The 72,089-nt window shown below is 40.1% G+C and overlaps 4 protein-coding genes across 5 annotated transcripts; 1 reads left to right on the forward strand and 3 right to left on the reverse strand.

Annotated features, from left to right (window-relative positions):
* The first annotated feature begins 2,708 nt into the window (after positions 1-2,708).
* mrps22 (mitochondrial ribosomal protein S22) lies at positions 2,709-8,044 on the forward strand. Its single transcript, XM_002933344.5, has 8 exons — positions 2,709-2,859; positions 4,523-4,686; positions 4,776-4,940; positions 6,110-6,253; positions 6,343-6,426; positions 6,527-6,672; positions 7,534-7,636; positions 7,722-8,044. The coding sequence occupies exons 1-8, from the start codon at positions 2,778-2,780 to the stop codon at positions 7,812-7,814; spliced, it is 981 nt and encodes a 326-aa protein (XP_002933390.2). The 5' UTR covers positions 2,709-2,777; the 3' UTR covers positions 7,815-8,044.
* Positions 8,045-10,002: 1,958 nt separating this feature from the next.
* Positions 10,003-27,643, reverse strand: copb2 (COPI coat complex subunit beta 2). The gene is made up of 22 exons (NM_001032347.1): positions 27,619-27,643; positions 24,090-24,227; positions 23,571-23,657; positions 20,550-20,676; positions 19,592-19,740; positions 19,304-19,450; positions 19,010-19,109; positions 18,751-18,893; positions 18,322-18,521; positions 17,644-17,754; positions 16,007-16,095; positions 15,716-15,822; positions 14,766-14,909; positions 14,091-14,221; positions 13,739-13,946; positions 13,520-13,630; positions 13,006-13,220; positions 12,329-12,421; positions 11,904-12,084; positions 10,775-10,840; positions 10,437-10,553; positions 10,003-10,353 (listed from the first exon to the last, which is right to left on the reverse strand). Exons 1-22 carry the CDS (start codon positions 27,619-27,621, stop codon positions 10,258-10,260), a joined length of 2,763 nt encoding a protein of 920 aa, NP_001027518.1. The 5' UTR covers positions 27,622-27,643; the 3' UTR covers positions 10,003-10,257.
* A 4,479-nt stretch (positions 27,644-32,122) lies between these two features.
* rbp2 (retinol binding protein 2) lies at positions 32,123-39,607 on the reverse strand. Of its 2 annotated transcripts, none has more exons than XM_002933343.5 (5): positions 39,525-39,607; positions 35,406-35,590; positions 34,287-34,465; positions 33,528-33,629; positions 32,123-32,302 (listed from the first exon to the last, which is right to left on the reverse strand). In XM_002933343.5, exons 2-5 carry the CDS (start codon positions 35,476-35,478, stop codon positions 32,249-32,251), a joined length of 408 nt encoding a protein of 135 aa, XP_002933389.1. In that variant the 5' UTR covers positions 35,479-35,590; positions 39,525-39,607; the 3' UTR covers positions 32,123-32,248. The 2 variants fall into 2 exon arrangements, with proteins under 2 accessions (XP_002933389.1, XP_012826874.1); XM_012971420.3 differs by lacking the exon at positions 39,525-39,607 and adding an exon at positions 39,268-39,348.
* Positions 39,608-44,235: 4,628 nt separating this feature from the next.
* Positions 44,236-58,576, reverse strand: rbp1 (retinol binding protein 1). Its single transcript, NM_001142134.1, is given in 4 exon segments — positions 44,236-44,521; positions 46,102-46,203; positions 54,035-54,213; positions 58,344-58,576. Coding segments are annotated over 4 exon segments (411 nt in total). The 5' UTR covers positions 58,417-58,576; the 3' UTR covers positions 44,236-44,464.
* Positions 58,577-72,089: the final 13,513 nt, after the last annotated feature.

The following is a 72,089-nucleotide window of genomic DNA, read 5'->3' on the forward strand; positions in this document are numbered from 1 at the left end:
CTAGTGACAGACCTGTAGCTCTCCCCATGCTTAGGACAGAACCACACTTGTTAAGTACAAGATCAACCCAGCGGTTAATATGACTGCCTTGCAATGTTGGGGTCTGCCTGGGTACTCCAGCTATTGCTCACACAATTAAACTAAATTAACTCTGCTGTATATGTTATATGTTATATCACTGATGAAAATGATTGATAAAGGGGGCCCAGCACACACCAACCTAGCAACACTGTGTTAGCCTTTGTCACATTTCATACAGGCAGAGTAGAGAAAACCAAGTCTCATTAAATAGACGCAGTATTCTTTTATTCCTGTGGGGTCAGAGTGACATCTGCTGGCAGCCTTTGGTAAATGCATCACTAATGTTTCTACTTTCAGCCATATTCTATATTCATATAACTGAGGTTAGAAAAATCAAACACACACATTTATATGTATATAGGATAAACTGTCAAAAATTCCCCTAGCTTATTGAGGCTGTCCAATCCTATGACTTTTCTCCCACACCTATATGAAACGCTGGCCACTTTCACCAAATATTAGGTTTGGAGGTTAACCCCTTCAAATCTACAGCTCTCAATATAAATATTCTTCAACATATTAAGAAGTTACTAAAGATCAACTTAAATGGCAAAGCAAAACAATAAAACATCTAGGGGTGAACCTATTCTGTCATTCTACAACACTGGCACTTGACAATTATACTTAAGGGATTCTGTCATTTCTGTGATTTTTATGGGGTACTTTTTTTCTAAATTACACTGTTTATATAAAAATAATTCACTCTACCATTTAAAATGTTATACTTGAACCAACAAATGTATTCTTGTTAGCTGTAATATTGGTGTGTAGGTGCCATCTCAGTGCATTGTGCCTGAGTCTGAGCTTTCAGAAGGAGCCAGAGCTACACATTAGAACTACTTTCAGGTAACCTATTGTTTCCTCCTACTCCCATGTAACTGGAGGAGTCCCAAGCTGGACTTGGATTTCTAACTGTTGAGTACTATTCTGATACCTTCCCATTGTTTTGCTGATCAGCTGCTGGGGGTTGGGGGGGGGGGATAGGTCGGGGTGACATCATTCCAGCTTGCAGCGCAGCAGTAAAGTGTGACTGAACATGTTTTACCATGGCAGTATTCCTTTAATTGAACCAGAAAGTTTTGAAAAGTGAACAAAAGTCCTGGGTGAAACTAAAACTGTCATTGCTAAGAAGAGACTTGGCACATCAAATATCTGCTCTTCCTCTGTTATTATTTCTGTGCTGTACCCTTCCATTCACACCTCCAAAGTCCATAAAATACAGAAGGCTTTTGTTAAATTTGCATGGAATAGGAATAAGCAGAACTTTTCTGCTTATCGTAATCGATACAAAGGGGGTCTCGCCATTCCTAACTGAACGTGTTACTTTATAGCTGCTCAACTGGCTCAGTAGTAAACTGGCACCACAATGAGCAAAGCGCCACTTTGGGTCACTATAGAGCAAGATTCTTTAGTGGGGGTCTCCCTGAGAAACATTTTGGCGGTTCTTTATTCAATACTCAATGCCACCCAATAGTCCTACATTCAGCAAAAGTCTGAGACAAAGCTAAGGTCAACTATAACCTATTTTTTTTACATAAACCAGTTACCAGCCTTTTGAAGAATTCAGATTTCCCATAAAGCAAATCCGCTACATCTCTCCAATGGTGGGAACAAATCCATTGTGCCGCTATTTTTTCCCTCATTTTATCAATCAAATGTAAGTGTGACTTTTCAAAAGCTCCTAGACACTTATATGTCCCCTCAAAGTGAAGGGTTTATATAGCAACACATTCCATGTTATATCAGATCACTCCCTAGGGCAGGGGTAGGGAACCTATGGCTCAGGAGCCAGATGTGGCTCTTTTGATGGCTGCATCTGGTTCGCTGCCAAATCTTTAATAAAAAAAAATAACGGGGGCGTGGCCTGCGCTCGGCGGATAGAAGCAGTGTTCTAAGCCTTAGAACACGTCTTCTATCCGCCGAGCGCAGGCCACGCCCTCCTCCACATTGCATCCGCATCCAGCATCCTTGGCACCCACCCTACCTTGCCTCTGCGCTTGGCGGATAAAAGACGTGTACTAAGCCTTTATTAACATTTATTTATAAAGCGCCAACATATCCCGCAGCGCTGTACAATAAGTGGGTACATACATTGGACATACAGAGTAACATATAAAGCAACCAATAACCAATACAAGAGGTGAAGAGGGCCCTGCCCAAAAGAGCTTACAATCTTAGAACACTGCTTCTATCCGCCAAGCACAGGCCACGCCCTCCTCTGCATCCGCATCCGGCATCCTTGGGACCCACCCTACCTTGCCCCACAGCATCCGCAGCCAAGCATATTGTATGGCTCTCACGGAATTATATTTTAAAGTATGTGGTGTTTATGGCTCTCTCAGCCAAAAAGGTTCCTGACCCCTGCCCTAGGGACAATAAGTCCCCTCTACCTACTGCTGCTCAGCATCTGTGTCTTATAAAGGAGCACTGTCTTATTTAACTAATATTGTAATATTACTTATATTATATTGTACTTATTAGTAATTCAGTTTATTGGGGGGCAGTAGCATTCTCCCTAAGTTTAACCCCTACACTCATTGCTATAAGACGAAGAAATGCTACTCCAGCGCCACTTTCCACCTCACACTTCAACATCACCCCCTCAAGCGATATCCGCTAGACGTTTCACGGAGGACTACATTTCCCGGTGTGCTTTGCGCCGAGTGGCGGAAGTAGATTAGCAAGAGGTCGCGGACATGGCGGCACGCATGGGATGGTTACTGAGACAGCGGCTATGGAAGGAGACAGTGACCGCCAGGAGAACATTACGAGTAGGAGGTGAGTTGTGACAATGTGCCTGTTAATTAAGAATGCTAATTAATGAAGTCATGTGACACCTGACATAATGGAAGTGCTTTGCTGGAATGTTTGTCTGAGTTACTAATATATGAGGTTTGGGAGATATAGCATCAATGTATGCACTTAGTTTTTAATTCTTTTAATTCTTTCCTCCCTGTTAGCCGTTTAATGGACTAAATCGTCACAGTAATGTGATCACGTATCTATAAGAACAAGCACATGCTAGCAACATTTATACCCAGCCCTTGTAAGCACTATACAAAATATCAAGTAACAGGTAGTTTTAGTAGGACAAAAGGTTAAACTTGAGGGATATTTTTTTTTTCAACCACAGCTACTATAATACAAAGCCAAACATGGGGTGCAACTATAGAGGAAACATTCCCTCCAACTGCTGGGGGCCAATGGGGGGCCCAGTGGGACTAAGCAGAAGCTATATATATATATTCATGGGAAATGCCTTGTTCCCAAAGTTTAGGGACCCAGTGATTTTGCTGTGGAGCCCAATAACCAGTCAATTCCTGCTAAAAAGTTAATGTTAGAGACACTCATATATTTCAGTAAATAGATGATCCCAATATAAACAGCTGATGTTACTCTACAATAAGTAGTTCATATGAACAGTTCCATTTATTAAGTCAGTTTATTGGGAGACAGTGGAGATTGTGCTAAGTTTAAACCTGACACACTCACCAGCCCCGTCTCTGTGTTGTCATTGCTTGATACTCAACTTCTATAGGGTTTCAAGTAAGTTCAGTAGGGTTCCAAGTAAGTTCAGTAGGGTTCCAAGTAAGTTCAGTAGGGTTCCAAGTAAGTTCTGTAGGGTTCCAAGTAAGTTCTGTAGGGTTCCAAGTAAGTTCTGTAGGGTTCCAAGTAAGTTCTGTAGGGTTCCAAGTAAGATCTGTAGGGTTCCAAGTAAGATCAGTAGGGTTCCAAGTAAGATCAGTAGGGTTCCAAGTAAGATCAGTAGGGTTCCAAGTAAGATCAGTAGGGTTCCAAGTAAGATCAGTAGGGTTCCAAGTAAGTTAAGCGAGTTACATAAGTTTGCACTACCCATAAAATTTGACCAGACCCCTGACAACATTCCTGCCATGTGCCCCTTGATGGTGGCCTTGATCCTAATATATGTATAACAGAGGCTCCCAACCCATTAGCAGTGGGTGACATTAGGGGCAACCTGCAACACAAAACAGGATAATCTTGGAAGTGAATGTTAATGCTCTGCAATGAGGGAACTGACATTGGTTGTCAGTTTAATTTAAAGGGAAATCTGCAGGTGTTTAAATACCTCTGATTTTACCAGAATAGGAATTAGGCACATGTGTTCTTATAGGCAGATAGTGACTCAGCAGCAAAGCATTTGAAAACTACAAACTAGAAATGTTTGTGCTGTAAGAGATTGCAAGCTCTTTTGGCCAAGGCCCTGTTTACCTTGTGTATTGGTTACTGTTCTTTACAGGTAATCTGCATGTTCACTGTATACACTGTAGTTTACTGTACAGTGCTGCCAGGGTATAGCTTATTACATTTGTGGTTAAATAAGGCAGAATCCCACTTATGTTTAGGCTACAGTTTCTCTTTCTCTAGTTTCATAACGTATGTTAATAATATGTGATTCTTGTGTGTTTATTCTTTCTCCCAGTTCCATGTTCCTCTGCATCCAGCCTCCCTCAGTTCACAGATCCAGAAGTACAGAGTCTGTTGAAAAAAATGACTGGGCTGAATTTGGAAAAAGTCTTCCCGCCAATTAAACAGAAGCTGAAGCCACCCTCATACAAGCTGTTAACTGAAGAACAGTATCAAGAGGTGAGCTTGTCAGCTAACTGGTGGTCATCTCCCTGTCTTTTCCCCCAAAACAAAGCCAACGCCACTAATTCTGTGTTGTTTCTGCCCAGACTGTACAGAAAGCTGCTTTGGCTGCTGAGAAATGCCTTAAGATGCCACCAGTGCTGAATGAGAGGAAACCCATTGACAGCATTTTGGCAGAAGATACAATTCTGTGTGATGTAGAGACTGCTAAATATGTTTTCACAGATATTACATACAGCACCCCTCACCGCGTGAGTAAACACAGAGACCAATAATAAGAAATAGATTTTACTTGATTTATAGCCATGTAGGTCCACTTTGGTGTTCCAAGTCCTAGAAATGCTGTGATTTTATATAGTGAGCTTAACACTTCAGATGTGCACCAATCCTGCCAAACACCACTGGTCCAGGCCTTCAAAATGTTGTTGCCCCATCTTTGGAATGTCGGTTACACTGCACATACTCAATGTGCTTTGGGCAGTTGTTGAGAAGTTGCGTTCATCAAGACATTAGCAGGAAGTGAGATTACATCATTACTAACCAGCCTTGTATTCTGTGTGTACATGTATAATATATTTGTATTCTATTTTGACCCTCAGTTTGAGGTAATAGCAGCTCAGAGCATGTGCTGTGAATCGGCATAAGAGAAGATGGGGAGCTATTGGGGGCATCGTAAGATTAACAGACATTTATTGCTACCATAGCCCTGGGTGTTTTGTGTAACTTGTCTTAATGTGATGTGCCATGAGAATATGTTAATGCCCATTAAAGGGGTGGTTTACCTTCAGGTTAATTTTTAGTATGTTATAGAATTACCTATTCTTAGCAACTTTTCAGTTGATCTTTTTTTTTTTTTATTGTTTTTGAATTATTTGCCTTCTAACTCTTTCCAGTTTTCAAATGGGGATGCTCTGTGAGGCTACATTTTTGTTGTCAATGTTACTTTTTATTACTTATCTTTCTATTCAGGCCCACCTCTATCCATATTCCTTTCTTTCCATCAAACCACTGCCTGGTTGCTAGGTTAAGAATATGAAAATAGAAAAAGCTAGCACCGTCCACACTAACTATACACGTTCAAATTGTAACCATGTAACTGTACTCTCATCTTGAGATTAGATGGAATAGAGTAAGAACACAGGGGTAATGTGCAACTGAAGTGAAATTGTATAGCTAGGTTAAACTGAATCATAGCAACCAGATAGCTGCCGAAATTCCAAACCGGAGAATTTTTGCACAAAAATCAAAATAATTCAAAAACCACAAATAAAAAATGACAGCCAATTGAAAATTGTCTAAGAATAGTATTCTATACATCATAATAAAAGTTAATTTAAAGGTAAACCACACAATTAACATGCCATACTGATTGTTACATTCCACAAGAGAAGTTGATGGTAGGTTAATTGTGTGCCCTTAGGAACGATTCATAGTGGTAAGAGAGCCAAATGGTGTCCTTCGGAAGGCCACGTGGGAGGAGAGAGACCGAATGATCCAGGTTTACTTCCCTCATGAAGGCCGCAAGCTAGTTCCTCCCCCTGTCTTTCAGGCAGAAAACATGCAGGTAATTCAGTCTTTCACCTCATTGATCTTTTCATGTTTCCTACAAATTGAGCCTGGTTTTTAAAAAAATATTTACTTACTACCTTACAGATATTGTTCAAACAGGATAGACACGAGGAACTTCTGAACCGATGTCTGGTCCAATTTGATCCCGATTCTGCTGAGTATATCAGAGTAGGTTTCACCCAGCGGGGTAGTGGCTCGGTTCCCAAAACTGTTACTTATTTATGTCTGTTATTCTGTATTTACTAATTTTTTGGGGGGCTTCTTGCAGGTGCATCACCACACATATGAGGATGTTGAACTGCATGGCAAATATGATTTATTGCGCTCCACCAGACATTTTGGAGGCATGGCTTGGTATCTGTGTTGCCGAAAGAAAATAGATGGGCTTCTCATAGACATGATCCAAAGAGACATGTAAGTGCTGGATATATAAAAATTATTGATTTTGTTATTAAGGCAGAGTGAATTTTTCATGATCATTGTTAAGTACTGGTGCAGGGGGCGCGATAGAAAAATCTTTTTGCTGCCCCTTTTGTTAACACGGCTCAACCAGTGCCCCTAACTATATTGTTATGTAGAGTGCAACAATTTACTGTAATGAAGCTGCAAGTATCCATATTGGTGGCAAAGCCATTCTTTTGATCATCTGGAAAATGGCATTGGAACTCTTTGCATAATAGATTTCCAGATAATAGGAGCAGTGTATTTCATTTTTTAGTACAGGTATAGGACCTGTTATCCAGAATGCTCGGGACCAAGGGTATTCTGGATAAGGGGTCTTTCCGTAATTTGGATCTCCATACCTTAAGTCTACAAAAAAAAAATCAATAAAACATTAATAAAACCCAATAGGATTGTTTTAGATCCAATAAGGATTATTTATATCGGAGTTGGTACTGTTTTATTACTACAGAGAAAAAGGAAATCGGTTTTAAAATTCTGAATTATTTGATTAAAATGGAGTCTATGGGAGACGGGCTTTCCGTAATTCGGAGCTTTCTGGATAAGGGATCCGATACATATATATATATATATAAGATGAAGAGGGCCTTGCTAGAAAGAAAAGCCAATCGACACTTCACAGTCATTTTTTTGGTTGCTGGGGACAGGGACCCCCTGATATATATATATATATCAGGGGGTCCCTGTCCCCAGCAACCAAAAAAATGACTGTGAAGTGTCGATTGGCTTTTCTTTCTAGCAAGGCCCTCTTCATCTTCCCTCCATTATTCCCAGCACAGCAAAAACATTGGCAACTGTGTCTTTCCATTTTAGGTTGGATGATGCCATAAATTTGGTGCGACTGTATCACATGTTGCACCCAGACTCTGAGTGTGCAAAAGAGTCCAGGGGAGCTGATGGGGTTGAGCTGATTAAGGTGAGTGTGAGCATGCTTACATGTACCAAATAGTTTACTCTGACGCTGGGGGCTGCTAACTTGCCTAATTGTTAATATTTTGCAGATCTATGTGAAGATGGAGTCTCAGAAACCCAGATACATAGAACTGGCTCTGCAAGCGTATCAGCAATCTCTGAGTGGCGCAGCCTCATCCTGATTGTGAAATAGTGACTCATATTGATTCCCACAACACTCTTTGTCACGACCAAAGGGCCAAGTTCTTCCAATTGTGCATTCTTTCTAAAAGGAAAGGCAATGGCAGATTGTATGTGTAAGGGGAAGAAGCTGCTGTATAATAATGTGTATTATAAACAATATCCAAGCTTACCTTGTCTTTAATTTTGTGTCTAAAGATACTTATTAAACTCAGCTGCTTATTGCTGCTATGAAGTGTTATTGTTTCAGTATGTACCCACAAGCTTTTCATAGGCCAAACCGAATCGTGATTGGTGTTTTGATAAAGGGCAACTGTGCCATATATAGATGGTGAAGCTGATGCTCGGTCATTGATCCAACTTTGATACAGGCAAAAAGGAGAGTCATGTCCCGACTCTAGTAAGTGGGCAATAACAATTAGCCTAGGCATTTCTAGTTAGTCAGTAGGACTGCCAGTAGGAAAACAGGGAATATGGTTGCAAAAGTGTAAGAAACTGAAAGGAGAAGATTCAATCCATGATGAGAGTATTAGGGATACGCCAAATGCACTTTGTGGGTTCAGCTGAATACTGAAAATTCCACAAAGGATTTGTCCAAATCCTGAACTGAATTGTGATTTGCATATTCAAATAAGCATAACTTGCGGAGTATGCACATGAAAAAAAAAAACAATTTGTGTAATCTATGGTGTAAAGCCATGTGATTTTAAGGGATCAGATTTGATTTGGCTAGGCACTTGGTATTCATCTGAATCCTGACAAATAAGGCTAGGATTTGGAGTATCCAACATAGAAGTAGGTGAAAAAAGGGGTAAGTAGGTCAGAGTAGAAAATAAAATGAGGAAAAACCACAAGGGAATGCACTGGGGAAAAGAACTTTGTGCCCAAAAGACAAAACCATGTAAAGGATGGCTAATAGTGAACACTTTCAACATAGCAGCATAATATAAGTTTGTCACTGTAAAACTGTATAGGTGCAACGTAGTAGTGATGGGGGGTAAGGTGGGTTTGGGCTGAACTTTTGCTTCTTCGTAACATAAGAGGTGTGCAGGTCAGGCACGGCATACAAATACAGGTGACTTGCCGGGCCCGGTTGATAAAAAGTCTGAAGTAAGTAAAACAGGTCATATGTTGGTTTCAGTTAATCAATGGTTATTAAAAGGAGAAGGAAAGGTACAATCACAGGAATTGCTCATTCGCAGCTACCCTGAGCTGGTGCGGTTTTCTCCTAACAGGAGCACCAACCCGGTGTATAAGGTTACAATCATTGGGGGGTGCCTAATATTTTGGCACCTCCCTAGTGATTTTACCTTTCCGTCTTTTAAAATGTATAACTACTTTCTCTGATTTGTTATTTCTTTGTCAAATAATCTGCCGAATTATTTAAAAAATTCAATAAAGAGAATTTGAAAAAAATAGAAGACAGAGTCTGCACCCTACTAAACCCTAGCCATAATGTGGTAGGGCCACACAAACACAGACATAAACCACCAATTTCCAAACTGTTGGAAGTAACATAAGCACAAAGCCTATTCCTCAAGAGCTTTACACAGTGAAGCAGCACCATGTGCAATGCCAAGCTTTGCATGGAATGGCATAACCTTTACCAGATGACTGGGTTTGGTGGTGCTAGAAGAAAGGCTGAGACCCTGGTTCCAGTGAAAGCAATTATGTGCTTTTTACTTTGTGGCAGCAGTTTGAGGAAAGCCCGTAGTGTTTCAGCACAATAATGCCCAAAGTGTGGTCCATACAGAATAGGTTTGGCAGTGGGAGAATTTGACTGACCACCACAGAGCTCTGATCTCAACCCAATAAAACAAATATGGGATAAAATGTATTGTGGATTGATTACCCAACTTCAATACTGTGTGTATATATATATATATATATGTATATTTATTTATTTGTGGTAATTATTATTAGTACTAAAATGCAGAGATGAGAGGACAATGAAATGACTTGCATGCATATGTAATATTTTATTTATAATGGACTGTAGAAATGCGTGTTAAAATGTTCTATACTGCTATATTCTCCAGTATGAATGCACAATGCAGCCCTGCCTAATTAAGCAGCCCTAGTTCATATTCACCATTTTAATTTGGGCACACTTGCAATAGGACCAAATGCAGATTATGCCAATCAAAAAATCAAGTTCTAAAGGTTGTAAAAAACCAGGCTAATGACAAGTTTTGTAGCAGTAACTTTTATTGTTATAGTTAATGCTGAGAGTCGAAGTTTATGTTTTAGACAAAAGGAGTTGTGCGAGACTAACAAAGAAATGTACAAGAGAGGCCATTATCCCTTTGAAAAGACGGTAGTCCAGATAAAAATCACATAATGTATCTCATCTTTGTGGGAAGGTAAATGCCTATATATTCCATGGTCGCAACACAAGGGGAAGATACATTTTGGTCACTTAAATAAAAATGTTGGGCATTGCATTTATTCATCGGAAAGCTCATCATCCAAGTTAATGTCTGTGGTGTCAATATCATCTAGCTCCATGTTGTCTAAATCCTCTTCTAGGTCAAATAATGCCTATGAAAGTGGGAAACAGTATGATTACAAGAATGAGAGGATGTATTTATACCTTTATCATATGCTTCTCTCCGGTCACTTACCTTATCCATGCTGCTTTTAGGGGCAGGCATTTCTGGTGCTGGTATTGATGGTGATGGTACTGCGAAAGGGATGGGAACCGCTTGATTTGGGACTTCTACGCTCTCTTTTTCTACTGCCTGCAGCAACAAAACAGAGTAAGAGTTTTACAGGGTATATAATCTACTATTTCCACTTCCATCTGTAATACTCGGATGGCTGGATAAGAAATTGCTAATTCTATAGATCCACCCCTCCAATATAGATATAGGTGTGTGTTAGTTCACCAATATTAGGAAATGCTATTGGATGGAAATAGTGGTTTCCTGCTTTCCTTGGTACTGTTTGAACCACAACTTACAGTGAAGGCGGATTCTGATGGATCAAATCCCTTTGCTTCAGACAAGATATTTCTCTCTTCGTTTGGCTAAAAGAGCAAAAATTAAGGATGTATTATTACTATACATGTATGTACAATGCATCACTCAGCCTCTGGTTGTCTGCTATCTAAGATTTACATATTTATAGAAAACTGGTGACAAATTTAGGGATGCTTTCTAGAAGTTGAATTATATTTTTGATGCAAAGCAAAATAACCATATTGGTTAGGGAGAGAGGGAACAAACCAAGCCCAAGACAAGCACTGACAGCTTTCTTAAAACAGAAGGTATTTACAGCGCTGTGGAATATGTTGGCGCTTTATAAATAAATGTTAATAATAATATTTGCATGCCTAATGCTACACACATAGCACTACCTTAAATCCAAAACTGAAAGGCTTTGACCATCACTTATGGCATTATAGGCAGAGACATGCAAAGGATTCCTTAATGTCCCTGTGGCCAACTATGCACCCAGAACTGGTTTAATAGCATGGATACAGTCTAATAGTTCAGACCCATATATCCAAACTTGCAGATAGCCTGTCTGGCCCTTCTTAGATCTCAAGAGTTAGTTTAATTTGAGTAAATTGTTATTCAATTTGAATATTAAACTAAATGGTATGAATATTCTGTTTACAGTCCTCCCTATTTTGTTTGCATTGTTTATTAATAGTCTGCACAACCTTTAACTCTCTAAATAACAAATGGTGCTCAGTATTCACACAGACAGCAACAAGAGGTCCTCTTTACTCACCCTTTATCAATATATATAGTACATTAAGACATTCAGTGCATTAAGCTACCAAGTAAAACAGGGATTGTTTGTCCATATATTGCAATATATCTGAGCTGGCCAATTACGTCAAAGTCATCCCTGGTCTGGCCAGTCCTACACTCACTTTCATCTGATTCATTAAGAATTCTACTGCTTCATTATACATTTAACAAAGACATTATAGTAATACAAACAACTATTTTTGTCAGTGATGACAGGCCCAATACAAAAAAAGGACTGGGCTGTGCAGAGCTTGAGATCTGCCTTATACATGTACCACCAATATTAACACTGTACAAATAACTGCATTCAGGTATATCCCAGTTACTTACAGTCACATGACGATATTCCTTAGCTGGAAGCAGAATGCCCGAGTTCTGCTTCAAAAATGGTTCTGCCGCATAGGCTTCCCTTAGACCAGGAAAGAGATTTTCGTATGCAGTGGGGTCTGCCAAAGAGTCTGCTGCCTTCTGATTGACCTTGCCTAGGCTCTCTTTCCATAATTTTACCACCCTGAAGAGTGCACAAGAAAAACATATCTGAAATATACACTCCCTGATTCTTGACATCATGCTCCCCCTTAAATTACTGAAAAAATGTAAGGGTATGTTGTTTGCAACCCAACCCTACATTTTGCTGTCTAAATATCCATAGAGAAGCAAAGATTTCTGCCCTTCAACTCACAGAATACCTGAACTGCCTAGGTCATAACTCACTGGTATAACTATAACAAATATAACATCTTATACATTATTACCTGGACACCTGACTTGGCAGGTAGGTTCTTGCCAGAAATGCTGCCTCGGGCAAGCGGCCTGTAGAAATGAGCAGCTCCAAGCAGGAGTCCAATCTAGAAATGAAATGCTCAGTAAATTAGGATATAAATTGAAAATATTTTGTAATACAAATACAAGCAGATATTATTGGTATTACGAATATTTGGTTCATGAATGCGATTGTAAGCGCTACGGGACAGGGACATTCTTCCTCGTCTCTAAGACCTATCACTTAACCTTAATGAAATTGTAATTTGTATCACCTATTAATGTATTGTTTTACTGTTCAGTGCTGTTTGTACAAGTACCCTTTACTGGGTCAGGTACCAACACAAAGTGGTAAAGACTGCAGCAAAACAACCCAGACCACCATACCATGGCGGCTATTAGGCACTGTAAAAAAATAAATACAAATATTGAGCTACCCAGGGATTGGGACTGTAGGCCCCTGAGAAAAATAAGGCAATGCAATTAGCAGAACTGGGAAATAGTGAAGGATATACTTTAGGGAAAAGGTATAAATGAAGGCAAACATTGTTGCATACAAAATAATGAACTCTGTAGGACAAGTAATTCAGAGCCTCAAGTGATTTCTCTGACACTGTCAGGGACAAAGTTACCAGATTTTAATGTTGTCATGACACCGGACACCACTTACTTCCCCAGTAAGAAATAGCTTAGGAAAGCTACATTGTTTTTTCCATCTTTCTCTGCACCTTCAGCCAGCTTGTTCACCATGGTGGCATTCCCTGAAGAGGTGGCGAGGAGTAAGAGCCCACCATAGTCCTGGGCACTGTGTAGGCACTCCTGAGCCAATCCAAACTGACATTTGCTGATGGCCAACTCTGCCAGCTGCTTCCACTTCTGCTCTGACTGTTAAGGAAAAAGGCAGAGAATTGTAATCTGTCCAGTAAGAACCAAAGAAACTCTATATAAAGCTTCCTACAATAATCACTGCCATTTATGTCTTACCTTACAATTAACTCTCTTTAATGTAGGTAAAGGCAGCCGATGCAGGTGGGCAAAGCAATACCCCAAGTATTTAAGATCAAAATAGGATCTGGGATTTTTAAAAACCCACCTTGGAATAATGTAATTATGGATTTAAAAAATGCTGTGATAGTGACCAGTACAACTAAAGCCACCCAGTCAGCAAAGTGTGGTTACTTTACCTCTGCTTCCACAGCTAGCTGATAGGCAATCTTAAGCTCTCCCAGCTGAAGTGCTAGCTCAAACCGATGTTCAGGATCTGTGGACACAGCCAAAGCCTGTTGTTTGAAACCCTGTTCACAAAGAAAAAGATAAAAAGTCAAGCAGAGGGCCCCTGACACTGTAGAGCATCACCTCCCAAATACTAACAGAACTCCAGTCACCATTTGCCCAGTCTTTACCTGTTTTTCCAGGAAGTGAGCAACCCGGGTCCTCTGCTCTTTGGGGATAGTTGGGATTACTTTGTCAGCCATGCTGAAGTCTCTTCTCATGACAGCTGTCTGATATTCCAAGACTGATACAAGCAGTGAGTAACTGACGATATTGAGCTCCTTGTCCCCAAGGTAGAGGCGGTTATCTTTGGGAATGTAACCAAGCAGGTACATGGTTCTGAGGAATGAAAAAAATAGCTTAATTTTTTTGAAAATGATATACATACTGTATTTACTAATGTATTTCTATTGTAATCAGAAGATCCAAATAATGATGTTCTTAACCTTCTCACCAGATCTCCTATGCAGCAAAGTTACTCACCTATCTAAGTGTGCAATAGTAACAATCTCTCCTCCCACATAGTAGTTGAGTCTGTTCACTGTGCTTGTGTATATAAAACAGTCTCCAACCCACAGACCAGTTTTAACGATCTCCTGAATTTCTCCAAGAACCTGGAAAAGATGAAGATGGATGTAAGGCTTTTAAATCATTTTTATTATCCTTTCACTGATAGCGGAGATAAGACTGTATTGTATATTATCCTGTGTTACTTAAGGTGGCCATACACGTGGCGATCCGACGATGTTTCGTACGACCATCGGTCGCACGAAACATCGTAAGATCCGCCACACACCATTCAGGGCTGAATCGGCAGGTAAGGAGGTAGAAACAATAGGATTTCTACCTCCTTCTGCCGATTCAGCTCTGAAGGGAGAATTTTGGTCAGGCGCCTTCTATGGCGCCCGATCAAAATTTTCAAACTTGTCCGATCGGCGAGTCGTCCGATATCGGCAGCTTCCTGCGATATCGGTCGACTCGCCGACATGCCATACACGCACCGATTATCGTACGAAACGAGGTTTCGTACGATAATATCGGTGCGTGTATGGCCACCTTTATGGATTACAATGCATTATAAACAGATAAGAAAAACAGATAATGTTAATTAGCAATTTTTTTTTAGATGTGAGATGTTAGAAGGTGTTTTCAACTTGCCTCAAAAGCATCTTCTATTCCATCCTCGGACACTCCCTCATGGGTCTCCTGCGCTGTGGCTACTTTCTCAGATAAATATTTGAGGATGAAGAAGGATTCCTCTGTAGCAATGCACACAAGTTCTCCAGAGTCGGACCAGAAAATCTGCAAAAAAAAAAAAATGTAGAGATCCCCTATATTATAATGGTAATTCCTCTCAACTGGGCTCAGTTCCTAGGCTCTTTGCCAAGTTCAGCATTTTACAAACTTGTTCACTGCTTGCTATTTCCAGAGTTGGGTGCTGCTATCTTTGCGATTGGATGGCACCATTCCCTAACCTATTTCTGAGGATAGCAGCCAATTATTGCACTCAAAATGATTTAAAGAGGCACTGCAATTGACAACATGGTCAGGGGAAAAAAGGATCCTGGAAACTGCAGTGCCTCCATAAATAATTTTTAGACTAATAATTGTTTACTATCCATAGCAAAGTCGCAATACTTTTTTCAAAACAATGTTTTTTCTACAGATTTTATTGCTTTAGTAAAATTATACAGTTAAGGCAGGTCTGACTAAATGTCAAGCATCAAAGGGCAAGTGTAATAAACATGTGTCAACTAAAGTATAAAAACCTTTGCTCCAGGCTGTTTGTGCGATTTAAACACATACTTTGTGTGCCCCCCTACCAAACTCAGATAATATTGCACAAAAGCTTATTGGGCAAAATGGAAAACTGAGCTGATTGGTCCCCTTTTTTGACTCCTGTATTGGACCACTGACTGACTTGGAATTGCATGTGTTTCCTATCCTGCATAGTAACCTCTCAGACCACAGATGAATTTGCACGGTAAGTGCATTTTAATCATCCATGTGTGCAGATAAGTAGGTCAATCTGTCTGATATACTGAAGTTGTGTCTGTGTAAACTAGGCGTATCTGCTATTCTCTGAATAAAAGGCAGACAAAGCTTACGTGTTTGGGCTGGATCTCAATCCTGCGGATGAGCTCTGTATTCTCCCAGTCATAGAAAGCCAAACCGTTAACAGACCGCACACCAAGAAGGAATCCGCCGTAGATACCTATAACCAGGAGAGAGAGAACATCCAGTTTATATCTCCAGAGCAGTATTGTGATAAGTTTTATATTTTTCTGTTTCTGTACATGAACAAAGGAGCAAGATGCACAGTAGATGGAATTTTCCCCTGACATATATTTGCACATCAACTAATAAATAATTTAAGGTAAATATTCTTAATGGCTGACCTTCTGCCCCAAAGTCTGGTTTAAAGCTCTTCTTCTCCTTAAAGTTCTTGAAAATCTTCACCAGGCTGTTGCTTTCTCGAATAGCATATCTGTGAGAAAAAAAAACCCTGCATGAGTATTGCCCTTGCATGGAGCTCAACAATCTGCAAAAGTATATTAAAAATTAAATTGAGGTGCATATGTATAGATTTTCAATTATAACCTCAGTATAGCTAGAATGTATAAAGGAGTCAAGCAGCTTCTCAAACTTCATTGTGAAGCCACGATGTTTATAAGGTCCCTATCACATTCACACACATTACCAGGAGGTATCCTTCTTGTTTAAGTGAGCTTCCTCCAGGTACTCTGGTTTCCTCTTGACACCCCAAAAACATACATGCACCATAATTGGTTTCTAATAAAACTGACCCTACTGTGGACAAATGTGATTGGGGCTTTAGGTAAGCTCCACTGGGGCTGATGCAAATGTATTATTACTGTAAAGAGCTGCAGAATCTGTTGCCGCTATATAAAAAATAATAAAGCACTCAATAATATATATCCAAGGGATATTATACTGAACAAATGCAGATTAAAAAATTTTGTATGGCTGTTTGTTGTTGAATAAAGTAATTTTTCACTAAAGGACTCTGCTACATCAGCACAAATGAATGAAATTTCAGGAATCCAAATGCAATATGTATTTTGGATGTATAAATCCACATAAGCAGATAAATAAGCATAAAGGTGCAAAATAAACTACAAAGATATGTTAACTGCATATATTATTTAAAACTCAACGCAAACCATTTCTTTAATAAGAAGCACGATGTAAAAGAGCAGTGTGGCTAAGGCAGTAATCCCCAACCAGTGGTTTGTGAGCAACATGTTGCCCACCAACCCCTTGGATGTTTCTCTCAGTGCCCCCAATCCAGGTAGTTGTTTTTGAATTCCTGACTTGGGGGCAAGTTTTGGTTGAATGAAAACAAGATTTACTACCAAATAAAGCCTCCTGTAAGCCGATAGTGTGCATAGAGGCTGCCTAATAGCCAATCATAGCCCTTATTTGGCTCCTCCATGAACTTTTATGGTGCTTGTGTTGCTCTCCAAGTCTTTTTACACTTGACAGTGCCTCACAATTAAGAAAGGTTGGGGACCCCTGGGCTAAGGTAAGAGCCACAGGATTTTTTTTCCTATTTGTTGCGTAGGAGCAGAAAAGTTACGTTTAGGCTGGGCATACACAAAAAGAGCTACTTGGTACCCTTGCCAAACAAGCAGAACCAGTGAACAGATTATAATAAAAGTCAATGTAGAAATATTGGGAGTGGGCTGAATAACAAGACATTGTTGGTCTCATAAACAGATATCTGATCTGCTCTGTTCACACTTAATTTTCTCTTTTGTGCTATCGTCACCAAAGGGATCAGACTATTCTTCCCTAGATTTATTTAGTCACATGTTTTAAAATAAATCAAATTTTCTGTATTTTGCATTTTAAAAGTTCCCCATACAAATCCGCTACTTTCTCAGAGTGGCGTCTTCCGACTTTTAATAGGATTTGTAATACAAACCATGCTCCACATCAGTAATGCTTCTGTACACAGAGATCAAGCTAATCATGGCAGCTTAAGCAACAGTAAGACTTGTGTAACACTCACTCAGAAGAGTCGTGAGCCCAGGCAAATTCCTGTGCTGATCCAAAGCTCTTGTTTCTCAGTGCCATAGCAGTGTAAATAATGTATTCTCCATCTCCGCACACCACTACAAATCTAAAGTGGAGAAAGCAGCTGTTAGACAGAGTTTACATTAAAAGACAAATCGAAAAACACCACCAACCACTGTTACAGAAATACTGGTTGGATAGACATATCAATGGAACCAAGGTGGTGCAGTGGTTAGCACTATGCCTTGCATCTCTGGGGTCCCAGGTTTAATTTCAGCCAGGGCACTATCTTCAAGGGTTTAGTTTTTGTGTGTTTAGGCTGTGCTTGTGTGGGATCCTCCCTGGGCATTCAGATATTCCAAAAACATAAAGACAGGTCAATTGGCATACAATTAACCACAGGTAGTTAATGCTATATACCAACGGTTTTGTTACATGCTGCAGAATATGTCAGCGCTAGAAAAAGTATAATACTATTAGCCATTAAGGAATTAGGGCAACAGAAATTCACTGTAAATTTCACCAACACAAGAAAACTATTTTGTAATCTTCTACACAGACAAGAAAGCAAAGTTATCTTGCATGATGGATTCACTAGACCCATTTTGAAATGTCCTGCATGTTGAATTAGCACTCTGTTATAGATTTACTATTTGAAGGATGCAGTGTTTACCTTCCATTAGGGTTGTGCTGGATTGTTTGGGGGTAGATTTCACAACTGCCCATGTCCTTCACAGCAAGTGGAAGCCTTTCCCCATCCTTAATCTCTGTGTCCCCCATGGCCTTCAAGTTTGCCTGCTGAATCTCGGAGTGCTTAGCCCAGATAATTTTACCATTGGCATCCATGGACATTGCTGGTTCTTCACGCCCCAACTACAGTACACGGCAGAAAATATATAAATTATAAAAACTGTATGTATAAGAAACTAATTGTTGTAACATTGTAGCTATTGAAATAAAAGTATTTTCATTCTTATAGTCAAACTGAGGAGGTACTGTCCTATAGGCATGAGCAGTTGTTAAGTATCTGTGGTACAAAACCCTTAGCAAATTTTCATTTTCTGTCTTGACTGTGGTCTCATTTAGTGAAGTGTTCATTCACCTTAACAATGATGCTGCCTTCATCGTATCCAAGTGCCACATTGTTAGAACCTCGTAGTCCAGACACACACCACACTCGTTCCATGCCATAGTTAAGGGTACTCTCGAGCCGGTAAGTGCTAGAGTGCCAGATCCTCACCGTACCTGATAAGTATATAAAAAAAAAGGTAAAGGACTCCAGCAGAGCACTGCCAAAATCATATATTTTAGATTTTTTTTTTATAACACAATAAAGAAGTATTGCAATTACATGTACTTACCATCTTCTGAGCCTGTGATGATAATGGGAAGTTCAGGGTGGAAGCTGACACAAGAAACATTCTGCGCGTGGCCCTCAAGTGTCTGAACACAAGTTTTATTCTGGAAAGATATCAAGCAACAGAAATAAACACTTGTTGCCATTCATATATTATTTCTGAACAGAAACTCAAAAATACCAGTGCCAGCATTCTGTATACCATATATCCTAGGTGGGCAAGATGAATACTGTCAATATTAATGACTAATAAAAGAAAAGCTTTGGAATATTATCCCAAAATGGTTCTGTCTCTTACCTGGTAATCCCAAATCTTCACCAGTCTGTCATCAGCCCCAGAAATAAGGTAAGGCTTGTCACCTCCACTGTAATAATCAATACAGTTGACCCCTTTCTCATGTCCCTCCAAAGTGAAATTGGGAGAAGAGGAGCCCAGCTGCCAGACCTGAGAATTACAGCATTAAAGTAAAATGACTTGTACCAAATCACTTCTTTATTTAAAGCAAATACAATAAACCAATTTATGGCAACAACTAAAAAGCCTCACAATCAAATCAAAGTAACGTCTTGTGAATATTTTCATTACCTTGATTGTGCGATCCAAGGAAGCACTGGCAAACTGGTTGTTGTCCTTGGGATTTATAACAATCTGCATGACGTAGTGTGTATGACCTTCGAAGACCTGGGAGCAGGACCACTTCTTATCCCAGTCCCACAGTTTGATCAGCATATCATCTTGGAAAAAGGAATATAGCTGTTATTACAAAACCCAATGTGTTTTAATTTAAACTAAAGGATAACTGAAAGCTCAACAAATAATTAGGCTACAAATGCTACACCTTATGTCTGGAAATTTTGTACCAGCACAACAGCCTCTTAGGAATGAAATTCTGTGCCTCAAAAATCCCCTCTAATAGCTACTTATTTTCTTTTCAGCTGGCTTCCAGCACATGCTTTAGGCTGCCAGTCAGTTACATGAGTTTAGTGACCGACGCACAGCATACATTACATATACACAATATAAAATTCACAATGCAAGGCTAATTATTAATTTAGATACTTATAACCTGTCCGCATAGAGACCAATAACCTGACTTCCATGTGCTGGTGGCTCAAACCAGCCAAAATAAAAGTTCCTGCTAGGGAACAGTATATGAAAAACAACTCAATGTGAAATTCATATATCCTTTACTTCATATCAAACACATATAACGATAATATTGGTATGTGTATGGCCACCTTTAGTGGTCTCCTAGGTTTTTCACTTGCATTGGAGCCAAAAATTTAGTCCTAAACCATTTACTTCTCTGCATCAGGCACATACTTACTGTGCAGGAATAATTATATATAATAAGTGCTGTATAATGGTTGCATCACTATTAATTCAAATTAGTGCACTCGTAGAACTGATGTAATGTATCTAAATTATAAAGAAAAAATTATTCCAGTGATAAAAAAGTGTGTCTGTACACTACATGTTTCTATTCTATCCACTCAATTTGTTACATGCACATACTTCTAATTAAGTTTATATATCATCTTACCACTGCTTGTAAGAATGAAAGGCTGTGTTGGGTGTACGGCAATGCATCGTATATAATCAGAGTGGGCCTCAAACATATGAACTCTTTCCAGAGTGTTGTAGTTGAACACCCTGATCTGCATGTCATCCTTTGGAGAGAACAAAAGCAAGTCAGTACAGTTCCCTAATACTGTGCGACAATGCAGTTCATTCTAAGGGATTGCCTAGAGGTGGGTGTGCACCTGAACAGAATTTTTTTTTTTTTTTTTCAAATCCTGACAATTCAGTATTCTGGACAATATAGCACCAAAATGTATTTTGATCTTTAACAAGCCTTTATGTAGCTGAGAGTAAAGCTGGTCATACACGCAACGATAATATCTTACGAAACCTCGTTTCGTACGATATTCTGTGCGTGTATGGCAAGTCGGCGAGTCGACTCGCCGATCGGGCCAGTTAAAAGATTTTGATCGGGCGCCATAGAAGGCGCCTGACCAAAATCTGCCTTCAGCGCTGAATTGGCAGAAGGAGGTAGAAATCCTATTTTTTCTACCTCCTTATCTGCCTGTTTCAGCCCTGAAGGTTAGTGGCGGATCTGACGATCTAGATCGCATATCGCCACGTGTGTGGCCACCTTAACTGATAATGGAGCTCAACAAAACCATTATGTACAGAGTCCTTTCTACCTATTGTTTAAACCAGAGTTTATAAGTTTCATAATAAGACATAAAAAGTAACCCAATAGTACTAAGACACTGGGTGCTATTCTGTGCTTTGTTTTTTTTCCAGATGGTATCTTACACCTTTAAAAGCATAAGCTTTGAAAGTTTTGCATAGATATTTGATTTTTCATAAATGTATCTCCACATCTGTATCCCATTATTATGTTTTATATTGTGTATTCCACTTAAAGGCTATGTCTGCCCAAAAATGAAGGAACATCTAAATGAAAGTCACTTTCCAATATAGATTAATCATAATGTTTAATGATTTTAAAAGTTATGGGTGAACAAAATTGCAGTTGAAAGCACTTTGTCTGTCATTTGCAGTTGCAGGCCTGGTAATCACAACACATGCAAGACCTTGTGGAAAATACAATTTTTTAATGGTATGAATAATCGGGGGAAAAAGGAGGAATTGTAAGAGACAGACAAACTGCTTTCAATAGAAATTATTTACAAATAAAACAAAAAAAAAAATATTTTTAATTTATGTATATTGGAATTTTGCTTAGAATTAGAGTTTCTTTGATGGAAGTCTCCTATGTTGATAATTTCATTATCCTTTATAGCTATATGGTAAAATTGACTTTTTTTGTACTTACATTTAGCAATGATTTGTATTTAGTAATCAAGAAAAAATAAATTTAGCAGAAAAACTTAAGTTAAGTTCACTAAAAGGTCCTGAATGTTAAACAATTTAAATCAACACATAAGTTTTTTAGTGAAAAGAACAAACATTTATTGGCTCAGAAGATTTAACACAAATTCAAAAAAACATAAGCCATACTATACCACAGTGGAAAGGAAAACCCAGTGCCTCATGGTACCCACTCTCCTTCCTAACGCGTTTCGCACCATTAGGTGCTTCATCAGAGGAAGTGTGGTGTGAACATGTCACTTCCTTTTTATACCCTAAAGGTATTAATTTTATACATTTTCCAGGGCCACTATTAAAGCCCTGCAACAAGCACATACTATATCCAAACTTTAAAAATACATCACACAGGGTTCACAAAGTGGCCCCATATTCAGCACAAATAATAACAAATGGCCAAAAAAAATGTGAATCACCTATCAAAATATGTCAAAAATTATTTGTTAACAAAGAAAATTTATAAATGCATGAATAAACTGAAATAAACATACATATACATATGCATCTAAGCAGTTCTAAGCCCATAAACGTGTGTATAAATCACACAATTGGATTATATAACATATATAAATACCCAAATCACTATCAAAAAAACTTTTTTATTTTTTTATTCACGTTATTTCATTGCGCATCAGAAATATCCAAATTGTGATAAGATTAAATATCCTCATGCCATTCTTTATATATCTCTATCCAATTACTACTCAAAACACATTCAGATACTGCTGAGGCGCAACGAATTCCCATACATTTAAAATGCAACAATGCACAAACTTTTTCTATTACAAAATTAAAATCATAAACAAAACCTAGTACTGACTATATTTTTTGAGCTTTTGTTTTTACAATTTACCAAGAGTAAAGAAAGACCTAAAACTCTGCTTGATGTGTAACTAAATGCATATAATGTTTTATATTTAAGACCTAAAGTATATATTTCTGGGTTATGCCAAGAATCAACAAAACGGAGTAACTATCACTCGCCCTTCTATGTTCCTTACAAAATAAATTTATAATAGAAGAGTACAACCATCACTCAGGAATTCTCGGTATTCATTATACTTACCTGTCAAAGCTTTAAGCTTCTCATTCTGTGTGGGTCAGCTACACTGTTTTAGGTATGCTTTAAAGTTTATCACCCCCAATGTTAGAACCATCTTCCAAAAAACAGAAAGCACCGATCAACAGTGTCCTTAATGGTCCTCAAGTGAGCAACATCTAAGAAGCTTCTGAGATCAGTGAATTGTTCATATTTGGTTAGGTTACTAAAGTTAGTGGGTTGATAACTTAAAGCTAATAACAGCCAAAAGTATCCTTAAGCTAGGACCTGGTGGAAAAATAGGCACATTTATATCAAATGTGTTTGGAGTTTGAGTTGTACAGAAATGGGAACAGAAGAAGCAAGCAAAATCAAAAGATTTGTCACAGTATGCAAAGCCACTCAATGCTTTCAAAAGCTTAGGTAAAACTTTCAATTTATCCTGCATCTTTTCTGTGATATTAGTAGCAAGAAAATCATCAGCAGAGATAACAAGAATACATTTGTTGGTTCAAGAATAAAATTTGAAATGGTAGAGTGAATTATTTGTTATGTAAACAGCGAATCTAGAGGTGTGTTCAAGAGGTTGAAGGATACAAACAAAGGTTTAGAACATTTCCTACTTACAGCTCCTGTGACAACCCAGTTTTTTCGGGCCACAAACTTTGCTGCTCTGACTGGAAGATCACAGACTTCAAACGTCTTCACTAAAGTCTGCAAGCAAAATGGTCAGTGAATAAAACAATGAATGAAACTCAGCAATGATCAATACGAATTTATATCTCTAGATCAGGGCTCCCCAACCTTTCTTACTCGTGACCCACAGTCAAATGTAAAAAGACTTGGGGAGCAACACAAGCACCATAAAAGTTCATGGAGGAGCCAAATAAGGGCTGTGATTGGCTATTAGGGGCCTCTATGCACCCTATCAGCTTACAGGGGGTTTATTTGGTAGGAAATCTTGTTTTTATTCAACCAAAACTTGCCCCCAAGTCAGGAATTCAATAATAACTCCCTGGTTTGGGGGCACTGAGAGCAACACCCAAGGGGTTGGGGAGCAACATGTTGCCCCCGAGCCACTGGTTGGGGATCACTGCTCTAGATCATGTGATAGAAAGCTGAATGTAAAGGTGTTATCTCCATTACCTGTGTTTCATGATTCCATACACAGACGCTGCCATTGTATAAGCTAGCCAACATCCATGGCTCCGTTGGGTGCAAGTCCACACTCTTCACTCGGTCAGAGCGAGCAGTAAGTTTTCTCTTGATGTCAAGTCGCAGAGGCTAAAAATAAGCAGGGGGAGACGCACAATTTAAACATTGCGTAACAGAAATTGGTTAAATCACTAGTTAAACTGCTGACTATTCTGTGTGATGACTCCTGTAGCACCTTTTGAGAACTCCCATACTGTGAATAATTTAGAATAATTGCAACACTATTGCATCTTAAATAAAATGATGGTATAAAATGTGTTTGTAAACTGGTATTCAACTATAGTGTCTAAAAGACTCATATGTTTGCATTCGGGGTATACTCTGGGGCAAGAAGGATGAGGCTTACTTTGTGGGAGAGCATCCAAATCCACTTCACTTTTCAAAGAACAGGAATGCTCACCCAGGCTAGTAGGTTAAGGGGTAGTTCACCTTTAAGTTTACTTTTAGTATGTTATAGAATGGTCAATTCTAAGCAACTTTCAATCTGTCTTCGTTATTTATTTATTTTTTTATTGGTTTGAAATTTTTTGGCTTCTTCTTCTGACTCTTTCCAACATTCAAATTGGGGTCACTGACCCAGCAGTCAAAAGAACTATTGCTATTATTGTACTTATATTTCTACTCAGGTCCTCCCCTATTTATATACTAGGCTCACATTCAGACCACTCCCTGGTTGCTAAGGTACATATGTCCATATCAACCAGATACCTGCTGCAATTCCAAACAGGAGAGCTGCTCAACAAAAAGTGAAATAATTAAAAAAAACGCTAATAGCAAATTGTCTTAGAATATTACTCTCTACATCATACTAAAAGTTAACACAAAGGTGAACAGTTCCTTTAAGCGTTTGGAGTCAGTGAGGCATGGCTAACACATTGGCACCCACTCAGTTATTTAAAGGAACAGTAACACCAAAAAATGAAAGTGTATAAAAGTAACTAAAATATAAAGTGCTGCTGCCCTGCACTGGTAAAAGTTGTGTGTTTACTTCAGAAAGTCTACTATAATTTATATAAATAAGCTGCTGTGTAGCCATGGGGGCAGCCATTCAAAGGAGAAAAGGCACAGGCACATAGCAGATAACAGATAAAACACTATTGTATTCTACAGAGCTTATCTGTTATCTGCTATGTAACCTGTGCCTTTTCTCCTTTTTTCCAGCTTGAATGGCTGCCCCCGTGGCTACACAGCAACTTATTATATAAATTATAGTAGTGTTACTGTAGCAAACACACCAGTTTTACCAGTGCAGGGCAACAGTGCATTATATTTTTATTAATTTAAAGCTCTTTCATTTTTTAGTGTTACTGTTCCTTTAAGTGCTTTTTTAGCCAAGCCTTTGTTACCTATCATAGTCAATGTCCAATTAATTATAGTTAGCTTTACATGCACATACAAGTTATACTGTTATATGCATTTTTACAGAACACAAAAAAATGTGTAAGAACAACAACAAATGGAATTCCATGTCTAATTACAGAACAAAACGTTTGGCAATTCATTCATCTGATGCCTCATATGGGAGCAAAGAGCCCACTCACAGGACTTACAAGTGACCCTGGCCTCACAGTTTGTGAAACTCTGGTGTAAAATATCCCTTTCAAATCCATATACATACTGCACTAGCCTGTTCATCTACAAGTCAGCATACATACAATTTAAAAAAAACAAACAAAAACAAAATACCATTTAAGGCGCAAGGTAACAAACTGTACATTTATACAGGTATGGGTTTATTCATATTTATCCTGTATTATATTCAGCTTTCTCCAAACTCCAACAGGGTGTAAACAATATGCAGTCATGTATTGATATTTTATATTTAGGGTTTTGTCTAGCATCCCCCCAGTTAGGAATTTCAGCAGCTACCTGGTTGCTAGGGTCCAATTTACCCTAGCAACCAGATAGTAAGTGGAGTAAATGAAAGACTAAGATCAATGAGAGAGGCCTAAACATAAAAAAATAAAAAGTAGTAATAACAACAGAATTATAGCTTCAAAAGCAGTCATTTTTAGGCTGCAGGGGTCAGTGACCCCACTTCTGAAAGCTGGAAAGAGGTAGAAGGTGACAAATATTTAAAACCTATACAAAAAAAAGACGACCAACTAAAAGATTGCTAGGAATAAGCCATTCTATGGCATACTATAACATAACTTAACGGTAAACTACACCTTTAAGGGATAATTAAGCAGATGGCATATGGACATTATTAACTGGAGCGATGCTCAGGAGAAAAAGCAGTTAGAATGCCTTTTATCTGCTGTCACGGATTCCAATACAGATGTATGAAAATACCCTGCCGACAATAGCCAGAGACCAGCACAGCAATTGCCCACTTTACCTAACAGCCCAGCATTCCCGGCTATAAATGGGGGCAGAGGCCTTGAGGACTGAATGGCTGTATTACTACAAATATGGGCTAATGTTTTAACAAGTTGGGCGTGCATACATTTTTCCCAAAATCTACTGCCATAACTGTAATTTAATTGTTAAAACGGAAATCCCTACCCAAAAAAAAACTTTCTTTGCACAATGAGAAAAAGTGTAATTCTAAGAACGATCCAATATATGTACAAAATGATACAATTTCAATTGTTTAAAACATCTGTAAATGTCACTGCAATCACAAAGAGCTGTTTTTTTTTAAAATCCCTTTCTGTTCTGGGTCTGACTCTTGAAACACTGCTGCACAAGTTTCTTTCTGGTTCTACCAGGTTCTGTGATCAGTTAGGGTGACACACGAAGCTACTAGTTGCAGCTACTTGTCACAGCTACTAAAATAGACAGTACTGATCATTTACCGATAACTGTCTATGTGTGTTTTAGCAGAGGCAATTCTCAGTATTGTCCATGGCAGGGGATTTTCTGGAGTTTAGTAGCCATGAAAAAGTAGCTGCTACCGTACTAGTGTGTCTTCACCCTTAGACAGAAGTGCAAAGAATATAAAGAGAGAGGTTTTTGGAGGAGATTCACTTTAAACTCCACTTCCAATAGTAATTACAATGGGGCTACAGAGAGTTGTGAGTTGGCCAGCAGAGAGGCCACATACGGAAGGGTGCCCGGCCATGACATATGAGGGCTTATAACACCAGATCTAGTACCCGATCTAGTACCAGATCTAGCACTCCAGATGCCACTATGTGGAAACAGGACCTACATTAAGTAGTAATTATTGTTATAACCATCGAGACAGTAACGCAGCCCTTACGTAGCATGTCTATAAGGGGAAATCATACAACAGGGCAGCTGAAAGTAACAGTCGGGTTGTTATATTAGTTACAAGCTCAAGACATGCCTTTTGGGGCTCACTAGTCTATAACACTGGGGCGGCGCACTGACACACAATCAGAGCATCCCAGAACTTCTTATTTCCAACTTCTGACAACCATGCATTTATGATTACCGTCGCCCCAGTTGTTTAATAAACCTATAATACTAATCCTTCAACAGCCTTACTCACCATTTCCCCGGTTCTTCGGTCCCTGTCTGACTGACGTGGAGCTTCCGGGAACCTAAGGAATTATCGCGACACCAGCTAGCCATGTACTTCCGGCGGCTGCAGAAGGCTTCAGTAGTAAAGTAAGTCGGCCATCTTGCGGCGGAAGTAAAGTGGAATGCGTGTGACGTGGCGGGTTTCGGAGAGTAGCTCCATGGGCTGGTTTGGAAGATGTGTCGCTTGAAACAAAAACGAGTTCATTTATTCTTCGGACGGCAGGGGGAGATGTGATAAAACATAATTTATATTTCGTACGGCAGGGGGCGTTATGAGAAAATATAGTTGTTCAAAGCATATTAAGCGCCGAAAAACCCGGAAGTACAAAAGCGCTTCCAATACGTGTGAATAAAATACATCGTTGCAGTGTGGATCCGTGGCGCTATTTATTGATTAGTACAGGGCGCATTAACTTGTCGCAACCAATTAGCTATTGGGTTTAATGCCCCTGCCGAAGGAAGAATAATAGATTCAGAAGTATACGTTGTCTCGGCTTTGCCTTGTTAGGAATGAAGCCCTTGTGTGTTTCTTTACAGTGCGTTATGTATATTTGTTTAGGGACTGCCTCAAAAAGGAACACCTGTGAGGACCGCAGACCCCCCGCCAGTGGTGCTAAGGGCGCTAACTGTCAGATCAGCCAGCATCAAATCACTAAATTCCCCAGAGATTTTTATTTCAACGTTGACTTCTCTGGGACTCCATTGAGCCCTTTATATTACAGGTATAGGACCCATTATCCAGAATGCTGGGACCTGGGGTTTTCCAGATAAGGGGTCTTTCCGTAATTTGGGCTCTGGCACACGGGGAGATTAGTCGCCCGCAACAAATCTCCCTGTTCGCGGGCGACTAATCTCCCCGTGTTGCCATCAGTTGCCATCCCACCGGCGAACATGTAAGTCGCCGGTGGGATGGCACACGCGGCAGCGCGATTTCGGCAAATCGCCGAAAATGCCACACGAGGCAACTTCGGCAATTTGCCGAAATCGCCTGCGCAGCGTGTACCATCCCACCGGCGACTTACATGTTTGCCGGTGGGATGGTAGTTTGGGGAGATTAGTCGCCCGTGACAAGGGAGATTTGTCGCGGGCGACTAATCTCCCCGTGTGCCAGAGCCCTTAGTCTACTAAAAACTTGATAACACATTAGACACAATAGGATTTTTTTTTTTATCCAATAAGGATTAATTATGTCTTAGTTGGTATCAAATACTTGCTGCTGTTTTATTATTACAGAGGAAAAGGAAATCAATTTAACAAATCTGAATTATTTGATTAAAATGGAGTCTATGGGAGACAGGCTTTCCATAATTCAGAGCTTTCTGGATAACAGGTTTCCGGATAACGGATCCTATACCTGTACTGCTAGGGTTTCTACAATTTCAGGAAAAAAACAGCCTTCCTAAATGTAAGAGTTTCCCTATTAATAACATTGGCATCAATAATCATTTTTACCAGCTAGGCCTGTAAAATAATAAGTGGCAATCCTGCCTCTATAGTTATGCCCTTGTTAGCAAGTGTCAGTTTTTATTCACAGCTTACTACAAATCAAAGTGAAAAATATATTACACATCGGGGGCCGATTCATTAAAACACCAGTTCGAATCCCGAATGGAAAAAATTCGGATTGGATACGATAATTTCTTAAGATCGCAAATATCACGAATATGCTTACGAAAAAATCGTATTAGTCACGATAATATCGTATTAGGGATCCGAAAGTCACAAAATTTTCTTACCAAACGATCATAAAATGCAGGAAAACCTTTCCTTCTGTCCACGAGATTGTAAGCCTCCCATAGGAATCAATGGCACCCTGCAGCTCCAATCTGGCCCAAGGAAAGTCACGATAACGAAGCTTGAATGAATCCGAAACTTTCGCACTCGTTACGATAATACGATTTTGTTGCGTAATTTTTAACGCACAGTATGAAAAAGTCGGCGAAAATACGCAAGGTACGAAAAAGTCGTGGAAAATACAAACGGTCCAATCACACAAACGCTCGGAGCATTCGTGGATTAGTAAATTCTCTTGTGTTCCAGGACAAAAAACAGAGCCCATTCTTCCTCATGGCATAGTACACATTCAGGTGCAAGAAATTTGCAAATGCAGATGGAACGCATCAAGTTGTTATCCGCATGTAGTTGGCTGCATATGGTTTTGAACCCCCCCTGCAGTGAAAAGCAGGGTGTAAGGGCCCTAAAAAGACTGAAAATAGGGTTGTTGCTGAAGAGATATTCTCTGTAAAAGTTTATAAAGTATTTTACCATTTGGGATGTTTTATGAGTGCCTCTCTCTAAGGCTGATGCCACACGTGGCGTTTTTACGCTGCGTATTTTCTAATTCTCTCAGCGGCTAAAAAACGCCTGATATCATCATCCATAGAAATAACTTGAAAAGACTCGAAGCAAACCACACAATGCGGAAATACGCTAGAAAACGCCTTAGCACGGATTTTTCAAGCGTTGGCTGAAATACGCCAGTATTTGCACAGCAAGCTATTCCTATGTATACACAAAGGCAGCTGCCAGACCTAGCTGAAATACGCGGCGTTTTTTACTATTTTGCACTATTAACACCATTGAAACGGGATTTGCTACGTCACCAGTACTAGGCTGAAAAACGCCATAGTCAGGGGCTGTGTGGCTTGTGCGGCGTTTTTAGGCTGAGAAAAAACGCAGTGTAAAAACGCCACTTGTGGCATCAGCCTAACATTTAAAACAGAACCAGCAGTATGGAGTTGTATTTGCATGTCTGTGGTTTACTCTTAACATCTGGGGTGCAGTTCAGATTGCAGCCTCTGTACAATACACAGGCTTATCTGTGATGGAGTGTCTTCATTAACTGTCTGGCCCAATGCCAACCCTTACATTCACTGACAAATGCCCTGTATGCCATTCCCTCATTAAATGAATGGATGGAAGGCTTGTGGGTAGTCTTTACAGAGTGCCTCACTTTCTGCAGCAGAGGCAGCACTTTGATCAGCTGTGGGGAATATTTTATTTCCCACATGTTAGATGTTAGGAGCACGTGTAAAGGTTGCCATAAACACATAGATTTTCTCAGGCATTTACCACTATATAATTTTTTTGTTTTTTCCTCCTGCATATCAGTTGGATTCTGTATAGGAATGTCTGTAAATGAAACCCCATGCAAATTTGATTTGTAGCTATGCTTCCCAGGGGTGTCACTTTTTCCCCTTGGCCCCCCTACAAGGGGATCCACTCCCATGATTGGTGCCCTGCTCCTTCTTAGTGGAGCAAATCAATCTTTTTTTTTTTCCCCAAATTTTATCAGTAGTTCGTACTTGCAGACAAAGCTGTGGTTATCAACTTTTTATTGCAGTGGGGGGATGGTAAGTGATAGTGACAGATGAGATGGATCATTTTCCTGTACATATATTTGGAATTGTTGAAGTACACACCAGTGCTAATATGGATGAAAATACTAAAAGGTACATGTTTATATGATAATTAGGTGATGTGCCATAAATACGGCAGTTAATATTATATGAGTGCCTTTAATTGCTCAGGCTTTCATGGAACTTTAGTAGTCAGTTATAGAAATAATGCTGGGCATTACATTGCATCGTTGGCCACAAGTCTGGACTGGGATCCTGGCATCTCAAGTACAAAGGGATCCATATAGCCCCCACCAGCCCACAAAACAGCGACTGTCTAGGACATTTTACAGCAGCACTTGCCGGAATCCACAGATTGCCAGTCTGGGGTTGGTTGGCCACTGTGTACTCTCCCCAAAATTGCCCTAATGCACAAGCTGTCAGCTTGCATACAGTTACACGTATGGATCTGAGCAGAACTGCAGCTAATTTCACCTATGGTAACTTCTATACCTGTATGTGTTGAACAGGGTCATACTGCTTCTCTTTGCAGAGGAGTCATCTAAGACTGAAGCAACAGAATATTACATAACTAGTCTTGCATAATCATAACTCAAAGGCAAAGTGGTGCCTACCTGTGCTTTTATCCAGCAAACACAATTTGAAATTTATGTGAGAATTTGTCATCACTAAGAGCGAAACATAACCTATGCCCAGAAATATAACTTCTACACCTAAAAGTCCTTTATGTAGTTATACTATTAATTGGTGTGCCAGCTTAAACGGAGTATTGGTGAGCTATCTGTGCCAGGACCCTTAAATGCAACAGGTCAAGCAACCAGGTTATTCATAAGAATGTTTATGATTTATGACTTCTGATTCTTTAAATGTTCACCAATAAACAACAGAGCAAACAGTTTGATGAACATATCCCAGGTGCCACCCACCGCTATGGGGAAGTAACATCTTACTGCCAAGCTAGAGATTTTGTACTTAGATTTTGGCACCATTATTATTTATACCATATCTGGTGGGCAAGACTCTCCTTTTTAGTATGGTTTTCCATTAATGCCACCATCAGTAACAGTCGGCATCCCCATACCTGTATTGCATTTTAAAGAGACTTAATAAAAATAATGTTTTTGTTTTTTTATTTGTGAATTTTCCCTGAATGAAGGAAAAATACACAGAAATGGTGTATCCGCTCTTTACAAAGCAAAAATAACATTTTGTGGCACGGCAGGGCTTCTTTTGCAGCTTTCAGTTTTTCTTCTGATACACTTGGTGGCACACTTGATCTTCACAGGTTAGATCCTGAAGGGAGCAAACACAGCCATATTAGTATTTCGTAAGCGACCATTTTCTGTCTGACATCTTTACTGTGTGACATTCTTAAGTGTTTTCTCAGTACTGTGATGAGCTATTTTGAAAACCTTTATCCTCTTATTAAACTCTTGTAGATTTTCTACCAATTTTCTATAATTTTTAGAATATGAAGAGTTACAAAAACATGACGTTCTATTTAAATCCAGTTACATTTTCCACTACATTTATCAGTGAATCAGTAATGCATACATGGATCTGTCTTTTATGTAATGAGTAGTCTCCCTGATGACATTCCTTGAGCTAAACATTCTGCTTTCTGTTTGGATGGTTAGAACCTCCATACTCTCTATTATGTAGCACGCATTTTAAGCCAGGTTATAACACGAATTACAGTTTTGCAAGTATATACTACAGGTATGGGATCTGTTATGCGGAAACCCGTTATCCAGAAAGCTCTGATTTAAGGAAAGCCCATCTCCCATAGTCTCCATTTTAATCAAATAATTTAGATTTATAAAAATAAGGTAGGAGATCCAAATTACGGAAAGACCCCTTATCCGGAAAATCCCAGGTCCGAAGCATTCTGGATAACAGGTCTGATACCTATTTATGGTATGAGAGCACTCATCCAGAAACCCATTATTCAGAATACTATGTTTTATTGATTTTTTAGTAGACTTAAGGTATGAAAATCCAAATAACGGAAAGACCCTTTATCCGGAATACCCTCAGTCCCGTGTATTCTGGATAATGAGTACTATACCTGTACTACTAGAAACTACTCATGCGTGGAACAGTGTATGGAAACTCTGAACATTTTGTTGTTGCAATCTTTCCTGAAGAAACTCACAGAAACAACATTTCTTATAAGACAGGAGCCTGATATGCAATACAATCAAAATACAATAACCAATAATATGCTTTACAGTCAGTTGGGGATCCTTGGTCTTAAGGATGGGAGAGATGATTGGGGAAAAGTAATTTACTACCAAACTGGCCAATAATTGCTTTTCACGAGAAGCCATCAACTGACCACTTATAGGGGCCATTGCACAACCAGTACCATTTGTCGGGGACTAGTGATTCTGATAAATGCTTGACAGGCTGTTGAGCATGTGGCCAACAATATAATGAGTGCTACTGGGCAAAAGGATCCTACAGACAGATAAGAACTGTAACCAAAGTGATTGCAATTAAAAACATGTCCTCTCACCAGGCAGAGTTTATCTCCTTCAAACCAGTGCTTCCAGCCACGGTTGTTCTTCTCTCCTTTCTGCACACAGACGAGGTTGTCACCTTCCCAAGATACTAAGGTCTAAGACACCAATAAAACAACTGTTGAAAAGTTGACCCCAGACATAATCATTGTATGTTTATCCTCACATTTCTTGCTTTCTGCAGCTTTTCACTTAGGCTAATGTCCTACGGAGAGATTAATCGCTGCTGTTTTTAAAAAGCGAGTTCCAGTGACAAGTCGCTCATTTTGTCTCTACATAGAGAAGAATATAAATTGGCAGTACCTAAACCGACGATACTACTTCAAATTGCTTATGGCTCCGAATTGCTATAGGAATAGGGTTTTTTTTTATTCAAATTCCATGTTGGGCCATTTCCTTGTGCCCAAGAGTGTGTCCATGGAGGTACATCTTTTATATACTGAGCCAGAATACCATTGGGCCCTCTGGTCTCTTGTCTGAGACAGTGGTTCAACTAGACCAGTATTACACATACACTCTTTGTATGGCACACTGCTCCTTAGAATGGCTAAAAGGAATACGGACATCATGCCAAAAGGCCTCATGACAAATTATTGGCCAGGATTTGTTTCAGGACTTGGGGAAAATTATTATTAACCCATTTTTTTCAGTAATTGTCTTTAACAAATCAAGTTAGTTATGATGGATTTACCTGCCTTGTCTGCACTAAGCTATCTTTTCCTTCTCACCATCATAGGAGTCTGCTACATACATACCTTTACCACTCTGTTGTCCAGACCCTTTGTGTGTTCTTCGAATTCAACTCCCACGGTGAAGTTAAGCTCGTAGTTCCTGAATGTGCTGAGTGTTTTTGTTTTGAAGTTATTTCCATCTTGTACAAACTCTTTGGTCTGGGTAAGAAAAGCTGCAATCTTGCGGGTGGCAAAATCAATGTCTGCAACACGAGAAATTATGTGATGGAACATGGGAACACTGGCACCACTATCATAATACAACAGGGTCTAGTTTAAAACTCAATCATTATTCATTCAATCATTTATTCTCTTGACTGACAGAGGACTTCAGCAAATCCTTAGATATCTAATGGGTTAAAATGTTGTTTGTCATCTTTGTTATTGTTGTGAATTAGTTGTAAAGCAGAGTGAAGTTATTGGTATTGTCGAGCTCTCCAGTGCTGTTGCTTAGGTAACTATTTCCTTTTATACACTACATATAGTAAAGTTTAATCTAGTCCTATTATTTACATTTTGCATTTTTAACCCGCTTAGGGTTGCCACCTGGCTGGTATTTTACCAGCCTGGCCATTATTAATAGGCATTAATAGGGATAAAAAGTAAATATATACAAAGGCCGGTCTTCCTTTTCTTGCCACCAAGAGGTATGAGGAAGAGCAGGATATTCTGAGACGGTTTTAAATTGGGTTTAGTTTTTATTTCTTTTTGTGGTTTTGAATTATTTTTCTTTTTGTTTAGCAGGTTTCCAATCAGCTATCAGGTAATTTGGGTCCATCTCACCCCTGTCAACCAGACAGTGGTTTGAATGAAAGGCTAGAACACAAATCGGATAGGGTCTGTATGGAAGGATTACATCATAGAGATTACCAACAGAATTGTAACGAAACAGGTTACTTTTTATGGCTGCCAGGGTCAGTGACCCACCATTTAAAATAAGAAGGCAAATAATTCAGACCATTTGCAATATTGCTAAGAATAGGACATTCTAGAACATATGTGAACTACCCCTGTAAGTATCCTGAGTACAGCAGAAAACCAACATCAGTTTAGAAGAATGAATTTAGGATTTCAGCTTTACATGTAACCAGGAAACAATGACAGATACTACTTTATACATTAACCCCATCAAGCAATAAATACCTAAAGCCTTCATGTATCCATCAAAGTTTTCATTCTTCTCCATGACCCAAGTGCCATTGTAATCAGCAGGCATGATGAGACCGAGTGGGTTCAGAAACAGCACAAGAACTGTGGAAACCTCGACTGCAGGGAGACTCTTCTTAAACTCCGTTTAAATACTTTGGAGGAGAAAGATTGCTCAAATCCTGATAAAAAATGGTTTAAAAGTCACTGATAAGCTGCCAGGAGACATTATCTACATTAATAGGGCCATAGGGCAAGTCTAGGACATTAAACCCTTTGTGGCTTTACTGTGTATTAACCCCCTCATTGCTAAGTGGAACTTACAGTACATGGCAGATATTATATTTCTTCACTGCTTAAAGAAGCTAAAAACTCAATAATAAGATTTTGCCTAATGAATGAAAGTGCAATTCTGCACTACTCAGCAATATTCATACATTAAAAATGCTAAGTGGTTTAAAGTGGGTAATGGCAAACATTTTGTCTGTGGATATGTAAAAGTGGATTCTGCTTTGTAGCGAGCTGTATGTATCTGCATTGACAGAAGTGGAATCTGCCTGTCTCTCCCCACTGCAGATTTCAGACAGAAGAACACAATAGTTTTCTGGCTGGAATCTGAATAGTTTGCAGTGTGACAGTCGGTTACCACACTTACTGGGTCATAGTGATCCAAACTGGCATTTGCAGTTTTCTACACTGGCAGAAAAATGCCACGTGCGCCATACACCTTAATGTAATTGTAACCGAAATATATATTTTTTCCTCTGTCTCTTTCTGCACTACTGGTTTTGACTCATGAAAATGTAGTAGAAGTCAGGTCTTCTCCAGCCATGACTAATTTTCCCCCCAATGCCTTGCATGCAATAAAGACAAAATAGTTTCAACAGCAAATACATTTACAAATAGCTTTAAAACCATTGACAATTTACATGTAAAAGTTGCTTAGTATCATATTCTCTTTCATTAGGCAAATTTCTGTTTTTGGGTTTATTACCCTTTATTAGATAGTCAAAAGACATTACATTTGACTTTTAGTATGATGTAGACAATTATATTATGAGGAAATTAGCAAGCTGTGTTTTTTATTGTTTATGGTGGTTTTTAAATTATTTAGGTTTTTGTTCAACAGGTCTCCTGTTTCAGCTGCTAAGTGGTTGCTAGAGTCCAATTTACCATAGCAACCAGGCAGTAATTTGGCTTTGGCAAATTGCGGCGCCACAAATGCCATCCCACCAGCGATTTATATTCTAGCCGGTGAGATGGCATTTCGGGGAGATTAGTCGCCCACGACAAGGGAGATTTGTTGCGGTGTGACTAATCTCTCAGTGTGCCACTGCCCTAACAGACTGGAATATAAATAGGATAGGGCCTGAAAAGCAAGATAAGCAAAGGAAGATAGCAATAGAAATAGAATTGTAGCATAGAGTGGATTTTTGGCTCCCATATAAAAGCTAGAAAGAGGCAGAAGAGATGGCAAATCTTTCAGAAATTTGAAAAAAGGTCAGATTATAATTTGTTAAGAACAGGACATTCTTTAACATATGAAAAATTAACTTTAACTTCTCCTTTAACTTGTTTAGTACAGAGAGTATAAAAATACACTGCAGAGTATATAAAGATAGAGGGCATATTGTTTTTCAATATGGGGTATCTCTGCCAAAGTGACAAGTATCCTATATGCATGCTAAGAGTGAAGACTCTTAGTAGCAGCTACTTGTCACGGCTACTAAACGCCAGAAAATACCCTGCCAGGCAATACTGATTACCTCTGCTAAATCACATATAGAGACAATTATCATTAACTGATCAGCATTGTCTATTTTAGTAGCCATGACAAGTAGCTGCTACTAGTAACTCTGTGTCTTCAGCCCAATAAGTACCAGCTGGTCCTGCTATAGAGGAGAGGGAGAGTTGGGCCACATGGCAGAATTAAACTGCAAATCCTTTTATCAGCCTTAAGACATGTTCCATTTAAAAGTGGCCTTTACCAAGAACAGTTTACACTCAGCCAGTCCATGACACATGCACATGTAATGATATATTTCTAAGGCTTCATACAGTGCCTTCACTTTTATTTATCCCTTTTGAAACTGCTTTTCATAGACCCTAAAACATCAGCATAAAAGTAACATTATGTTGGCACCATAGTTTCTATGGTTCCGGGTTTTTTTTTGATCTATGCTACTGTTGTTGCAACAACGTCAAAAGTGGCATTCAAAGGGTTAAGTCTGTACCCACAGACAGCATGCAAGACCACACAATAGGACAATATTTTGTAGGATCCTACAAGATCTGATCTCCATAGGCTGTTATGTAAGGTTGGACCGGATAAAGTTGGATGCTGTGTTTTGTTCCTGCATCTACACCCGACAGTTAATGTATTTCAATGAGAAAAAAAAGTCTGTCAGACACCATCAGATTTTATCTTGTCGGATTCAGATGCCGCGAGAGTCATGTTGTGTCGGATGGCCATCCCTTCATGTAGTTTAAATATAAGATTTTTGTATCAGTCCCATTATTTTTTGACTGTTTTCTTGATCTAATACCATCCGACAAAATCTCCCATGGAGTTTAGCCCTCTGGGGCTAACTACAGAGAAACAACTGATCTTCTGTGCTAAGACCCTTTTACACATATTTGCTATTTATGAACATGCTTCATAAAATGTCCCCAACCAGGGACACCATCAGTGGAGAAGAGGGGGGGGCGGTGAAATTTTCATCCAAAGTGAGGCCTTTACTTATAAAGTTACACTAAGATGTACACAATTTACATGGATTTTGTAAAAACTGCTGTGACTAGCTTGAACTTATGTAGAAGCTACAGTACATAGAAGCTTATGTATCAAGCAAAATACAATGCAGAGAAGTGTGATAAGGAAAGCAGGGGCAAACTACCTTGTTTTTTTTAATTGGGGGTCAATGGAAAGTCCACTGACCCCAATGAACTGACTGAACTGACATTCATTAATGGGTCTATTTATATGAATTACTTATCAGCTGTTTATATTGGGATCTATTTACTACATAAACTTTTTATCAGTGGTTATTGGGTACCACAACATCATCACTGGGTGACCAAACATACTGTATGCAGTTTGTGTAATTTATGGAAAAACATTACTTTTGTTGAAACTTTCATAACTTCCATATCAAGCAATGACAAGGCAGAGTAGTGTTACAGGGCAAGAAGGTGGGAAGGGGTTAAACGTAAGGCAAACTCCAATGCACTGACTGACTTAGGGCAAAGACACAGTGAGCTAATTAGTAGCAGCTACTCAGTATAAGTAGTGGCTACTAAACGCCAGAAAATACCCTGCCATAGACAATACTGAGAATTGCCTCTACTAAAACACACATAGAGACAGTTATCCGTAAATGATCAGCATTGTCTCTTTGTGTAGCCACAATTAGCTGCTACTAGTAGCTCCATGTATCTTCGCCCTTAGGGCTCGCACTGATGAGCACATTTTCCTGCACTTACTTGCGGTGGCATTCTCCTGTGTTTCACCACAGTGGAGTGCAAGAAGAAATTCACCCCATTAATTATTTACCTTCTACTTTTGACTCTTTTAAGCTTTCACTGACCGTGACAGCTAAAAAGCAAATGCTCTGCGAGGCTACAATTTTAATATTATTGATATTTTTCAAAGCAGTTGAATGACTGGAAACAGGCCCTACAGCAACATCATTGAACCTCTAAACTTTGGGAACAAGACATTTTACATAAACATATAATGCAGCAGCTTATCAGTCCCACTGGGCCCCCAGCAGTTGCAGGGCCTGCTTCCTCTATAGTTGAGCTTATAGTGAGCTTAATCCAACAAGTTCCACCTTTTGTCCCAGCAAAACCTACCTACCTGCTAGCTGATTGTTTGTGTAGTGCACGCAAGGGGTGTGGCCAAAACTGTTCATACTGTGCACCTGTGTTCATTGGAGGGCCCCATATAAATAACTTGTACAGGGCTCTGAAGTTTCTGATAGCAGCCCTCTCCCCAACTACACCAAAACAACCATTTTCTGTAAATTGTAAAATACATGAAGCTGCCCAACTTCATGAAAACCCTGTATGTTCCATCCTTTAACTCCACAATTCCAGCACAAACATTGCTTTTACCTGCATGTGGTTTCTATAAGCTTTCAGACTCCCCAAGCTGCCACACAGTTTATTGGAATCACCTGACAAAAGTTGGGCTGCTGGGAGCTATGGCACAGAGTGGCCCCTGCTCCTGCATATATTACCAGTAGGGGTGGTTAAAATATTTATGCTTTGTATAGTAATTTCTATAGATATTAGGAGTCACAAAAGGGGAATCACTCCCTATCACTGTTATCTGTTCAAAAAATATGAATGAATGCAATTTTTATATGCTGAAATCCAGCTGCAAAACAGATCTCTTTCTGCATAATTTGAAATACTGGCAGGGGAGGAGGGACTATAACATTGATGTTACAAATTGTAACAACTTCTCCACAGCTTTCAGACAGCATGCAGGAACTACATAACCCACAATGCAATGCACTGTGATGTTCCTTTCCTTACTGATGTCATGTGAGCAGGGAATTGTGGGATATTGATGTTGTATTCTCAAAGTAGTCAATAAGCAGGAGAACAGGGGGCCGGGTTAAGGTGGCCCTTAAGGTTAAGATTTTTCTCTCCCTAACGACCAATTTTCAGTGTAATCCAACAAATCCATCAAATTATTGCAGGGCCGGAACTAGGGGTAGGCAGAAGAGGCAGCTGCCTAGGACACAACGATTGAGGGGGGCCAGGCAGATACCTCTCCTGCCTACCCCTAGTGCTACTTTGTCATTGCCTCCGCCGCTTGTCATTAGTGGTGGAGGCAATGACCAATCTAATCGCCCCGCCCCCCCGGGAGTTGGCCGACCGGGTTGCCTAGGGAGCCTGGTCGGCTTGGCCCGCCCCTGAATTATTGTAAGGGTAGTGGGCACCGAACAATCACACATCTGTGGATTTTTCAATCGGCATCGGTCAGAAAATCAATTGGGCAGGTTTGAAAATTTTCATCGTTAGCAATAAAATTCCCATTGTCCAGTTGTTTGCAGGACTAAGTAGGTAGTTTTCCTAGCTTCAACTAGACAGTATCGCTTGAAATGGTCATTTTCACTGATGGGCAAATCATAGTTTTAAATGATCATTTCAGTAAAAGCCTGGTCCTACAATAACGAAAAGATCTTAAAAATCTTAACGTGTATGGCCAGCTTTAGATTACTGTTCCAAATCATATTATTACATTAAAAATCATAAAAAGGCTGCATATTGTTAACTGATATATATTGCAAAGTTGTTTGAAATGATGTTTAGTTTTCAAAAAGCTTAAGTTGTGTTTAGGTTCCCCTTTAGGCAAAACAATCCAGTGATTTCTACTGTCCTTTAAATGTTAGCAGAGGATGCATTAACCTAAATGTATACTACTAAAGCCACTCTGTGTTTATATCACTTATTAATAAACTCCCATTTCTAACTTTCGTTACAGACTGCTGCCACAGCATGAAAACACTACATTTACCATGATACACTGCAAGTTGTTACATAAATGCAGCAGCAGCCAGAGCAGGAACATAGCTATTACTAACCTAGGACCTGCAATTCTATATCCCTCAAAATGTTGTGCTCCCTGCCTGTAGTGTGGTATCACAAACAGCATCAGAAAAACTGCAGACCCATTATTCACTGGGAGACCTTTACTAATTGGACTGCAGTAATAAAATAGACTGCTGTAAATAGACAAGAATCTAGGCCCCCAGCTACTGCTTCAAGCCCATTTATGGGGCCTCCATCACAGTTTGGGAACCACTTATATAAGGTATAGCACACAAATGTTATGAATAAGGCTCCCTCCTATGTCTGTTTTTAGAAATAAGTGAGAAATATGAGAGGCATGCCACTGGGGACCAGGAACTTAGTTAAGCAAATGTGGGTGTTAAGGGCAACAAAGTGTGTCAAAGTGTGCAAGGATTTCTTTTGTATATAAGTACAGTATGTATGTGGGTGTTGGACTCAGTTCTGAGTATTTTTTATATCTGGTTGAGTGCTGCTTCCTATCATATTTATTATTTTATTTGGGTGGATTGTCTCTGTGCTTCCAAAACTTGCCTCCAAGCCAGGAATGTAAAAATGAGCACCTACTTTGAGGCCACTGGGAGCAACATCAAAGGAGGTAGTAAGAAACCTGTTGCTCATGAGCCACTGGTTGGGGATCACTGATCTAAAGCAATCACACATGGAGCAATTTTGGACACTTTGCCAATGGGGATCATCCATTTGCATAGGATGCAATGATAGTTTCTTAATTAGACTGTCTACATTTTTGGGTTACAATTATGAACGAATGGTTACTTGTAAAATCTTGCATTGTCCTTGATGTCCAACAGTTCCTCTCTATTTGGATCATGAACCAAAGGCTGCACATGCCATAGCAAGTGGTGAGCAACATAGTTCACCAGACATGGATTTGTGGTGAAATTCTACATTTCGCAATCAGCAAATATTTTCAGTACTGAAGCAAAATTTCACTGCAAACATTGTTGCCATGAAAAAAAGCACCAACAAAATGTCCATTAACCCCCAATGTATTGTGCAGAAAAAAATACCTATTGACTTCAATGTGAATTTTTAAAACCATGTACAATATATTTTGCCTTTTTTACTGATGCATAGTAGCACTACATGGAGAAAGGGGGCCATTATCTGAGCTCATTTCCTCTCCAAAAAACTAAAGTTGGTGGGTTTACATATGACTATTTTCAGATCATCAGTCTTATGGGCTAATTCATTTTGTCTTTTATAATTTGGGAACACAGGCAGATGGCCATGTTACATGGAGCAAGTAGAGTAGGATGGCATTATTATGCATAGATCCCCTTAAGCTTATACAAAGGTTACAAATTTATGAACAATCTCTGCTATAGCTTCATGGTTCGGAAAGTTAATTTGAAATCTGTCCGTGTCCAATTGCTTTGGCACCTTTCATGTCTTGGGATTGTGCTCCATCATATGTTAGAATTAAATTTTGGTGCCAGATTTGCTGTTACCAAATGCCAATTTCTGGGATGTTTAGCTAGAGTGTTCAGTACTACAAGAGATAAAAGCTGGCATTCAGTAAGTGAATGGATCAAAGAGCTCAGCAATATTCTGATTTCATGGTTGTTAGTTTTAGTGCTTTCTTGATTTTAAATATAGAAAATATTTGGGGAATGATCAGTGGAGAGTTCCCTTTTATTCTGATCAAGGATTTTTCTGGAGCTCTCTGCTATTTGCTATTCTATATTTGTTCTTATAACTTCAATTTTCCATCATATTCCATTCATTACTTCCTGTGCCTTTGGGTGCATAACTTTCCATTTTGTTGGCATGATCCATGGCTCCAGGGTTAGTTCTATAGCCATAATATCATTTCTTGTTTGAAAGACGTTTTTCCATAATTCTTTAATTATTGGACAACTCCAACACATACTGTATGATGCTCATCTGTTATTTTGCCACATCATCGAGGATAGGTTTTGTACAAACTATGGAGACTAGGAGAAGTAAGGTACCAGTCATGGTATGCTTTGTATGCATTTTGTTACTGACGAGTTGCTTGAGCTGCTATAAATTTCCATTCTTCAGAATTAACATTTTATTTTGTTTACCCACCTAAGTGCCATTACCCAAAGGGTGATGGCACACGAGACATTGTGTTGCCTTCGGTCAGTCTTAGCTACCACAGGTGAGAAAACATCCTTTGTTTCTTTCCCACTGGCTAATATTGAAATGACTGGTGATGAAACATACAGTGTAAAGTTGCCTGAAATCTCCTTGTGGGCTACTTCAGAATGCTGAATTGCTGTGGTTTAGGAGATTCATCGCGAGTGACTAATTTCCTGAAATAGCCCTAAGGCAGGCAGACCAAACAGAGCTGCCTATTTAGTAAACTACTTACTACCTGCCCAGGCAACTTTTAATTTTTGTGCCATTTTAAAAACGCGCAAACTTTTTAAACCTAGGGAGGCACTGAATTCAGGATTCAGTTCAGGATTTCATCTAATCTGAGTGCTTCTTTTTGTAGGGTTTTATTAAGCCTAAAGCCTTTTTTCCCCCTAATGGCCCTCTAAATGGGACTCTTTCATAGGTAGGGTTGCCACCTGGCTGGTGTTTTACAAATTTGTAATCCATAGTTGTTCCACCCCTGGGCCTCAACTAAATACAATTGTTCCAAACTTGCTCTAAGCCACCCAGCACATCATACTAAATTAAAATTCAAAGTTTAAGTTTCTCATTCTCAAATAGCATTCGGTCACCCCTTCACAAATTTGGTCCAGGTGCCTTGCCCTGGACCCTTGACTCAGGGAAAAAGTCTTTCACGACTGTTTCTTCATAAAAAAAAAAAAATCACATAAATCACAGTTTTTCATGGACACTCACCTCACTCACCCCTGGGCTTGTCTACGATCAGCCCAGAAGCCCTCTTTCTGCTCCCCCAAACCCTACCTACTTATCTATTCTGAAGTGTGGTAGTCCTTTCCTGGCACAGCTGTCCTCAAAAATATCACAACTCTGGCTCTCTTTGTCCCACCCCCTACTCCTACGTAAAGCTGGCCATACACGGGCAGATCCGCTCGCTTGGCGATGTTGCGGGATAGGTGGGGATAGGCCAGGCCCCTCGTTTCTGCCCCTACACTGGCCGATAAGCTGCCGAGTCAGTCCAAGGGACCGATATCGGCAGCTTCTATCGGCCCGTGTATGGGGGCCTTAAGGCCAGTAAGACCTGAAGGAAAAGGTGGCAATCCTAGTCATAGGCATAACTAAATCCCACTTAGCTGTATGCAGCACAGTGTATTTCATTTCACAGTCTGCATTTCATTACCCCATTAGAAGAAAACAATACATGTAGCAAATCCACACAGAAGTCAGATTAGTGTTTTTATTAATGTACCTAAAGACACATTATAAAACACGGAGACTCAACTCTAAAACATCAATGCAGCAGAACAAGGGGTGGGGTTGTTTTTACTCTTCTACTCCAGGTGGTGGTTTATTGTGCGTAGTCAGCATCACTGTTGTATCTTTTTAAAAACCTGTTTACAGACAACATCTCCTACTCGCATCTCCTGCAAAGAAAAAGCTCATTTAGACAAATCTTAAGACGAACCAGAATCACAGCATGCATTTCCCATTCATTTCTATTGCAATCGCATCGTGGAGATTTCCAGTATGTAATCATGTCCTTGCAGTCCTGCTCCTGATTATAATTCATAAGAGGCCATAGTGAAGAAAATATATCTCTGATTACATGAAGGGTAGTTACACACTCTGGCACCAGTGCAGAGCTTTTAGACTCTTTGGGATCAAGCCAATCTTTGTGGTTATTTCTTCATAGCCCTCTTAGCTTGTCCAAAGGTTACAAATATATGAACACGCGGTTCTAATAGTAGCTGCTATAGCTTCATGGTTATACAATATAATATAAAAGCAATTGCTTTCAAATCTAACCCTAATTGGCATTTAGACTGGGCACCCTTATCTACAGCAAGGAGAACATATATATCACATGTTCCCCCTTTATCATGTGTTCCACTTACATTTCTTAAATAAATGCATGGGGCTTTCTCCCAGGAACTCTTTTTGTTCAAGAAAATGATCCTTTTGGGAAGTCTGAATCTTAAACTTTTCTTTATATTATTTTTGTTTCCTCCACTTCACTTGCAGTGTGTAATGGGATTAAACATTTCAAAGAAGGAAATAAAAAGAAGGAAAGTCTATTGAATACAGAGAAGAGAAAGGCGTCTTTGTATTTGAAGCAGTTCCATTTGTAAAGCCTAAACTTGTATGCAACAACATTTTTTTGAACACATGAACACACACACCCTTCTGCCTAAAAATGGCTTGTTCTTCTTACTGTGCTAAACTACACTAGGCTAGACCTTAGAGAGGGGACATAGGGGCAGATTCAGCAACATTTGAGATTACATTTTTGCCACCATTTTAGTTTTTTAAGGAAAAACTCAGCTATCTTCAAATTTGAACTTTCCAACCTTCAATATTCAAGAAATGTAAACTTGAATATAATGAAATTGGCAGCAAAAGGTTGTGAGTTTCTGTAGAAGTCAGTGGTAGGCGTCTTTTCAAAATTTATTAGATGTGTTCCTGAATTTTCAAATGATCTTATCACCCTAATCTGCCTCTAACCACTTCTAATGTTGTAAAAGACAGAATGTCCTAACTGACGCACATGGAGAGGTGACAAGCAGACATCTGCGCCATTATGAGCTGGATGGTCAAAATGGCCTGTTTATCACTGGCCTAAAGGTCTTGAGATAAACCTGACTAGAAACAGGAAGGGAGCTATAAATGCAGGAGTACACAGTTAGCAAAATACAGGTATAGGATCTATTATCCAGAATGCTTGGGGCCTGGGGATTTCCATACTTTGGTTCAAATTATTTGCTCAAAATGGAGTTTATGGGAGATGGCCTTTCAGTAATTCTGAGATTTCTGTGTAAAGAGTTTCTGGGTAACAGATTCCATACCTGTACATTATTTTAGTCATTATTAGACAGCATTTTTAAGCACAAGAGAAAACTATTTTTGAATGGGGTTTTCCTGTTAAATTTGTAATATCCTGACTATGGCAATGATTAAAAATAACACGAGACAAATATTTTTTAATAGGACATAAAAGGAAATATACCAAGTGCAGCTCATCTCCTTGCACCCACTGGGTCCAGCCACGTCCCACCTTCTCACCCTTCTGATCACACACCAGTTGATCATTTTTCCAGTTGACTGTGGTCTGTTGGCAAAGAGAAACACAATGACAATAACTAGCTTGCCATTAATCCAAGGACTGTTTTTTTCTGCATTTTACACAATTTTAGCCAAAATATGAGTGCCTTTTCTCAACAGGCTAACTAAGGCAAAAACAGAAAAAACATCATTAACTTGTGAACTCCACTTTTATTTTTATTATACTGAAGTAAATTGTAGTTCTGCAAAGAAAAATGCTTTCCATAATATGGTACCCGTATTATTCAGTTGGGCTGGCTCTTGACACTTTTCTGTCAGGTTCTATGGGGAGTTGGCATTCACATGATACCAAAGGTTTAGACTTTGCTTGAAACCAATAGCTTCCTGGCACTTCAACTTGTGTACATTTTAGACTACTGATGTGCGAGGTGAAAATTTTATGACCCTTTAAGGTACGAATGGGCCCAGGGCAAAGATCTCATTGGTGGGCTCCTACTGCTACCCCAAGATATTTGTAAAAGGACTGCAGGAGAATTTGAATCGGTTATGGCAGGAAAAAAAGAAAGCCTATAGTTAGTGAAGGAGATGAGATCAAGATGCGCTGCCCTGGACAAAGCAGATTTATTAAATGAAAAAAAAAATTCCTAAGAAACATTTATTCTAATAGAAGATTAAAGTAAATAGTTATGTTGAGCTCTTCCAGTTGATTAAAATGAGGGGTCTGCCATTTTTAGGGGGGCCCTGGGCAATTGCCCCTTTATTAAAACAGCCTTGCCTGCCTGTACTCGCCCTTTCTCAACCCTGACAAGACCTAATCCCACCATGCCCCCTTAGATGACATCAAAAGGGGGTGGGTTCCAGAAACACCATGCCCCTCAATGAGGCTAACTTTCTATAGGTCAGCTGCTGTGTGCAAATGTAAATGCATGTGTGCTGCAACTGGGCAAGACAAGCCGCACCAGAGAGGCTTCCAGGCACTGCCTACAGAAAGCTCTGCACAATGGCAAGATCCGATTTCCCAACCCCCAGAGCACTGGGTGCCAGATCTCTATTTCACAAAGGATTTGTAATATCTTGTCTGGTGCCAAACTAGTAATGAAAAGCCATTTATGCCTGCCGAGCCCTGCTCAGCAGATTTAAGATGGTAAAATCTTATCTTATTTCAAGTGAGCTTTGCTCTTACAACTCCTCTCCTGCCCTTTGGATGCGGCACGAGAAAGATTGCACTTCAGTAAATAAACAGGAGCTGCAAAGGGTAAATCTCCATCCAGTGCATGCAAGGCTCCTGTGCAACTAGTTGCATTCCTCAGGGTCACTCTGGGCAATCTATAGGGGCACCATTTAAGTCTAAAATGTAAAAAATTTGCACTTATTTTAATGGAATAAAATAGCACCAAACTGTCTGGATGTTTTTTTTTCTAGGCTTTTGAATAGCTCCAGGCTGAAGATCAAATACCAAAGGTCTCATCTGATACAGGCGGCTTTTTAATCTGCTAGGATTTTATAAACACAGTTGTAATCCCTCCCATTTTATCAAGTAAAAGAACATTTACTGTTGTAAAATTACAGGGGTAGCAGCGACAAGCACAGATGTGGATGCATGGCCACTATCTTTTAAAGGGGAACAGTTGCTGTTGGGGATGTTTAATAAATAGTTAGTACCATATATTTCTTACAGTCCCTTGTAAATTCAGCAATTCAAGGGTTTTTTTGTAGCTCCAGCCAACACACTCATTCTATGAGTTGCTGACAGATTTCTCCAGCAGGAAAACATGTTAAAGGAACCACACTAATAATGCATACTTTTTGCTATGTTTTCATCACAAAAAAATCTGTGGTTTTTGCTATTATTTCTGGAGCTAAAAAGGGCAAATATGGTCCATGTTTGGTCCTTGTGAGGTAGATATTTTGGTTATCAGTGCAGAGATAAATCCCCCTGCATAATGGACCCCTGCAAACAAACAGTTGTACACTTAACTACCATTTATGGACCGAGAGCTGGGCCAAGTGGCATTGCCACCCAAGGCCATACTTCTTGTTCCAGTGCCCCACCAGCTCTCCCTTACCTCACTTGATTGTTTCCTAGCTTTTCCTCTTACTGTGTCTACAATGCGGGTTAGTATTTACTCCCTGAACTTTTCTGCTGGAGGCAATCCGGACCACTAAAGGTGTATCTTGAAACTGGCCAGACTAGGGGTGCCCAAGAGGTAGATCGCAGTCTACCAGTAGATTACTTAAATGGTTCTTGTACACCACGGAATACAGCGGGATGCCATCCTGTTACTTTTTTCCCCCCAACATACCAGAGCTTTTGAGTGTAGATGCTCTTCCCATTTGTCCTTGTAGTTTCATCCCAGCATAGAAGATTGTAACCAGTCTGGCCACTGTATACATTTGTTCCCACTTTACAGGCCCAGACTGGCAATCTGTGGATTCTGGCAAATGCCAGAGGGGCTGCTCTAAGATACCATTGTAGATAATCGCTATTTATTGGGGCTGTTTGGGCCTCTGTGTACTTGAGATATCAGGGCCTATTTTGACTCCTTTTTAGACCTGCCACTTTAGATACAGTATGTTTCTGTATCTAAAGTGGCAGGTCCGGAACTATGCACTATGTTTATTATGGTAGATCTCATGATGGAGGCCAGGTGGCTAAGTAAATGAGAGGGTGACAGTCTGGGTATCCCTGTGCCAGACTAATTGTTGCAGTTATTCGACCTGGCATTCTAACTTGTGCAGTATAGAGGTGTAGTGTCACTACTCCCATCCATTCCTCCACACAGCAGGGACCCATTGTAGAGCATGTAACCAGTGCACTATTATCCGAGTGGTTGCTAGTCATGAGTTGGAAAATAGGGGTTACAAGTTCTTGCATCAATGCAGTTACACATAGCAACCAGCAATTAGCACTAATCAGTTTCGATCTACAGGGTGCAGCAACTAAAAGGTTAAGAAAGGCAGGGGGTTACAGTGAAGCAAATGCAGAGTTTGGGAAAGATGTACTGTCCTGAATAGTTTTGACTCTAAGCCTCAAAACTAAAAAAAGTCATGTTGGCCTCCCTTTAGCTTAGCCATCCACAATGCAACACCCTCCAGCAGTTACAATGTTAGGTTCCATTGGCACTGTGCTAATTTGCAGCCCCAGCTTCACTGTGTATTACTCTGTACTACTCACCATATCATCACAATGCCATGGACTGTAGGGAATGCTGTACATCAAGTTGTACTGTGTGATACAAGCAAGCACTGTACCCTCTAACATTGGCCCAGACTCACATGTGCTGTAGCAGTGACCAAGTCAAACTGGCTATTAAATAATATGGCCCAGACTGACTGCAGAAACCAAGTCCCACCAGCTAACAAATAATATCCCCAAACTGATGTACACTTTAGCAGTGACCAAGCCACACTGGCCTGTTAATAATATATATTGTATTTCTTTTGTATAACAAACTCGCTGTCTCCCGAGGTGCTGGGTGTGCATAACTTTGGGGAAAAATTGACTAATATCCAAATTATTAGTAGAGTTTGACCCCTGTTAGGCCATATTTCAACCTTGAATGTAACGTTAAATGTCATTGCCCATTCCCACACCTTGTGTCTCAACCCTTTCTCTTTGTAGATTGTAAGCTTTTTTGGGCAGGGCTCTCTTTACCTCTTGTATCGGTTATTGGTTGCTTTATATGTTATGTCCAATGTATGATTGAAACCCACTTTTTGTACAGCACTGCGGAATATGTTGGCGCTTTATAAATAAATGTTAATAACTGTATGTATCAGTGACTCCTGACCTACTTTATTTATTTTACTCTTGCAGTATATCTACCTTTAATGCAGTGCCATAGCAAACTCAATTAGTAACAAATATGTAATGCAATGTCCTTATACCATCACTAGCCCTAACATGACCTTTATGGCACCTTATAACACTTGTGCTGTTCTAGTTCATATCCTACCTTCTACATAATAAATAAAATATATGTGTCCCTTGCTCTTTAATACGCTTCTGTTTTTGATACATTTTAAAAATTAAAAGTCCACAGCCTTTTTTTTTTTTATTACCAGTCTATTTGCTGCCCTCTAGTGGCTAAAGTACAACATAATGGGCATTGCCCTTGCTGTCTATGTCAGCAGGGAGCATTTGCTGGGCACCTGCTTAAAAGCAGTTTATTGATTCTTTTGGGTTATTCCATTTGGACAATAATGCCTTTTATTATATGTGGTCCCACAGCAAAGATCCTGTAGTTTGGCTCCTGCAGCACCATCCCATCAAATATGTGGCAGCACTGTCCTTTGCTATAAAGGAATTTTACACCCCTAAATATTAACAAAAAGAGAGTTAGAGAGTAAAGTCTGGCACAATCTGTAATTGCCTTAGGGCAAATGCTCCTATTGCCCATTCAGAAAAGCCACCCTGCCTCAAAGGGCAGTTTTAGGCATTTTACTTATATTGCTTTTTATTAACTAATAATGCTGCATCAAGACCCCCCAAAGTGTCCTTCATTACCTTCTATGATTATTGCTGGAAAGCACTGATAGTAACCAGAGAGTGGGCAGTGGGGGGCCAATTTGGGGCACCCAATTTGCCCTATTTGCAGACCTCTTTACCCTCCGTGTCAGGAATCAACTGTAAGAATACACTCATGGTTGCAGAGCAGCAGGCTTGGTTGGGGTGTGCAGCATTGAATGTGGCCAAAAAACACAAAATTCAGTTCCTAGAGCCCAACTAAGCCAAACTGCTGGCTAATGACTGTTCAAAACATCTCTAATATATTATGAGACACTAGAAGATATGTGCAGCATCTATAAGTAATTTTTTCAGTACATTAGCCATGAATAATCTATAAATGATATGCAATGACGAGATTTTTTAGAGGCACGTGACTCATAGTTGTGATATGATAACAAATAATGTATGCCTTGCTTGAAAACAAAGATATTATATTATCTTACACCTGTAGAATAGTATTTTATATGGACACTGAACTCCTCAGCAGGTTCTAATACCTTTGTCATTAAAATGGCTTGTAAGTTATTCCAAATATAATTTACAGTAGGAAGTTGGTTATTGTGGTTGTACTGGATATGTAGTTACATTAGCTGATCTTGTTATTGTATGCATACATGTTAGTGCCTACATGTAGTGGGCTGACTAGCAAATGTTAATGGGGGGCTTGGCTTTTTAAAAAGAAAGTCTAGTAGACCAGGGACGAGGCAGAGAAGGATAGGGAACCAGGGCGAGATACCAGGAAAAAACCCGGTGAGCCCTTCCCGGCAGCATGGAGCTTGCTAGTACATACTCCTGAATTACCTTCAACTGCACATGCACCGGCAGGCTCAGTGTTGCCAAACTGATCTGAATAAAACCCAAAGATGGTGCCTTTGCTGCACTATTCTGCATCTATAGCTCAGCTTTACAAACAGAGACACTTTTCATTGAAATAGACTCCGTTCTCCTTTAAAGGAATACAGTCATAGGAAAAAAATGTCTTTTTTCAAAACCCATCAGGTAATAGAGCTCCTCCAGCCAAATCCTGCATTGAAATTCATCTTTTAAAAACACAAACAGAGGTTTTTATATTTAATTTTGAAATTTCAAATGGGGCTAGAAATATTCTTCATTTCCCAGGGTGCCACAGTCATGTGCCTTGTGCGCTAATATACTTCCCTCCCCTGTAGCGATCAGCAGAACAATGGGAAGGGAGCAAGATAGCAGCTCCCAGTAGGTATCAGAATAGCACTCAATAGTAAGAAATCCAGGTCCAGCTTGGGACTCCTCCAGTTACATGGGAGTAGGAGAAACAATAGGTTACACCAGGGATCCCCAACCATTTTGACCTGTGAGCCACATTCAAATGTAAAGAGAGTTGGGGAGCAACATAAACTTGAAAAATGTTCCTGGGGTGCCAAATAAGGGCTATGATTGGCTATTTGGTAGCCCCTATATGAACTGGCAGCCTAAAAGAGGTTCAGTTTGTCAGTACACCTGTTTTTTTATGCAGCCAAAATGTGCCTCCAAGCCAGCAATCTAAAAATAAGCACCTAGTTTGAAGCCACTGAGAGCAACATCCAAGGGGTTGGGGAGCAACATGTTGCTCACAAGGCACTGAATGGGGATCACTGGGTTACCTGAAAGCAGTTCTAATGTGTAGCGCTGGCTCTTTCTAAAAGCTCAGACGCAATGCACTGAGATGGCGCCTACACACCTATACACACAAAAGTACAACATCTTTCAGCTTTGCAACTTCCTCACCTCTCCTTCCACTAGCAATGTTCCCCCTGTGATACACTTGACCGGGAGTGCTTCCATGGTGAGAAGAGAAACTGAAGCTGAAACTGGTTACCAGAGGTTGCAGAAAGCTGCTCCTCGTAACTTTGAGAGCAGAAATTCTGATTTTTAAATCTAAATTTTGTCTTTTCTAGTACAGAGAACACTTTTAATGTCTGGCCCCCCTTGCCCACCTCTGCTGCAAAAATCCTAAGCGTGGGGTTGCAAAGAGCCCCTGCACTTGCCTCTAGATACTGATTTGTAGGGCAGTAGTTACAGGAGGCTGCAGAGGTACATGCTTAGGGTCCCATTGTCCCCCTGTTGTGCCCATGGCAGGTGTCTTTTCTGCCTACCTCTAGTTTCAGCACGATAACCTTTCAAGACAGATAAGCGTCACCTTTCAGATACTGCATCTCAGCTACAACACTCATTTTTGCTCCCATTTTCATATAAAAAGCCACCCCCATGTTTTAGTACTGGAAAGGCAACCTAATGATCTGTAAGTGGGTCCCATACAAATCTCTGAGTCACAACATATATCTGCGCTAGAAAGTGCAATACTAGAAACTCTTTGACCAGAGCAAACTCAGAGAGGAAACAGTTGTTTACACTGACTATAGGGGGTGGCATCTCCCAGAATTCTGTGCAGCCCAAAACCAGATGTTTTCTGTATAGCGCTGCCAAGTGTTTCCCCAAAGAAGTCATGAACTCTCAGACATGTATTAATGATGCACGCTGCTTAACTCTGCAAGGAGGGAGGGTAGGGTCAGGATAATTATTTTTTTAAGTGATGACCTTGTTTTCACCCACATTTTGGATTCAGGGAGGAGTATGGTGGCGGTGGAGCTATTATTTATATGTAGCATTGCAGCTGAGAGGCGGCCATGGAAGTTGGAATTAACCCTTAATGTGCAGGTCTATGGCTGCATTTCCAATCTACACTCAATACAGGGCCCTCCTATGATAAGCCAGTGGGTGCCCAGGGCCGGTCTTATTAACTGCAGGGCCCCCAGGGCTGGGTGGGCAATTAGTCCCTGCCTCTTACTATTGTACATGTGACTGATGTTGTAACCCTGCTTTTCCACCTTTCTCCTGTTCTGTTGGCCCCCCAATATTTACATGGCACAATGTGGCCCCCAAGCACTGGGTACTTACTCACCAAGCATATACAGTGTGAATGATTATTGGCCCCTCAAGCACACTATAGACAGTGAAAGGGACATTTATAAAATTTGGGCAGCGCAAAATTATTCACACATATTTGCCCTGCCGTGTTTATAAAGCATGACAAGACTGGTGCATTTAATGTGCAAACATAAGAGCGAAATTTTTATTTGCACTGTGAATGTCCATAAAGCTTTTTATATAGCATATTTGCAGATTGCAAATACTGTATATATGCGCACACTTTGCATCCGAGTTACACCACAACTTTAATGGTAGAAATCACTTTATGGCATTGCTGGTCCTTAATATAGCAACGGAGAATTGGGTTTTATAGGGGTTGGAAAAGGACACAAGCCCAAGCAATTCTTTCATAAAATTCCATTGTTTGTTACATAAGGGATCCTTTGTGGGCGAAATGGGCTAATCTGGCCTTAATTCTTACCATGCATTTGCGATCATCCACTCCACTCAAATCCTCCTCGAACTCCTTTCCCACATCAAACTCCATGATGTAGTTTCTGAAAGTGCTTAGTGTTTTGATGATCATGTGGTCGCCATTCTGAATAATTTCCTTGTCCGGCTTCAGCAGGTTGGCAATTTTCCTTATTGCAACATTAACGTCTGAATAGGAGTAAAGAAGAATTATAATCCCACCAATGAAGCCATGCTCTTGTGCCTGAATGAAAGAAAATCCCACAAGCAATGTTCCAAATTTAGTGGGAAGTCTCCTCAGAAGAGCAAAGGCTGTTATAGCAGCAAAGGGAGGGCCAAATTCATGTTAATGCAAATTAAATATAGGACAGTTAGGTGTCATTTTGGCCATATGGGTTATGTAATAAAAGGTAGCAACAAAAGCAAATGGCACTCAGAGCTGCAAACAAGGGAACAAGCCCTTAAAAATGTTATTGCGGAGGGTGCCGATCCCTCCAGCAGTGTGCACCGCTTTAATTATTTTGGAGAGCCAGGGTGTGTGGATAAGGTCTCTGTTGTGCTTATGTAATAAAAGGTGCCACAGGTAAGGCTAATGGCACACATGACTGTGCATGGGCTTATTGCTGCTGTGTTTGCTCCACAGGTGGAGAAAATCCAATGCCTCCCTTCCTGTATCCGCACTGACAGGCACCACCTCGACCTGTATGTTGACACACGCATGGATATCGGCATAAGAATGCATACTCTGATGTCTCTGTGCCGATATCTACTCCTTGTGTCTGTACACAGGACAATACTACTATGTCTATCAGTGTAGATACAGGAAGGAAGGGATGTAAGTGCATCAGATTATCTCCTTCTGTGGAGAAAGACCAATGGATGGTCCTGTGTGCCATTAGAGCGAGGTGGAAATTAAGTAATATATGTACAGTAACCTATAAAAACCAATTCGTAACTAGCGTTTGATGAGGTGCATTTGTCGTATAAAACAGACTGTACAGTGTGGTTACTGTAGCTGCAAATTTAGTCCATAACTATTGTGTTTTATCTATTATTGTTGCCCTAACTCTAGAATCTTTCTTATTTGCCTTGTTCTGAGGTAAATATGCAGGTGACCACAAACTGCCCAGGTCTACAGCATCTGATCAATTGGACCATGAAAATAATAAACAGAATAGATAAATAGAATATGAGTGTCTATACAAGTGCAAAGCTACATCTCATTGTTCATTTATTTGGGCCAACAGGAGCCATGTCTCTTATGCTTATGCATCAAGCTCGTGCGAACATAGTGCACAGGCACATAGAATTTTCAAGCTTGACAGTTCAGCTGGCATCTGATCAAAGTCACAGTATGGTCTGACAAAGCAGAAACGGGCCACGTAATATTGGCATTCAACGCAAGGCATTAGTCTCCCACCCGATTCCTCTCACTGCCTACCTGTACCTCCCCCATACCAGAATCAAGGGTGGATGCAACAAAGGAAGATTGCACCCCTTCCCTCAGGCACATGACTTTGCTGCTGCCCACTTCAACTTGGCATATGTACACAGACGGACAGGCAGTATGGCTAAAACTGGTCAAACTACCCAATCAAATTTGGTGAGCTTACCTGAAGTTTCGGGAAGCCTAACAACAATTTTTTGCCAGCAGTGAGTTCAATTTCTGATAATGATTTTGTAAACAGAGGACATCTAGCTGCTGTGTTTTTTTTTTCTAATGTATTCCAAGATGAGAGATAAAAATGGCTAAAAACAAAAAGAAGCCCAGAAACAGAACGGATAGCTGACTGGTGACCCGGAGTTGGTTGACTTCTCTTTATAAACACAGAGGCCACTGACTGGGACACTGCTTCAGTACAGCACTTTGTAATACAGCATTTGTATCACGTCATAAAAGGCAGTGCATCATGTAATGGGGAAAAAAACTAGTTATCACTGGATCAAAATATATTCATATCTATATCTAGAGAGAGCTTAATGGGGGATCAAATATGAACTAAATGTGTTAATTTGGGCAAAAGAAAAAAAAAAACACTTTGGGCCCATAGCTCCTCTTATTTTTTAAAAAATTATACAGTAGAAAAAAAAATTGTGTAAAATCCAGGAAAATGTAAAATCAGGGAATTGCATCATGCATTATAAATTGGTGGGGCCACTAAACAGGTGTAAAATGCAGGAAATCTTAAAATCAGGATATGTAAAGTGGAATTTCACTGTATTATTGATAATACTTTCCCAGCACACAGATCTTAGGGTTCATCCTAGCCAAGGCACTGTCTGGAAGGATTTTGTATGTTCTCCGTATGTCTGCATGGGTTTCCCACAAGCAGGTTAATTGGACCCTGGTAATATTGACCATGCTGTGTGCAACATTAATAAAGATTTAGATTGTAAGCTCCACTGGGGCAGGGGTGATGTGAATAATGTGGAAAACACTGTGGAATATATTGGCGCTATATAAATAAGAGGTAAAAGGTAGTGCCAGAGCTAACATCACTTTCTGGGTGGCCTGAACTGCTTGGAAAAGCAAAAACAATGCTAGAAACTGTCCGAGTCCCTAATTAGACTGAGTTCTTCTTTAGTGCACAAAGGTAGGGCTCCCAAGGCCAAATACCATTTGAACCTCATTATTAAAGGTTGGGCAACACATTTAATGGATCACACACAGACCTTTTATACTGGATGCCATGGCTAAACAAATAATCCCTACAACACCCTGCCTGTGTATTCTTAAACATTGTAATGACTTTGTGTGCAGCTGAGTGCTGACCCTGGTATAAATAGGTGTGTCAGAGTGCTGCTGCTTTTTAACATCAATTTTGATACCAAATCTTTTTGCCAATAGGATTTACTATTTACTACACACTATTTATTTTACACCACTTTTTTTGTTTTTTTTGTTTAGGTACAACAAGTTCCTGCCCCATAGAATTTACAGTCTGAAATGTTTGGAAAGAGCAATGTTGGAAGAGGGGTTTAATCCCTAATTAGGATGGGTTCTCCCTTTGTGTAGAAAGGTAAGGCTGCCAGACAAAAAGTCATTTGTTTTGCTTTTTAAATGAGAGAGATCTGTTTGAAAGAAAAGGCTATTAGTTGCCCAGTGTGATTAGCCCTGCTATAGAAATCCAGGGCAAGCTGATTTACTGCGCAGAGGGCTAAGCAGGAGCGGCAACCAAGGTGATTATTTCTTAAGTGCCTTTGTTTCAGCATGATTTCATCTTTAACCCTTTTGGTGAAAGAGCGTCCAGTGTCTCATAACTGTGTGGTGCCTTCACCAGCCATTGTGGCCAAACAACACCCACCCCAGTTAGCAAATCTGAACATTTTGTGGTTAAAAAGAGGCACCTTGCGGACTGCAAACACTTGTGTGGTTATAAACACCTATCAATATGTATAAGTATATTATAACATTGTAGCTGACCTTTCCCAAATATTAAAGCTATGCATTTTATATTATAATGACAGTGTAACTGAGGTTAAAAAACACACACATCCTTTAACTTTTGCCTGTTGCTCAGATAATTCATACTCGGTTTGTAATACTCAAACTTAGCTCTCCAGCTGTCAGTAAGTATTTTTTTTATCCTGCCAAGCTGAGGATTCTGGGAGATGTAGTTCATGGTTTGCTCTAAAGGACAGGGGGCACCTTGCGTTTCTATATGTTGCGTTGTCTCTTCCTATTGTTAACATAGTTGAACTAGACAGGATCTATATTTACATATAGGCACAGGTGATTATTGCTTGTCATATTGAGAAGCGAATACAGGGGTTTACAGACTTTTAGTTCAAGGCTTCCCTTTGTGTTCATGGTCCCCCCAGGTTTGAGACATATGAATAAACTGCTAGATCAGTCAAAAACTCACACTAATTGACCCCAGGCTGGGATTTCAGGAGAGTAAACTAGCACATACTATATTGCTTTCAGGGTTCTGAGCCCCTTAGGGCCCCCCAGTTGGAGAGACAATGCAAAGATGCAATATACCACTTATGACTAAGGCTGTAAAACACAAGAAGGAACAACTAGGTTATACAGTAGGCAGTGCAGTACAGTACTACCCTTTTAAATCAGAATTGTCCAATCTGCAACAGGCTGTGTGAGTTGTAGAACAGCAACATTTGAAGGGCTACATATCACACATAATAAAAAAGTTTTTAACAACGAGGTTTTTTTTTAAAAGTACAACTATCACACCCTTTTAAATGGTTAATATATAATGAATGATATCAACCTAGAGGAATTCCAACAAAGCAGAGGCAGGATGGCAGCCATAGCAGTCAGGGCTGGGAGATACCACCTGACGCTGAAACATACTCACCCAGAGCCTTCATATAGTCTTCGAAATGCTCATTGCTTAACATTTTCCAGTACCCATTGAAATCAGTAGGCATGGCTGCTGGGCGAGAGTGGAAAGGGAGGAGTGTGCCGGTGGTGAGCCTGCTGAGGGTTCTGTGCAGTGTGTGAGAGCTCTGGCTGCTAATGCTTTATGGGTTACTCAGACCCTGCTGTTATTTGAGCCCCTCCTAATTCCATCAGAATGCAAAAAGTTACCTCCCACCCGCTGGACATCTCAGGAGCTCCATGCCTTCTGATACAGTGTATGTACATCTTTATTTACAAAGCGCCACTTATGTACGCAGCGCTGTACTGCAGATTAATACAACAGGGGGTTATTAAAATAATAATAGATTAATACAAAGTATAACAATAAATACAAGGTACAGTTGCAATAAGTTAAGAATCAAAGAGACAAGAGTATAGAGGTCCCTGCCCCGTAGAGCTCACAATCTAAAGTACGCTGAATGTAGGTGCTAGAGAGCAAGCTTTGCAGATCACTGGAAAGATCATAGACACTTCTATAAAAAGCAAGTTGCAACCAGTTTAGAACTTCTTGTTGGGTTCTTTATAAGTACCCCCTGAACTGCTCATATGATGTAGTAACATATATTATTATTATTATCCATTATAGAGTGCCAGCATATTCCTATTACAGATTTATAATATGGGTGGTCACCCAACAAGATACAGATAATGCTCTGGCTGGAATCAAACCCAGGGCACCATTACTGCTACAGTAGATGGCAGTGCTAACCATTGCACCATCACACTGCCCATGCTGGAGATTTAGGTATTTTACCTGAAAGAAATGTTGTTGAAAACATTTCCCAGTGGGGCACAGAAGCTACTAAATACATAGATGAAAAAAAAAACATTTATTTCACTTGTTCCAGATCAGGCACCATAGTATGGAGTAGTTTGCCATGTTATTGTGCTGTAATCACCACATGTCTCTTTTGCACTGGCACAACCCCCCTAGATGGCACTAAACTGTTTGCTCCAAGAAATGAATCACCTTTGACATGACGTTGGGGCAAGAGTTGTAGCAGGGACTATCTATAGTGGCTCTTACACACAAGCCTTCTCTCAGGCTTTCTGCTGTGTTTGGCATGTCCATGCAGTGCCGTAAGTACAGCCACTATAAGAAACAATGGGCTCCAGTTGATCAGTTGTTCCTGTGTGGTGCGCTTGTGTGTTGTGCTGAATCATCAGATATGGAGGTAGAAACAATAGGAATTCTACCCCTATCTGATGCAGATTTTGCTTGGGCGCCTTCAACGGCGCCTAATCAAAATCTTCTGTCCGGCCCAATCAACAGGATGATCAATATATACGGCTTTCACAATATCGGCCGTTTCGGCGATCCACCATACAAACACTGAATACCTTGAAACTGAAACCTTGTTTCCTCCTTTCTTCTCCTAATATGCCCACCCAACATGTGGTCCCCAATCTGATGAGAAACTCAAACCTGGCCGATTTGCAGGCTGATATGAATCAGGGAGGCCCATGAAGGGAGCCCCATACACAAGCAGATAAGCTACCAAATTGGTCTAAAAGGCTAAATGACTGCAAGTTGGAATGATATTACCCCCTCAGAAGCCAATCAGCATAACAATGGGAAGGTAGCAAGACAGCAGCTCCCAATAGATATCAGAATAGTACTCAATAGTAAGAAATCCAAGTCCGTTTTGGGACTCCTCCAATTACATGGGAGTAGGAGAAGCAATAGGTTACCTGAAAGCAGTTCTAATGTGTAGCGCTGGCTCCTTCTGAAAGCTCAGACTCAGGCACAATGCACTGAGATGGCGCCTACACACTAATATTACAGCTAAAAAATTAATTTTTGGTTCAAGAATAAAATTTTAAATGGTAGAGTAAATTATTTGCTATGTAAACAGTGTAATTTAGAAATAAAAAGTACATCATAAAAATCATGATAGAATCTGCTTGTGTATGGCCACCTTAAGAGCCCATAGGCCTGTGACACAAGTGGATCACATCTTTTCTCCGCTAGCAGAGGAAATACAACGTGTAGGAAGTGTTTGGCTGGTATAAAGCAAAGAAACTAATTAATCAGCCTGTATGTTTTTGGAGTAGGGAGAAAACACCCGAGGCAATACACTTGGCCCAGTGCTCCATATTCACTGCCTGCAACACCCACCCTGCAGGATGAAACAAATTCTACACCCCCCTGCCCCATGCTGATTGTATGTCCATCACACTAATTAAACCCCCTCTTCATCATCGCTTGAACATTTCCAGTACTCACTAATGGAATCCACCCGACCACTCCACTCTGTACATGTTACTAGTAGCAGGGCTGCTTTTAGGTACCAGTGGGCCCTGGGCGAAATTTAATTGGTGGGCCCCCACTGCCCCAAGAAATTTGTGCTTACTTCGCTTAAGTAGACACGATCCTCATGTGTGCCACCCTGGACCAACATGGAGTAGTCCTTGTGATGCTAAGTAAAGAAATAACCATAATGTAGTTTTCCTTCAGTTGATTGCAATAAGGGGTCTGCCATCTATGCAGGATGCGTTTGTCAAATGTTATTCCTGATGAAAGTGTGCTAGTGGGCCCCCTATCCTGGTGCATCCTGGGCAAATGCCACTTTTGCCTATTTATTAGAATGACCTTGGCTAGCAGAAGCAGAACATGCCTAGAGTCCTAGAGCCTCCCCATAGGTTCTAGGTTTGTACTTCTTCTGCCTTCCCCTAGTTTTGGCCCTGAACTTCTTGCAGATGTTGCCCAAGCCAGAATCAGTCTTATGACCCCAACACTGCAAGTCAGAAGTGCTACAGATTGTGCTACAGATTTTCTCCTCATTATCTTATAGAGCAGCTATTGCTAAGGATCACTGTCATGCTCTGTCAGGATTTTCATGGTACAAAGATGGCAACTAGTCTGGCACTGACCCTGGCATCCATAGGCTGTTTTGGGATGTAGAGTTGCCTTCCATCACTGGCAGAACAGCAGGTCTTGTGCAAAAGTAGGAGGCTCCCACTAGAGCGAAATGTCCCTTTTAAACTGCCCCTCCATACAGGTCTATGAATGTGCTTCTACCATCAATGAAAATAATGTAAATTCAAACAAAAACCTTGGTTTAAATCATGCTGAGTATAACAAATGTACCTGTGTATGGCATGCACACCTCACCCTTATATCTATCTTCTTATTCAGAAAGAATTTAAATAGGAATTGTATAATGGAGGAGAGTCTTTTTTCAGTCTCAACAGCTATGTTAGCTGCAGTACAGTTAGCTGCCTGTCTGAGTTTGTGTTTGGCTTGATTATGTAACAGGGCATAGTTCATGAAAACACTGACAGGTTAATGGGCAACTGAATAACTTGTCCCTGGTGTGGGTGTGTGTGCCTCTGTGGCAGTGAGGCAGTGAATATAGGCTCACCTCCATTAGTGCAGGATTTGTAAGTTAAACTTATGTCATATTGTCTTTTATACATAAAATATATGCACTGATATACATAATTACAGGTTTCAGACTGGAAGTGTCTGCAGCAAACAAAGCAAATTGCTAAAGCAGCAGCCATAGGGATCAACAGCACCATCTGGTGGATAAAAGCTGCAGATAGGTATAAGTTAGGATTTCAATCTGAAAGCCATATTTATCCATTTATTTATATTATATCCATATATATACACAAATACAGAGCTGTCAACCAACCCCATGTCATAAAGGAGATAATGATACACTGCAGGCCTTTTTGAGACCTTATTTCATGTTATCATTTAGTGTGAAAAAAATTCAAGCCTAAAAAAAACCACAAACCAGTACATTTGGTCAATTTCTGCCATATGTATAATCATTCATACATACATATTTTTTGTCATAACTATGGCAAAACTACATAAAAGTTTGGCATTGTATCCTTGTGAGACATCTTGGCATATGAAGAGATCAGCCTTTGTGACAATGCAGTGTAAGAGGAGGGCCAAGAGTGGTTGGGCCAAGAGTTGAATGTGCTAAACTACACAATAGGGCATCAGCTGATATACGGCATGGCAGGTCAGCAGGGTAAAGCAGTAGAAGAAAAGCCACTTAGAGCTAATATATGTATGGTTACACAGTGGTCTGTGTCACAATGGCTTGATTTGCAGGCACAACTGGTAGCAAAGGGGTTTAGCTCATTGCAATTGTTGTTTACATCAATAAGTAGAGTTTCAATGGAACTCCCTTATTCATTCAATTTACCAGCCGTGCTGCCTACAGAGTCAGGACAGGTTTATTACAGTTTATTCTTAACCCTATAAGAAGCAGACATTGTTTGTGCCAGCATGGTTTTATGCGTAACAGATCTTGCCAGACTAATTTAGTTGCCTTTTATGAGGAGGTGAGCAGGAACCTTGATGCTGGAATGGCAGTTGATGTCATCTACTTAGATTTTGCTAAAGCGTTTGATACAGTACCTCACAGAAGGTTAATGATCAAATTGAGGAATATTGGCCTAGAACATAATATTTGTAATTGATTAGAAAACTGGCTGAAGGATAGAGTACAAAGAGTGGTGGTAAATGGAACATTTTCAAATTGGGCCAGTGTGGTTAGTGGACTGGAGTACCGCAGGGGTCAGTCCTTGGGCCTTTGCTTTTTAACTTGTTTATTAATGACCTGGAGGAGGGCATAGACAGTACTGTTTCTATTTTTGCTGATGACACTAAATTGTGCAAAACTATAAGTTCCATGCAGGATGCTGCCGCTTTGCAGAGCGATTTGACAAAATTGGAAAACTGGGCAGCAAACTGGAAAATGAGGTTCAATGTTGACAAGTGCAAAGTTATGCACTTTGGTAGAAATAATATAAACGCGAACTATCTACTGAATGGTAGTGTGTTGGGGGTATCCTTAATGGAGAAGGATCTAGGGGTTTTTGTAGATCACAAGTTGTCCAATTCCAGGCAGTGTCATTCTGTGGCTACTAAAGCAAATAAAGTGCTGTCTTGTATAAAAAAGGGCATTGACTCAAGGGATGAGAACATAATTTTGCCCCTTTATAGGTCCCTGGTAAGGCCTCACCTTGAGTATGCAGTGCAGTTTTGGGCTCCAGTCCTTAAGAAGGATATTAATGAGCTGGAGAAAATGCAGAGACGTGCAACTAAACTGGTTAAGGGGATGGAAGATTTAAGCTATGAGGTTAGACTGTCGAGGTTGGGGTTGTTTTCTCTGGAAAAGAGGCGCTTGCAAGGGGACATGATTACTCTGTACAAGTACATTAGAGGGGATTATAGGCAGTTGGGGGATGTTTTTTTTCCCATAAAAACAATCAGCGCACCAGAGGTCACCCCTATAGATTAGAGGAACAGAGCTTCCATTTGAAGCAGCGTAGGTGGTTTTTCACGGTGAGGGCAGTGAGGTTATGGAATGCCCTTCCTAGTGATGTGGTAATGGCAGATTCTGTTAATGCCTTTAAGAGGGACCTGGATGAGTTTTTGAACAAGCAGAATATCCAAGGCTATTGTGATACTAATATCTACAGTTAGTATTAGTGGTTGTATATATATAGTTTATGTATGTGAGTGTATAGATTGGTTAGTATAGGTTGTGTGCTGGGTTTACTTGGATGGGTTGAACTTGATGGACAATGGTCTTTTTTCAACCCTATGTAACTATGTAACTATAAATGAACATTGCATGTACCCTTATGTACAGTAGTGGAAAATACATTGCCACTTTATGAATTTCATGGGATATTTTTACAGCTCATTTACACTGAGCTTCTAAAAAGAGTGAAAGTGTGTAAATAGCTGGGTAATATATTGATAACATTTAATGGAGACCCTGATCACAGATACTGACAATATCTCACAATATGGGGGCATTGCCTATGAGTGCGGCTTTAAGAGGTAGGTTTTAAGCTCTGTTTTCAACACGGGAGTTATCTAATAAAAGGCACTAAGTTGCCCAGGAGCAGTAGCCCATAGCAACCAATCAGCTGGTAGGATTTACTGGTCACCTGTTTAAAAGCATTCGTCTTATTGGTTGCTATGGGTTACTGCTACTGGGCAAATTTAGTGCCTTTTATTACATATGGGGTGTAAAGTTTTCCCCAGTCTATTTGCCCAAAGCAACTAAGTCAGGTGCCTGTTTGCAAGATCTCAAGCACTGATTGGTTGTTTTTGTTTACTAGACTGGGCCAAATCTGCCCATGTGATTATATAAACCCCACATCGCTTTGCAAATGTTCTTCGGCTCCCAAATAACTTGCTGGCTTTGGATAAGACTACTGTTTAATGGCAAGGGAAGAAAAGGCTTAGCGTAGCTTTTGTAAAGAACCCCAGGCCTAATGAAGGGCAGAGCTAATCCTGTAACGCACTTTCAGTAGAAGGATGAGAACTAGGCCCCCCCACTAAGGGAAAAAAGAAAAGGAAAGACTGAGAAATGACTAGATCTACCGGCAAAACGGAGCAATCCGAGAGGTATAATAATCCCAGACAAGAATTTGTTTAATCAGATCAACAAGATTAATGGAATAATCTGGCTGGACAGTTGCAGGCGGCTCTGTTAAAGGGCAAACTATAACCAAACTAGCAGTGTGTTGCTGCTACGTAAAAGAACAATGTGTAACATTCAAAAGGATTTCTAATCTTTCAGCCATTAGGGCTATGCTACGCTGAGTGATTAGTGGCGTTTTCACTCCTAATCAAAATGCCACAGCTCTCTACCCGGTTAGTGGAGATGCCCATGTGAAATGAAACAATGACTGTTAGATACAGTGGGTCCCGCTTGTTGTTTCAGGAAACTGAAATACACCCTGTGGGGCATATTTATTAACAATGGAGACAAACATCACTGATTATGTTGCCTATAGTAACCAATCAATGAATGACATGAATAGTCATCTACAAGTTAGCAAGCAAGCATTGGTTGGTATGGGCAACATCATCAGTGATGTTTGTCTCCAATGTTAATAAACACACCCCTATATGTATACAGCGGGGGTATGCCCCAGGGTAGGGGCGCTCTACACGTCAGTGTTAATAATGGTGCATCATTTTTATTTAGAGAAAGCTTTTATTTAGACATTCTTGACAAGATATACTCGAAAGCTTCTCCTTTTATTTAAAAATTTGATCCAATTTCGAAACTCCCATCCTTGACCCTTTATTCCAAAATGCAATGTTTTAGTTTCGGGGGGGGGTTAAGTAACTGCGCACCTGGCCCCTTTTACAGGGAGTGCTCAACGCTCTCGGTACGCCGCTGCTATGTGCCCCTACCATGGCCAACTTAATTGCTGGGGACCCACTGGACGAAAGTGCTATATAGTTCCCCTTCCTCTATTATAAAGTGGCATCACTGCCAGATGTACCAGTGACATGTTTTTTGGTGTAATGTAATTACGCCACTGAAAACCACTGAATGTAATAAGCCATTCTATGTTTTACATTGTCATTTTCTATTGTCTTCATCACTTGTCAGATTCTTTGCAGTAGAAATCCGTTTTCCTACAGCCAGAATTCCAGTTCCCACAAGGCCCTGCGCACTTCTGTAGCCTTAATTACAGAACACAGAAGGCATTGTGGAAACTGGAGTCTTGGCTTGGGAACAAATGACTACCAGTAAAGGGTTTCAGTGGTACATGTAGTCAGGACAAGCCATGGAGAGAACAAAAAGAGTCAGAGGCAATTACTTTTACAATTAACTTTACAGTCATTTAGACTTTTTAAGTAATGTATATCGGAAAATTGCTTGAAATCCCATTTTCTTTCTTTATGCAACATTCTAGTTTTTGATTCTTTTGGTAGAGATATACCCCCGGTTGTTGTAAGGAACCTTACCTGACCCCCTGCTCTGGCTTTGTGTTTTTTTCTCCTAATAATGCACAAGCAAATCAGTGATGGTCACACTGAGCCAATGGGAGCTAGGGTTGCCTGCCTGCTGCAGCCTAAACTCCCTGAACTCCCCTTGGTTCCCATGGAGAGCTGGGTATTTTGTTTCACTCCTAGACCCTGCAAAATGATTTAACTCCTTCTTCTCCACAGCTAGCTATGGTAACTGAGCCTATGCAAACCTCCTCACCATGCAAATGGTTGATTTCAGCAGATATATATATATATATATATATATAGTGGGGTGCTTTGTGAGGCCCTGTATATCATGCAAAGAAAAAGGCAACTTCCCTGGGTTTATCTGTTGGTGTCGGTAGTATTTTATTATCTGCAGCTTCCAGCTGTTATTTAAACTACAGCTCTCGGATTCCTAAAAGATCTGTCCTGTACTGTTGTTCCTAACAACCAACACACAAAGACACATTTTCAATTGCTCCCTCTCAACTGGTATTTTTCTGTTCACCTTTAAACATGCGCTTGTCGCACCTATTCTCAAGACGCCTTCCTCTGATCCGACCTCCCTTGATAACAATAGGCCAATCTCACTCCTGCCTTTTCCCTCCAAGCTCTAACCAGTTTTGAACTTTCTACATATAAACCACCTTCTCAATCCCTTTTGTTGGGTTTCCATGCAGGTCACTATACCGAAATGGCTCTAACTAAGGACATCAACAGTATCCATGCTGCTAAGGATCAGGGTCATTATTCTATACTAATTCTTCTGGATCTCTCTGCAGTATTTAATACAATTGACCATTGTCTTCTTTTAAAACATCTCCAAACACTTGGTATCAGTGGTTCTGCTATATCATGGTTGGCATCTCTCCATGACCACTTTCAGTGTAACAGTTTCTGACACTACATCTCCACCTGTTGTGCTCTCTTCTGGGGTGCCCCAAGGGTCTGTCCTAGCACATCTTTTTATTTCTCTTTACAGATGACACACAGCTCTTTTTTTCCTGCCCTGATCTCAACCCTTCTATTCAGGCAAAATTCATGCATGGCCTTACTGCCGTTGCATCTTGGATGGCTGCTCGACACCTTTAGCTTAAGATGTCCAAGGCTGAACTGCTTATATTTCAACCAAAACCTGGGCGCTTCATCTGTTTAACATTACAGTTGAAAATGTCACCCAAGGCAGGTGTCTGGGTGTCACCTTAGACCCTTCTCTAACATTCTCTGCCCATGTTGCATTCCATTACCAGAACATGCTGCTTTTTTCTTAGAAAGATTGCAAAACTACACCCTTCCTCTGCCCCTCCACTGCTTAAACACTGGTCCTAGCTCTCATATTCTCCAGGTTTGACTACTGTAACATATTACTTGCTGGTCTCCCTGAATCTCATCTCAACTCACTGAATTCAATCCTCAGTGATGCTGCTCTCATAATCTCACCCTCAATCTCTAAATCACTCCCCAATACCTCACTAACAATCTGGCTTCTGGTCAAGTGGTGCATTAAATACAAAATTCTTATCATGTTATTTCATCAGCTCTCATTACTAGTGATGAGCGAATCTGTCCCATTTCGCTTCGCTGAAAAATTTGCAAATCTTTCAAAAAATTCGCAAAACGACGAAAAATTCGTGAAATGGCGAAAAATTCGTGAAACGGCAAAAATGTTGCGCGCGGCTATTCTTTTGTTGTCCACGGCTATTCTTTCATCGTGCGGCTATTCTTTCATATTCTTTTGTCGTGCAGCTATTCTTTTGACGCCTGCGACTATTCTTTTTTGACGCGTGACTATTCTTTTGACGTGGGCGACAATTTTTGGACGCACTGCAAATTTTTCCGCGGCAAATTTTTTCATCTGTTTCACAAAACAATCCGCCAATGGCGAAATGCGGAAATTCGCCGCAAATCCATGCCTGGCGAAACATTTCACCCATCACTACTCATTACCCAATACACTGCCTTATGGCTCAGGACAATCTACTTACCATACTTCACCAGCTGAATCACACTTAAAACCTTTTTCATTGACTCCACCCTACCTGCCATCTTACATCTGGAAAGCTCCCACACTAATACTGTTCTCTAAGCTCTTTAAAAACACCTTCTAGATGAAGTACTACACACCCTTAACCTATGCACATATACCCCACACCCCTTTTTGTTCTCCTCTTACTAATAGATTGTAAGCACCTTGGGGCAGGGACTTCATCCAAACTGTGTACTGGAAGCTCTTTGTTCTTAAGTATTGATTCATCTATTGTTACTGTATAACTTAATATAACTATACCCCTGTTTGTGTTCACACCTTGTAAAGCACTGTGTACAACTGTGGTGCTATATAAATACATACAATAAGTACAATCACCAGGCAGCTAAAGATTTTTGGCGAATGATGGGAGTTGAAGTTCAATAAGAGATGTGGGATGTCTTGGTAGGATTAAAGAATAACAAAACAGGTCTGCATACACCAGAGAGAATGAACACAGTATTAAAAGCATATCTAAAACCTTCTATTATTTGAAAAACACACATATTTTTCAGGGTTAGCGATGATAAGTAAGTTGCATAGATCGTTATTTCTGACAGGTGCCTCGGTAAAAACTGCATAAAATTAATATTTTCAACAAGAGAGGCAAGGTACTTAGCTAGCAGTAGGCCCATTTGCCACTGATGTAATCCCTCCTGAGCAAGCACCATAAATTTGTTTCACAAAGCCACTTTACTCATGCACTGAATTCATTAAAGGTATAATGTGCAAATGCAGTGTCGGTAAGGCAGTGCTTCATGTCTCTCCTGGCAACACTGACACGGCCTGGTATGTGTTCATTATCACAGATAGGATTAGGGATAGCGGAGGGGTCATACAGTCAAATGCATGCCTACACATTATACGTGCCTAAGCACACACTGGTGTATGTAGCCGTGCATGCAGGATTCCATTTTCCCATTTCTCTTCTTCCCTAATGATGAATAGATTCTGGGGCCATAGTACATGCTGGTAGTTATGTTTTGGCTGAATTAAATTAAATGACAAACTTTACTCTTATTGTGACGTAAACAGATCCAGGAAAAGGCACCACAAAGTCCTGAAAGCTTATTTTTGTGTTATTTCTATATAGTTATCCATTACTTTGATTTGCATTTAAAAGGGGAGAGGGGATAGACTTATCTTGGGGCCTATATATTTTACAACAAGTACTGTAAATCAGAAACCAAGAGGTAGAAAATAAAAAGGAGGAAATGATTGCTTCACTTGCAAAGACTAATCCCCCCAACATTTAAGTATGGGAAAAGAGAAGCAGGGACTGTGTAGTTCCTTTAAAAAATGGATATATTTTTAAATGCAAAAATGCTTATTCACTTCTTTTCCTTAGAATATCTAACTGAGTTGAATACACTCACAAGTACTTGGTGAGTTTACACATATAAATATAGAAAATATGTAGAAAATTTGATTACCATTAAAAGTTTCATTTCGATTAGTCCTTAAGGCAGCATATGAAGGGTTAACTCCCTGTGTCTCCCTGGTAGGGATTACATTACATCCTACAGGCAGCACATGAAAGGAATGAAAGGACAATTTCTGCACAGAAAATGGCAGTGGTTTAAAACATACTCTGTCCTGTAGAAGGCTCTGATGTGCCCAATGCTTGAATCGCACTGATCCGTCTGGCAGAATTTCTATTAAAAAGACAACATTAAAAGTTAGCATCTTACCCAAGAGTTTTTCTATAGGTTCAAATGGAGCCACACAAAGGTTCCCATGAAGGAAAAAGGTCTCAGATTTAAGGGTTAATTTCAAGAATCTCATAATCAATGGGTCCAGTGTTGGTCTTACATTAAGATGAGCAGACACCTGCACCTTTAACATGTTGGGCTGTAGTCCGTTTCAGAATTCCTAATTCCACTTGATTTGGAGCTATGTCTTTTTGTATAACCACTTATTGTATGCCTTCCACAATCTTTTATCCAAAATACAGTACATGTGGACTTTTTGCTGGGTAACAAGAAAGTCTCAACCACCTCCCTTTTAGAATGTAAGCTCTTGCGAGCAGGGCCCTCCCCCTAGTGTCTCCGATCCTGATCCAATGTAACTGCAAACCATTTTTGTGTATTGTTTATATTGTCCTTTGTACCCCTGTATTCTGTAAAGCGCTGTGTAAATTCATGGCGCTTTATAAGTAATAATAATAATAATAACCACCTCCGCTGAACAACATTTTGCGTTCAGTACCACGCAGTCAGATTGAGTCTGCTGAGATCTGGAAAACACATGGCTTTCTGCATGATCGAATTCTTCCACAAGGGCAGGATCCAGTAATCCTCCTGTGATAGGTGCAACAGCTCTGGAAACTAAGACCTCCTGGTCCAACCCAGTATTATGGCAATTACTTTTGCTTGGTCTTGCTTCTCTTTCCTTATGACTCTCTCATCAAAACTGGAGGGAAAATGTAAGCCAACTTGGTGCACCACTTGATTGAGAACCCATCCAGGTATGTTAATTTGTCTTCCAGGAAGATTGAGCAAAAAATTCTACATTTGGTATTCACCCTAGTTGCTATTAGGTCTATCTGAGAAAACCCCCACATCTTGGTTAACTGCTGAATAATCTGCTTACTGATTGACAACTCTCCAAGGACAATGATATGCTGCTGAGCTTGTCTGCCCATTTGCTGTTGGTGCCCCTTATGTGTATTGCAGAAATATGCAATAAGGTTCAAACCCACTGTATGATCTTGGCACATAATGTCATTCATTCCACTTGGTGCCCCCTGATGGTTGATGTAAGATACCAATTCAACGTTGTCTGACTAAATCAAGACATTCCTGTTGCTGATCATGTCTTAGAATTCCTTCAGGGGCTTTGCTCTGAGACCAGAGACTCTGAGCTGAAAGTTTCCTCTAATGAGCACCCTTAAGGTCCCCATACACAGGCAGGTTCTAGCTGCTGATATTGGTCCCTTAGACCAATTCGGCAGCTAATCGGCCCGTGTATGGGCATTACCGACGGGACTACCCGATCAATATCTGGCCTGAAATTGATGAGGTCCCCGATCCGACTGCCCCATTGCCGCCAATATAATTCGATTGTTTGGCCCCAGGGCCAAACGATCAAATTAGCCTACACATTCCCCCGATATCGCCCACCCCGTAGGTGGGGATATTGGGTGACGATCCTTCACGTGTATGGGGACCTTTACCATGTAGTAAAGCATCTGTGGTTATCACTGGAGGCAGAAGATGAAAAGAATGGCCTTTGTCCAAATTACAACTGAGAGTCCAACACTTTCATGACTTTAAGTCTTGATACCTTCAGGGCCTTGTTTAACATCAAATTCCTCATATGTCAGGTCAAATTTGATTTTGAAAACCTCTTATCTGAGCCTTGGCCCACAGTACTGCCTCCATGGCAACTGTCATATGACCTAGGCAAATGCCTTTGGATGCCTATGTACCCCTTTTTAATAACCACCAGTGCATCAGTGTTTTGGGAGACATCCTTCATCAGGATCAAAATAAATGTGCAAATATTTAATTTTCTCATGAAACAGAGGCTAAGGAGCATATTTACCGTAGTCCAAAATGTCAAATTTGATTATATTTTGCCAAAAACTTGATTTCAGGACAACATCTGCAGTTTACTAAAATGCCACTATATCAGGTTTTTTTAGTAGACTTAAGGTAGGAGATCCAAATTACGGAAAGACCCCTTATCCGGAAAACCCCAGGCCTGAGCATTCTGGATAATGGCTCTCATACCTGTATTACCTTTATCTTTTCTGCAGTTGTAATTACACTACTTCAAAAGTGTTGGTGAATTTTTTTGCATTTCTCCATGTCCAGCCCGGCAAACTAAAGATTATCAGACACATTAGCATCTCAATATTAAATTTACTACTTTATTGCCTTATTATGCAATATATT

This window comes from Xenopus tropicalis, chromosome 5 (assembly GCF_000004195.4).
Source record: "Xenopus tropicalis strain Nigerian chromosome 5, UCB_Xtro_10.0, whole genome shotgun sequence".
Taxonomy (NCBI): Eukaryota; Metazoa; Chordata; class Amphibia; order Anura; family Pipidae; genus Xenopus; species Xenopus tropicalis.

Excerpts from the sequence above, each read along its gene's own strand:
- mrps22 (XM_002933344.5), top strand. The coding sequence starts at position 2,778 with ATGGCGGCACGCATGGGATGGTTACTGAGACAGCGGCTATGGAAGGAG. Across the intron at positions 2,860-4,522 it reads GAGAACATTACGAGTAGGAG|TTCCATGTTCCTCTGCATCC; the intron begins GTGAGTTGTGAC and ends TCTTTCTCCCAG. Across the intron at positions 6,427-6,526 it reads ATTCTGCTGAGTATATCAGA|GTGCATCACCACACATATGA; the intron begins GTAGGTTTCACC and ends GGCTTCTTGCAG.
- copb2 (NM_001032347.1), bottom strand. Across the intron at positions 14,222-14,765 it reads GAATAGAAGATGCTTTTGAG|GTTCTTGGAGAAATTCAGGA; the intron begins GCAAGTTGAAAA and ends CATCTTTTCCAG. Across the intron at positions 13,221-13,519 it reads AGCTAGCTGTGGAAGCAGAG|TCAGAGCAGAAGTGGAAGCA; the intron begins GTAAAGTAACCA and ends TTTCCTTAACAG.
- rbp2 (XM_002933343.5), bottom strand. The coding sequence starts at position 35,478 with ATGCCTGCTGATTACAATGGCACTTGGGTCATGGAGAAGAATGAAAAC. Across the intron at positions 34,466-35,405 it reads TGGATACATGAAGGCTTTAG|ACATTGATTTTGCCACCCGC; the intron begins GTATTTATTGCT and ends CTCGTGTTGCAG. Across the intron at positions 33,630-34,286 it reads TGGACAACAGAGTGGTAAAG|ACCTTAGTATCTTGGGAAGG; the intron begins GTATGTATGTAG and ends TTGGTGTCTTAG.